The sequence below is a fragment of the Rhopalosiphum maidis genome, chromosome 3, assembly GCF_003676215.2.
Source record: "Rhopalosiphum maidis isolate BTI-1 chromosome 3, ASM367621v3, whole genome shotgun sequence".
In the NCBI taxonomy this organism is placed as follows: Eukaryota; Metazoa; Arthropoda; class Insecta; order Hemiptera; family Aphididae; genus Rhopalosiphum; species Rhopalosiphum maidis.
The window spans coordinates 46,811,497-46,883,585 of NC_040879.1; the positions used below are offsets into that span (position 1 = coordinate 46,811,497).

At 25.9% G+C, this 72,089-nt stretch overlaps 4 protein-coding genes across 5 annotated transcripts in view; 3 read left to right on the forward strand and 1 right to left on the reverse strand.

The window, feature by feature from the left end:
* Positions 1-4,724: 4,724 nt before the first annotated feature.
* LOC113555852 lies at positions 4,725-23,785 on the forward strand. Of its 2 annotated transcripts, none has more exons than XM_026960416.1 (9): positions 4,725-5,772; positions 6,890-7,104; positions 21,381-21,522; positions 22,030-22,202; positions 22,301-22,483; positions 22,597-22,820; positions 22,889-23,133; positions 23,202-23,346; positions 23,433-23,785. In XM_026960416.1, the coding sequence occupies exons 1-9, from the start codon at positions 5,361-5,363 to the stop codon at positions 23,734-23,736; spliced, it is 2,043 nt and encodes a 680-aa protein (XP_026816217.1). In that variant the 5' UTR covers positions 4,725-5,360; the 3' UTR covers positions 23,737-23,785. The 2 variants fall into 2 exon arrangements, with proteins under 2 accessions (XP_026816217.1, XP_026816219.1); XM_026960418.1 differs by having other exon boundaries at positions 6,959-7,104.
* A 2,618-nt stretch (positions 23,786-26,403) lies between these two features.
* LOC113558742 lies at positions 26,404-45,155 on the forward strand. Its single transcript, XM_026964268.1, has 6 exons — positions 26,404-26,859; positions 34,175-34,312; positions 36,445-36,559; positions 37,292-37,708; positions 38,393-38,670; positions 44,512-45,155. Exons 1-6 carry the CDS (start codon positions 26,404-26,406, stop codon positions 45,016-45,018), a joined length of 1,911 nt encoding a protein of 636 aa, XP_026820069.1. The 3' UTR covers positions 45,019-45,155.
* On the reverse strand, positions 29,350-32,280 carry LOC113558743 (MAPK/MAK/MRK overlapping kinase-like). Its single transcript, XM_026964270.1, has 3 exons — positions 31,881-32,280; positions 31,181-31,815; positions 29,350-29,754 (listed from the first exon to the last, which is right to left on the reverse strand). The coding sequence occupies exons 1-3, from the start codon at positions 32,278-32,280 to the stop codon at positions 29,350-29,352; spliced, it is 1,440 nt and encodes a 479-aa protein (XP_026820071.1).
* A 22,806-nt stretch (positions 45,156-67,961) lies between the features above and the next one.
* Positions 67,962-72,089, forward strand: part of LOC113556137 (NFX1-type zinc finger-containing protein 1-like) — a 14,012-nt gene continuing 9,884 nt past the window's right edge. Inside the window, exon 1 of the mRNA XM_026960907.1 lies at positions 67,962-68,143. The gene's annotated coding sequence lies outside the window, so the exon portion shown is untranslated. The remainder of the gene's footprint in view (positions 68,144-72,089) is intronic.

The window sequence follows — 72,089 nt, forward strand, 5'->3', positions numbered from 1 at the left end:
TGGTAAAGTCCTGAAAATTATTTGGAATTATATGTTGTAAGAGTAAAAAAAAAAAGAAACGTACCTACTTAATACCCAACCTAACAAAGTACCTACTTACAAACAAATGTTTAGTGTTTAGACGTTTAGTATTTTATACGAAAAATGTGCTGAACGTTATTAAGAATAACGTTCAGCAATCCCGGATCCAAAATTATAAAACATCGAATTTGAGCGAACGGCTATCCTATAGAGTGTTGAGTGTAGACTGTTTGTAAAATAAAATTGTGTTTTCAGCTTTGTCAAATTACGTACCGAAATATTAAATCAAGGTTTACATTTTTTTTTATATAAAATACAAATAACGACAATGTTTTATATTTCTTTACAAACTAACATTTTAATTGGTCATTATGTATAAAGAGTAATAGAAACTAAGAACTGATTTGAAATGTATATGGGTGCTGATTTCTCTGAGGGTTTCAGATTGGAAACATTGAACACGATTGGTGTTTAAGATTTTTGCAGAGCCTTTTATAATATGAAATATATTTATACTGATATTTATTGATTAGTCATCTTTGCTCAGAATCATTTTTCGTATATACATATAATTGAATTGAAATTTAACATATCCATCACACTGACCTACTCCGTACTCGACATCTATAATAAGATACCGTATTGCATATTTATGTTTATATAGGCAATACTACCTGCATCATAGTATATTATTATTTTTAATAAAATAAATGTATTTAATTTTAATTTTTTTATTATACAATCTATATAATATTAATTTAAATAGGTGCAATTGCTGTAAAATACGTATAGAGTTGATTGTTGATATGTGATTGTACATGGCTTTCCATTAAAAGTACTTTGGTTGGGTAATAAAATAATACCTATAATTCATTTAAAAGTTTCGTAAATATTTTATTTAATATTAACAACATGACGTTTCCATGACTCTCAGAAGTTATATATTATTCTATAGTATGATGACTAATATGGTCTATGATGAGTATGATGATGGGATGAATTAGTAGAAATACATTTAAAAGCGAAATAATATGCAATTACTCCGTGACATAAATACATAATAAATTGTTGACATGTGCATTGTATGCGTGCGATATTGTCCTTTAGTCCTTACTATAACCATTGATTCTAGAATATACTAAAATCATATAATAATAATAGTATAATAATAAAATCAATATATTCTAAAATCAAAGCTGTGCCCATAATTATAAGTTAATAGACGTAAATTTGCCATGTTAGAAAAGGGGCTAAAATTATACACATAGAACAGACCATGGCTTCGCCCCCCGCACCACCTACATATAAATTTTACAATTTTATTGTAACATTTATTGTATTAAATGTATATAAAAACTTCAAAATTATTTTATTTAACGACATATACAAGTTAAATTGTAGTTATATACTAAGTACATATTGAAAAATATATTGAGATTAAGAAAAAATGTATATTTTTATTTTTTTCTTTAGAATATGAATTTTAACTTAAATAAAAATAAATAATAATTTATTAAATTTATTTTCTTAAATTGTAATGATATTTTATGTAATTAAATTTTTAAAATATTACTGTATAAACATATTAATATTTATAAGTGTTTTATATATATCTTAGTTTTCTATATTAAAAATTAACAAAAAACAAGAGTACTTATAACTTTTTACATTTTACATTTTTTAATCATAAAAAACCCAGGGTAAGTATTCGCCCCTCAGATATTTTAACTCTTACTTACTGGTGTGTGACCGTGGATCACTATTCACTAGACAAAGCTAGTTCCCCAACTATTATAATTTCAACGATTTTTGAACACAAGTAATATTCTGTGATTTCGAATAACCAACTGATTTCCTCATAATTTCAATCGACGATTATTCAACAATTACTGTAGCGCTGTACTTTATAGTTTATGTTTATACAGTTTACGAGTGTATTTATTTTTGATAGACATATTATTTAAATAATAAATAGGACGACTATCTCATTGTTCACTCTCTGTAATGTAGTTACAAATGTAGTACGATTCAAAATGTTTAAAAATAGCGGCGTTTGCCTAATAGTCGGTTTCCCACCCCAACTTGTCACTGCACAACATAATATTTTGTTCATTGTATATGCATGGAATCGCGAACGAAAAGTTTCTTAGTTTTAGTTTAATTAACTTGTTTATAAATAAAATAAAATTCATTGTTTATTGAAATGTATTTAGTTACAATTAAATTTTGATATTATTGTTCCTAAGATATCGTGTGATATGTTAATATTTTTAAATACATTTATCTATACGTACCTATTAAAATCAATTAAAATTAAAATTAATAATAAATTATATTATTTTAAATGAAAATAAGAAAATCGAAAAAAAATGTAATAATATAATGTATATAATATATAATGTCTACAAACATTTTTAAATTTTTAAATTTTTAAAATAAATATTAATTATATAAAATATTTTGTATTTTCGGACTTTTTGTCCAACACTAAAAATGCGCTCGGACTTTTTGTCCGACTATAAAACTGAATCCGGACTTTTAGTCCAACTTTTTTTAAAATGGATTTTTTGTCCGTGGTCTTTTTGTAACCTAACCTAACCTATTACCATATGTATGTGTGTATGTGTGTGTGTGTATACCCGCATTGCCGCATTCCGTTTGTGTATGAACCTTCTATGTAGATATAATAGATAAATATCGGTTTAATGTAATAATTCTGTGTAAATTTCATTTCATTTCACATTTTCATATCTAAATAATACTAATTAGTAATTACTATTCTATATTAAATTTATGTCTTATGCTAAAATGTACTTATACTTTATACAATTAAAATGTTTTTATATTTAAATCTTAGTTCTTAGTTTTTTATTTTCAAATATTAGGTACTATTGTGTTATAAACAGGGCTCGGAAGTTCTAGCAAATGCATATTTTTCTTGGTTCGTCCTAGAACCTTCAAAGTAAGATACAAATATGTTTCACACTTCTCTGGTGTCATACACGAAATTTTTTTTTGCTATTTTTTGCATATTTACGGTTTTTACTATTATTTTGCTAATTTAAGGTTTTTAGTGCTATTTTTGGGTATATTTTCACATAAATACATATTATAGGAGCTATTTTGCTAATTTGGTGTTATAAATGCTGTTTATGGACATATTTTTAAAAACTAAATTTAGTTAACCTATCAAACAGCCACCTACGAATATGTGAACGAAAACAAATTGTTTTATTTCAAGATGGTACGCATCCAAAATAAACGGTTTTAGACCGTTGTTATTGTCAATTAAATCGGACAATTCCGTTCGTTTTCAATAAATTATTTACTTTTAAAATTGTGTCAGTCACATCGTACTATCGTATTATCATTGGATTAGTTGTATTATCGTGCTGCAGTCGTATTTCTGTCGATACCTACCATAATATTCTATAAAAAACATTAATAATCTGTAAATATAAATATATCTTAAATTTCATGTTTAAAAAAATTTGTTGAAAATTTTATTTTGCATATTTTCCAATTTTTAGTGCTACTTATAACATAATTTATATTAATAATTTTATGTGCATATTTAAGCGCTAAAAATTAATTTTTTCAGTGTTATAATTTACGAGCCCTGGTTATAAATTTATGTTACATGCAGAAATTCACTTATACAGTATATCAGTGTTCACCTAAGTTAACCTAACTTTTATTTTTATTGTTATTGTAAGAAGTAAAATTGTTGAATTTGTCGCTTCAAAAAATGTACTTGTCCTTTACTGCCCCCCTTAGAAAAAAAATTCTGACGCTGTGCTTGTAGTGAGCCGTACTACACACTAAAAAAAATAAATTAAATTTCAGAACAATCTATTGGTATACACATCTTTTTGTTGAATTCAGATCTTTTGTATCAGAATTAAAATCATTCAAATAATTTTGTTAAAATAATAACTATAAATTGCCGTAAAAATCGTATGGTAAATTTTATTTATTATTACCGAGAATCGAGATATCGACATGTGCGTACGAGAGTGGAATTCGTCAAATTTACTCAGCGACAATAAAATTAAAAAATTGCCCAATTATTACCCCTTAATTAAAATCCATAGCGAAGTGTCTTACAAAGATTTATGCAAGAATAATTAAGAAATATAAGATAAAACGTTTTTAATGTAAAAATAATAAGAACTTTTCAATAGTTTATTTAGGTATAAACTAAATCCAAGATGACATTTAGTATCTAATAACCAAGTTGTAAAAGGTAGATTTGTTTCCTTGTCTAATTTATTTTGGTTGTAATAGGAAAGTCCAAATAAGAACCATTCGACCATATTATATTGAGTAAGCACCTATTGATTTATTGTATACGTCTATAATAAACGAATAATAATTAATTATTATAATAATATAATTGCGATAGATAGTATGTCAAGCAGGTCATGTTCGGAATAAGTTACATAGACACGACAGACATATTAAAATTCATACGATAAGTATAAAATATACTATGATATTATTGCAAGAATATTTGCAAGAAACACAGTCTGTGGCAAAAAATGAACTTTATAATGATAACAATCTTAGTTATGATAACACAGACGATAAGATAATAATAATGTAATTTATAGTACGAGAATACAATGTATAAGACTATCAGCACAGAACAATACTATCAGTCTGATAATATTATTTATTAAATTCATTGGTGTGCACATTGTGGCATTGTGCGTAGCATTAGCTAGTGGCCAATGGCTACTAGTAAATAAGTTGCAATTATTTTTAAGCATTCACTGTAGACGAAATATACTATAGAAATATAGATTATAATTGTAGTTCATTTTTGCGGCGTTCTGTCGCTGTCGACTGTTGTGCGGTCGTCACTCGTCACCAGTCACACGTCAGTAGTGTCGACAGTGTCGTTCAATATAGTGTTTGTATGTGTCATTGCTCATTAATAAGTGGAGCGGAGCAACGTGTGTCTCCTTTGAATAAAATAATCCGTATTCATTTTTTCGCATCCCCTCCCTGCGACCTTGTGCGACGCGTATTGTGTCGAGTGTAGACTGTCGACGGTTATTCATTCTGTTGTAAATTATTTCTGACAAAGACGTTTGTTTGACTGACGTGAAAAGTTTAAATTATAAACACAAAATCCTATCCCATCGTATTTTTGCTGATTCGAGCAATATTATCATGATTAGTGATTACTAAGTACTAACGTTTTTCTGTTCCTTGAATGTGTTGAGTGTTCACTGTTCGTCTGTTCAGTCGCGCGTGTGCTCTTTCGGGAGCCAATATATTGAATTTGACTTTATCATTGTCCAGAAAATACTGTACACGCTCCAAACGCAGACATGGATTTCAAATACCTTTTAATATGCGCGATGCTATCGATTACAACCAGCAATGTGTATAGTACTGTGTCCTTTGATGACATTAACGACGTCTTTGAGTTGACTACCAAAGTGTTTGATTTTGTCAGCAAATCATGGGAGGTTGCTGACAAAGTGGAAGATCGTTTAGGTAATGAAAATACTCCACTTGTGTGGTACATAAAAAAAAAAGAACGAAAGATTTTATCCTATTTTGGACAAATTACTCAGCTTGTGCAAGTCACCCAAAAAGAAACAAATGACATAAGGACTATGATGTTGGTTAGTCTTAAAAAGCTACAATCCTTGCCTGATGCTGTTTTGAATGGCATGCAAATTAATGAACTCTTGGACTCTGTCAGATCAATTGAAAATGATTTTATGACTATGGAAGGTATGTATTGCCTATATTATTGCATGTAATAACAGTTCTGGTCATAAGGTTTCTAGTTAAAAATTTTAAATGTTTTTATACATAATATAAAAGCACAACAGTAATGTAAGATGTTTTATAAACCTATTTTAGGTTTGTATTTTTTTTTTTATAATTTCATAAAATGCATACCTAGCGAGAGATGTTTTATTGGTTCTAGTACCTATAGAGTTTAATTAAAATGGTCTTGATAGTTTGTATTTAGTAATAATATTAATTCATATTTTTAAATCAAATTTATGAAATAAACTAATAATATTTTTCTATTGATAAATTCATATGACTATGCTTATAAAATAACATTTGAAACACAGCTTTATATAAGTACCTATAAATGTATAATTGATTTAAAATTATAAATTTCAAATAATACAAACAATAATTATTGGGTAAATGGTAAATTATACTATTAAAATATCACCTCAGATATAATTTAGTTGATTTAAATATTTCAATATAGACACCTTATTTGAATTTTTTGAATATATATTAAAATGTTAATGTGTATTATTATCTATGGTTAATATATAAACTACAGTCCTATTACTCTATTATAATATAATAAGTTTTGAATTTTTTTTTTGTTTACCTACTCATGTTTTATTATTGTTGCAATAACCAATAAGTAAAAAACATAATAATTACAAAACAAAAAAAAGTAGAATAATATTAAAATATATAAAACATTAAAAAGGGTTGATGAATGGAACGAGCATGAAGCAAAGTCCCACTATAATAAAATGTATACAATTTTATTATTTCTGGTAAATTATTATTTCTAATTACCAATTAAAATAACTAAGTACCTTATTAAATTTAGTTGTCATTGAAATGTTTAATGTTTGTAGGAGACTTGCATAGTTATTTTTTAATCTATTTATCACTTATTATATAGGTAATGGTACTGGTACCCTTTTCAGTATTTTGGTTTTGTACCTATTAATAACAAAATTATTTGTAATAGTAATGATGGTATTTTTTTATAATTCAATTTAAAAAAAACAACAATTACATTTAAAAATGTTATTCAGGTTCAGCCTTCTTCAGTTTACTGTGTTTTTATATTATGTTTATTTAGAGTATAAATATGAAGAAAATGGTAAGAATGAAAAAAGTGTAAATTCTACATATACATCTTATACATTAGAAAAATTTGCGGATGCAATGTTGACATACTCTTCGGGATCTCCTCATAAGCAATTGGCTAAAATTCACTCTTTCATTGTTCCGGAATGGGAAGGATTTAAATTTCATACACATGGCGGTATTTTCAATATTTTAAAACACACTATGGTAAGTAATGAATAATTTTGTTAATTATTTTTAATAGGATTTGTTTTATATATACAACCGTTGTAGATTTATTACTTGAAAATATACCTTAAACATTTAATTCATGCAAACATTTTTACTAAAAATATTTTAAAATATGATATTATTTTATATAGGTATTATTTTATTTATTTAATATAATTGAATGATAGTTTTGTTTGTATAGTACTATTTTGAAGAAAAAAAATGTATAATACGATAAGGAGTATACATTTTTTTTTCTAGTTTAATACAAATAAACGAAAAATTTAGTTCCATTTATGAAGTTAAAAAAAAATTATATTGACTTGTATTTTGAGTTTTAAATGTATACAACAAAAACTACCAAATTTCCTAGTAAAGGCGCAGTGCCTGGTGGTAGTCACCAGTGCCACTACGTCTCGTTGGTAATCACTTTTTAATAATGATGATTTAAAATACCTATATATTATTCTTTCCAATATGAACACGGAAACATTTTTTTTTTTACATTTTTTTGCCAACGATGAATATATTAAATTTATAATGAAGTGTATTTTTTTTGTGCGTGTGTGTACATAAAAAATTGACGATAAAAATTAAGATTTTTTACTTTAGGGGTGGTTTCTGGTAGTAAATTAGATCTAGTTAGTACTTTATGAGGTTAAAAGTAAAAAATTCCCTGGACTTTTTTAACTATTTGGAAAAACTTAAACTTGAACTTAAAACTTTTATCGAGTGCTTATATTATAATTTTCAAAATATTATAAATATAATATACGTTTATTATAATTTACGTACATAATTTTTTCTGTATTTTTAACTACCAAGACCAAGCGGATAACTTTGGTTTATTAATCAAAAAATAAAGGAATGTAATACCTATTACGTCTGTAGCATGGGATGGAATTTTTGCACGTAACTATAGTAAGTAAAGTGAACTGTAGTAGCATAGACGGAGATTTGATTGAATTTTAGGGGGGGGGGCTTAAATCTTTCCTTGCAAAATAAGCCGTGGGCCGTGCGGGCTTTGCTCCCACACACCCCTTCACTAATATATACAGGGGACACCGTTTATAAGACTCACGGATATAAGGTTCAGTCGCTTATTAGATTCAACATTGTATGGAACGATCCAGACGTATCCAAATACATTAAAAAAAAATTCGGTTATAAGACTCAAAATTCGTAAAAAATAAACATTTTTGGTTAACATTTAGAAATAAATTGGTTTTTAAAAATTACTTATTTTTGGGTTATTTCCGATTTCAATTCATGCTTTTTAATGTGTGTATTACAACAAATTTTATCGCATTTCACATTTTTTGCAATTATCGTTATTGTAATATGAGTACGAGAAATATATTTTCAAAATATTAATACTCAAAACAAACCAAAATTACAAATTTTTTTCATAAATAATAAATACATCATACATCTTTTATAATTTTTTATAAATATGTAATAATTTTTATTATATGTATATGTATTATAATTTTAATTTTTTTATCAGAATTTTTAAATTTATTCAATAATAGATATGTAATATGTAATATTATATGTATTAAAGTAAATTTAATTTAAAGCAAAATATATAGTAAAATAAAATTCATAAATATGTAATTCAATTTTTTCCCCACTTTACCTATAAGATTCACTAGTCACTTTGTGCTGGTCCCAAAGTGAGGCTTATAAGCGGCACCCACTGTATTACTTCCAATACGCGTTAACTACTAAATAACTAACTAATAATTACCAACTAAAAAGAAAACCTACTAAATACTAAATATGTACTTTAAAATCATTAATTTATAATTCAATAAAAATTTTATTATTTTAGTATAATAAACCTATTTTGATTAGCAAGTATATTAATAACGTTCTCAATACTGATATTGATATCTTTTTCAATGTATAATATTGAAGAGTTATTAAATTTTTCAATCCGTCGCGACGGTTGCCTGGTGCATGACGAGTAGGTATATGTTGTAATAATTACTATAATGACTACATTTCGGGAAAAAAAATATTTTGTAAAATGCCCAATCTACATTTTAGTAGATTTTGGCAATTGTTGTAAAATAAGTCCGACATCCAGCCGGCCACATGACTTAAAAATGTTCAATAATTTGGGGGGGTCTAAGCCCCCCAAGCACCCCCCAATCTCCGCCTATGTGTAATAGTGAAGGGTTGGGTTATTTTTTAGGAATTCCTTATATACCTTATCATATGGTGTGAGCCGTGTGATAGTATTTTACTATTCCTATGATAATTTATTTTGTAATATGTTAATTATAATTTGTAGAAAAATTTAATAATGGCATAACTTGTTCATTGCTATCAGTGCTATCACCCTTCACTAATAATAATATAATTATAGCGATTTTAAAAATAAAACAACAGACAATAGCCGATAATTTAAATAAAGTTTATATCACCAACATATTATTTGATTATCATCAGACTGATGAATATTGTTTGTACAATGATTTGTTTGTGGTGTTTTGACGTCTAAACATTTTAATAAACTTTTGGAGCAATACAAATTTCAAACTTTGATCATCAACTAAAAGAGTAGTTTCCGATAGCAAATTAAATTTACGACTGTGAAATTTGGGCGGAAAAAAATAGAAAATGGGAATTTTTACGTGATTATATTTAGTAAATTGTACATTGGTATAGCTAAAATAGTTTTCTTACAAAATGGCCGAAAACGATTCTTGGTTCCTCTCAATTTACTAATAATTACCACAACTGAGCATTATTAATAAGTTTTTTTTCTTATTGTTATAAATATATTGTATGCTTGTTAAGGGTGGTCTACATTGAGCGAATTTACTCGTTGCTTGTTAGTGAACAATCGTGAGCGACTACTTAGATTACACTTCAGAAATAAGATATTAAACTCAATCGTGACTCGTGTGAGTCCCATCTACTGCTAATAACTAAGATAGTGTTTCTCATCCAGTGAACCATGACACACTGGTGTATCGTTGAATAAATTCTAATGTATCACTTAGTATATTAAATGGCACAAAATGTCCAAACACTTCTGACACAATTTACAAAAATAAGTATTGATATAATTTGTATGATAATAAAAACTAGTAGGTAATCTGTTTTCGGCATATTATTTTTTATGCTATATTTTTTCTTTGTTATTTTTAATTGTACATTACCAATTAAAATGAAATATTGCCCATTATTTTTATTTTTTTTATTGTTTCGCAAAATATAAAATATTTTCATAGTGTTTTATTATAATACAAAGATTGAGAAACGGCGAACTAAGCACTAGTCACTATAGTGCAGTAGTTTTCAAACTGGGTGCCGCGGCACACTGGTGTGCCGTGATTATCCAATAAATATGCCGCAGTTTTTCCATAAATTACCGATCGCATTGAATTGTGATATAGGAAAATGCGGGTGTGTGTCAACTATTCGTTCAAGAATTAAAAATATTTGTTAGCTCATCAATCATACATTTTTTATTAAATGTATATATAATTATAATTAATTCAAAACAATTTTGTTCATCTAAAAAAAAGGTCAGTGTGCCGTGAACATTTTTTGAAGTGTACGGTGTGCCGTGTATAATAAAAGTTTGAAAACCACTGCTATAGTGTCTAGCACTACTAAACAATTTTGTTAGCCATGTCGATTACACAACAGGATTTCACTTTCCAGGGAGTAAAATAGCCAGCGAGGCTACGATTAACGACAAAAGTAAATTTATTGTAAACAAGGGTAAGCAGCGACCAGTGAGTGTTCAACATTTGATGACTTGTCCTATTGCATTGAACATTTGGTCGCAATGATGCTGTTTAACTTTACAGCGAGTTCCGAGTAACGAGTAAATTTTACCAATTTAATTCACTTATACTATGCATTTAAACATTAATAATTATAAAAAAGTAAAAATAATAATCATTAATCAGTATCATTATTATGTTATTAAAATACTATTTTACCAAACATGTATAACCTTTATTTAAAGTATTAGAGGCTAAAGCTAGTAGAGCTTCTATTACGACGAGTGACCAATGAAATAATAAAAAATCCTAAATTGTATGAGATATTTTCTATAATATAAACCACCATAGTCCATATGGCATTTATATAGTTACTATAAATATTTCTCTTTAACTTTCAATGTAGTCTAAATTAATCGGTTAATACTTTGACTATTTTTTATATTTAAATTGGTAAAGTTTTTGTCTTCTGCTTATACATATTAATGATGCGATTGGATTTAATTGTTTTATTATAGATACTTAGGCACTAGGCAGATTGTTTTTATGGTTATATTAATTATAATATTATAGCAAGGCTCTAATAAAAATTAGCATTAAGGCATTTTTTGAGTAATTGAGAAAGCTATATGCGCACTTAAAAATTATATTTCGTGTTGTTAATATTTTTGTTATTTATTAACTATTTTACAAATAATAGACAAAACCACAAAACTACTAAAGTAGTATTCTTATGAATATATATTACGAGTATTTTGTATTACGCGTGTAGATTAAAATGTATTTTCACGGTCAAACGATTAATACGGAAATAGGTACATAATACAATTATACCTATGTAATCATAATAGTTTATAGTAATATTAAATTATTTTATGTCGTGGCTCGTGTTGATGGTGTTAACAGGATGTCTCAGCCGGATGTGTTGTCTTCATCTTACAAATGTATAACATAGCATATCGAAATCATTGTTAAATACTCAAATATGACAACAAATTTCAAATACATAAAATATCATTGTATATAATTTACCCCCCTATATAAACAATGTTATAAAGCATTTTCTTAGCTTATATTAAATAATAATTCATATTTTAAACTTATATTTGATTTTTTACAATTATTTTGTAAGTAAAGATGTACTTTGTACAGTTGTATGACGAGAAATATTCTCTATATATGTAATAATTCATACAATTTTTTTTTTTAATACTGACCATTACTTAGATAACCATTTAATTTCTGGTACCATTGTAAATTAAACTACAAAGAGTTATATAAGAATTTAAGAAAAACACTACAATACTATATAATGATTTTAATTTTCAAATATTTTTCAAGATATACATTTCAAGAATAACAATATAATTATTTTAATTCTTGTTTGATTATTATGAATATAATAAAAAAAAATATATAATTGAAATTAATATTTAATAGTTAGTATATCTCATTTATATCCATTAACCGATATCAATAACTGAAAATATATCGTTATGCATCACTACTAGTTACTAGTTATTTTCAAATATTAAAATAAAATAAGATTGATCTTATCAAACAAGTAAGCAAATATTACATTTTTTTAAGCTTTAAGCATAATATATAAAATTAGAATTAAAAGCTTTTATTATTTGTATATTTTTCCAACCAATTTTTCACGATACAGATATTTCAATAAAATACACTGAACAAAAAACAATTTTTCAGTTTGAAATTACTTTAGTTCTAAAATTAATTGTGTTAGAGAAACGTTTCTACAACTTTATAACATTCATATTTTTTAATAACTACTATGGGAAATTGAAAAAAAAACGCACTACACATTACCTTATTGGATACCTAATCGCCTATCTTATGTATGTAGAAATTTAAAATTGTAAGATGTCGCATCACACAATTATTTATCTATTTTAAAATTATATTATATGTTTTATTGTTTTACCTATTTTTACTTTTGTGCTGATAAAAATAGTGGTACCAGAAATGCAATTTTTTTTTTCAATACTTCATAGTAAATACTACAACACCCATTAAGTTATGTGTTATGACTAAAATTACTCATTATATTTTTAAGTGTTGAAAAACAAAATTTGTTATCGTATTTCCGGTTCTGAGTAAATACATGTCAAATAGATTTATAAAAAATTTGATATCATAATTTTAAAATGAATGAATCATTGCTACAAAGTGGTTGATTTTACACGTATTATAAAATGACGGCTAGTCTATATCTCTCCAATGATATCCCATGCCCATTTTAAATTTATCAATATTTTCTTAAAGATAAAAATAATACATTTTTTTCATTGTGTTATTTACCTGTGGCGTAAATTTTGTTATGATTTGTATGATTGTGTTGTGATTGTTATTATGAATTATAAAACTTCATCATGAAGTCTTCATGTAAATTGTTAACATATTTTTGATTATCATATAGTTGGTTAACCTATAACATTAATAATCAATGAATAGCAAAGTACAGACTAAATAATTATTTATTATTTATTACATACAGTGTGACAGGGTACAGATGTATTTATATAGCTATAGTCTTTAAACCTTTTTACATCCATAAATTATAGATTATTATTATTCTGGACTATACTTTGAGAGGTAGGACACAAAGGCATGTGACAGGGTAACTAAATATTTAGGTAAAATTAGTTGTATTAGTTTTTGAAATGTATAGTTTAAGAATTTGATAAGGAAAATGTTATAAACTTTTGATGATTATGTTAATATTCAGATAAGAAAAAAATTACTTAAAAACCAATAAAATTTAATTGGCAATTTTATATTTTAAAACATGTATAACATGTTTAGAAAAAGACTCGTGATTGTTAAATGGTTTCAATTAATTAGTTAGAATAATATATTACAAAAAAAGTTTAACAAATGTCATAGAATCACTATCATCTTCATTCTCCAATCATTCACAACAAAATAAATGACATAAATTGTGTGTTTGGAGCTTAAACATTCAAAATACATCTATGTTATAGGTACAAACAGTTTTTATAATTGTATACAAAACAAGTAAATAAGTTATTGTTAAATAATAATGTTTTGCTTAGATTGTAAATATATTAAAAACATCTTATGTATTCCTTTTTTTCATTTAATCAATCTCCACATTTTAATCAATATACATATTATTACATATATAGTCATCACGTGTTTCACAGTACCTATAAACAATTGCATTGTAATCTTTTATATAAGCAATATGCAGTTGTTGTTAAAAATGAATGGTATTGTGAAATGCGTATAGTTTATAATTTCCAGAAATAAAATACTTATACGTTTAATATATTGTAAAGTATAATGTATTTAAATATTCTGAATTCCATGATAATAAAAATTAAATATTTGTGATAAATATAATGTACCTACTCATGCATATAATGGAACTAATAAGATCATTTTATTAAAGAGTGTGATTGTGATAAAATAATTAAATTTAGAATAAATAAAAAAAAGAATAAACATACTCATAAGATTAGACTAACGTGTACACTTTTAAAATTTATAAAAAAAACTCACTATGGATTACTAAAAAATGATATATTTGGGATAGTGTTTGAATTGTGGGAAAGAGTAGAGAAATTGAGCTGTTTTAATATTTCCTTTAATATTTTCAGAATCCCTTAACTAGTTATATATTTTTATTAAAATTATTGTAATAAGAAAAGGGGTATGTTCTGATTTATAAGATCCTTTTACATGCATTGTTTTTGTAATTTTATTTGACAAATTTTTATTAAATAAGTATTCAATCATAAAAAAAAAAAAAATTGCTCATATTATTAAATAATAGGTATTTAAAAATTATTTATATTTTATAGCTTATTTTATTGTTACCAATGATTAAAACTTTAATATTTATATTTGAAATAAATTAGATACTAAAAATAATGTTATGGTATAGTTTGTTTTAAAATATTTATTAATTACCTTTCTATAGACACATTTTGTATTGATTACTAAGAGTTGGCTAATACTTTTATTTTTAAATTATTTTTATTATTCAAATAAAAATGTCTTATGTAGTTTAGTAGTTATGTCAGAACAGAGACCTCTTTATTCTGATAAAATAAATTCTGAATCAACTGTCCCACATACATCCAATATACATTTATTTTATATATTTTTAATTATCAATAATATTTATTAAAATGTAATAAACATGTTATGTTGTTCTCGAGTTTCATTAATATTCTTTTAATTTAGCTCTTTATTATAAATAATAAATAATAACCACAATCCACAGCCACAAGAGTTAATTTTTATTTTCTATTATGAAAATAATTTATCAATGCAGTTACATAATAGTGTGTCATACCTTTATAATGTTTAATAGTAAAAAGAGTACAAATAAAACATTTATAAAATATGATATTGTGATATTATTCACGGATTTTAAATTATAAGTGTCAACAAAAAATACAGTGCCCTACAGGATGTTTGAAAAATGTTTTGTGTACATAACAATATAATTTAAATGATGGTAGCAATAGTTCTAATATTTTCAATAAATGTATTTTTTATGTTTATATATTTATATATTATTACATCTTTTCTTAACATTATAGATATAAATTACTATCTTCAGAGAACACTTATTGAAAATGAATTAATTTAGTAAATACTTACTTATATTTAATTTTTAAAAAAATTAGAAGAAATCAAAACTGTAAGTTCTTGTTCTAGTTTTTATAAATGATCGACTAAATAATTTATACCAATAATTATGCTTATAATAATTTAGTTGTATGAAGAATTTTTATTCATTTTTACAAAAATCTTTATTGAGTTTAAATAATTTAAATATGTCACTAAGTTTAAAAGTGATTTTTTGAGATTATGATATCCTATAAACCATAAAGGGTTAGTATTGATTACAAAATAAATATAAATTATTATAATTTAATTTTAATATTATTTATCTCTCTATTTAAAATGAATATTTTGCTACATTAATTTTAGTTGTTATGTCTTATTAATTGTTATCATTCTAATATTAAGTGTATAATAACTGTGATATTTTATTTTAAATTATTAAGCCACATAACATAATTTTAATTTTATCAAATTACAAAAAATAATCTGTTTTTAATAGGATCTGAATTTAATTTTTAAAAGGTTTTAACTTATAAAATTCAATACAAATATACAATATTACATTACACTAATGTCTTTTTTTATTAGCTTATATTTAGATAAAAATACAGTTCAACTATCAAAATACAATTTTTAACTTAAGTCATCTAAATAATATTATAAATAATAAATATATTATTAGATTTTAAAATATTGATAATAATAACAACTAAGTAATAAAATAGCATAAACCTATTAAAAGGATATAGTATCCGCATGTGTTGTTTCCGTCTTACACACATGAGACAGCAAATTTTCGTTCACCAGTTTCAATATTGTGCTGTTAGTTTCGATATTATAGTGAACTAACTTATATAACATTTAAATATAAGACAATTATCCAGGGCCCCACGTAGCCTTTTATTCATATTGTTATTTTTAAGTAAGTTATGATCATTTTAAAATGTTTGCTATGTCGCACGTGTGTAAGACGGAGACAACGTATGCGGCGGATTCTACGTCCTCTTACGAAATAGATTATTATGTCTATGTAATACAGTATCTATATAAACATATAGTACTTAATTGTAATGTATACCTACAGACACAGTTATAATGATATGGGTAATTAAATAATATAAAAATTAAATTATGAAGAATTTTAATTATATTTGAATTAGAACAACAGTGAATAACGATATCAATGAATTAATAATAGATCTGTACTCAGTTGTCTTCAATAAAATTGATCATTAATAATTTGATAATAATATAATCTTTACTTACCTATTATATAGAAGTGTGTAATGACAAAATAACTAGGGTCCATGAATATACAAAGTATCCAGACTTGGAGATATTGTTTCTTATTCTATTATTCTATATTATTCTAATGTTTGACTAGGTAGTTCTTCAGTTTTCTTATGAAATTAGGGAGTTAAAAACTTTTTTGTCAGTCCTTTTTTTTATTTAAAAATAGTTGTTAGGAGGGCGTCACACCCGAATGTGTTGTCTCTGTCGTACAAGTACGTAACATAGCAAATTTACGCTCAGCAGATCACATTTAGCTCCGTCAATTTAAAAATTACAGCGAATCGGCCTATTATGAAACTTGATGGTAAGAACATTATCTGTGTTTGTCTATTGGTTTTTTACGATAGTTCAATTTTTTAGCAAATTATGTGTATATAACATAGAGTAAATTAAAAATGCTCATAATTCACTTAAAACTTAATAATCGTAAAAAACCAACAAACAAATTATGTAGACTTATTAATGATCAATAGGTTAATAATTTCTTTGTTAGTTATTGTGTATTAATACAACAAATCGCTTTTGTTTGTAAAGCATAGTCTGTTGAAAACTGGTTGAATTAATCAAATTAATGATTTATTCCATTTTATTAATTATTTACTTTATATAACATAAAATGTATTTTCTTTATTATACATTTTATCTAATGTATCTACGTTCATTATATATACATTCCACTTGGAATATTATGCTTGCGTGACATAATTATTTTGTACCAAGTTCTTACACGAACCGATGACGTTAACAATTAATTGCGTTTCAACTGTTTCAAACTCTCAAATCAAATCATTTGCGTGGGCACAAAGCTACTGGCTGTATACTTATCATAATATAGGTATTCAATTATTTATATCCAATGCTCTTTGCCTTTGCTTATTAAAGTCACTGTTTACTACTACCAATCAATACATTTGGTCAACACATTACAAAGCTTATTGATATTTCTAATTATTATAAGACCTAAATGGCTAAATGTAAAGAGATTAAGCTATTTCTCGATAATCACATGATTTCTAAGGGTGTCAAATGACACCGCTATACTACATACTGTATGGTTAAACTTAAATTAATTATTATAAACTATTTGTTATACACTGTGTAAAATATTGTAACTAGATTATGATTCGATTTTTATTTAGCAATAACCTTAGACCTTAGTATACCATTATAATCGAGATAGACTAATAATTATTAGGTAATCATTTATCTACACTATCGCAATTTCGTATACATCTGTTATATATACATATCTACTCTGATAAATAATGAAAATCAGTTATAACGATTTTTAAGAAACCAAAACGAAATAAAAGTTACTAGTTTTGAAAACATATAAACTAATATTTTGGTTACATCAGCGTTTATTTTAAAAATTCATCATTTACGTACCTATCATATTATAAAGAATATTAAGTGACAAATAATAATCAATATAAAATTCATTTATTCATGATAATAATGAAAAATGTATTTATAAAAAATGCTTTCCGTTTATTTTGACTTTCACACTTCACAAACTGATTGAATAACTTAAACTTACTAATAAATTATAAAACGATCCATCAACTGTATTAGAAATCTTAATTATTATTAGTTAGTGTATATTATAGTAACTAAATGTTAAAATTATACCTATCTTATCAGGCCGTGCTCACGGGGGGAGGTCATGAGGTTCAACCCCCCCCATTGACCTATTATTTTTATTTTTTATTATAAAAGAAATAATGCATCTTTATAATGTACTTGTCGAATAATTTTATCATAAAATTTCCCAATTCGTATTTTATCGTTAAATGCTTCCAACATCGAGTATGTTACAAGCTTCCTTACTCATCTAGCAGTTAGACCAAACGTATAGACCGTATATTGTATATTAGTAGGGCGGTTCGGAAGTCGATGACCTTAAAAACATTCAAAAATAACCTAAAAAAAATATAAAAATGACTAAAAATGTCTTAAAAACGACCTAAAAAAATTACAAATATTTGTTTTAAATTAATAAAAATATATTTTTTTTAAATTGCACCCTATTTTACTATAAAATTCTATAAACATTTATCAAAGCTCACAAATTACTCAAAATATGACATAAAAATGACAAAAAATTTCCTTAAAAATTATAAATAAAAAAATTACAAACATAGTAGACGTAGACGAGGACTAACCGACGTTTTAATTTTCTGTATTACGAAAATATTACGAAAAAATAATACAATTTAGATACTTACAATAATATTGACTACAATATGACAACGACGACTGAAATCGGTGAGATAAAATCGGATAGGTACTAATCTTAGTATATGGTAATTTTAAAGTTTTAAGTAAGTTCCAGGTCGACCAGAAACTATAAAAAGTGAACTAATGTGAATTCAGTAAAAATGACCTAAAAATGTTAAAAAAAGACTTAAAAAGCAAATAAATACCCAATAAATGTAAAAAAATATAAAATAAAAATTAGTTGTTCAGATTCTCATGCTAATGAAACAAATTTGTGACCAAGAGAAAATTGTCTAATAAGTTCCAAAAAAAAAATACAACAAAATGCATCAAATTCCGAGCCCTATATATTAGTATATATAATACCTATATTAGCTATATAACATTTAAATCTATAAATTGAATTTGATGTTAATTAAAAAAAAAACAAATGGTTAAGTTAGGTAAAAGTCAAGCTCCTTCAATTTTACTTGAACCCCCCCCCCACATAAATTTTCTGAGCACGCCCCTGTACCTTATAACAGTTATAACTGATACATTAATATAAATATATAATAATAATAAAAACGAATAAATTATAACTATGTATATTATAATGATAATATAATCGTTAAATCAGATTTAACGTAACCGCTATAACTATATTATATTTTAAATAAAGTAGTAGAAAAATATGCAGGACGATTGACATTTTTCATTCGTTTTACCAGTGGCGACGTAATAAGTACATAATTGATATCGTTATTATCGATTTTCACTAAATATGTTTATTTGTTTATACATAATTTTGTAATATTTTTAACTTTTGAAGTTAGACCCTTCTTCAGCAGTTCAGCCTCCGTCAATCACTTACAAAAATAAAAAATTCGTGGGGGCTTCATAAAAATTGTCAATTAATATTACATATATTTTATTATTTTCACATGAATTAATTTAAATAAATAAAAATAGTCTAAAAATTAATTGTAATAGTTAGGTTAGATATTATTTTATGTTGAACATAATTAATTTTAAATGTGTCTCTTTACCAACTATATTATTGATAAATTTAACACAGCATCTATACAATGCACCCAGTAATTTTTCCGGGGAAGCCAGCTAAGGATAACAGTTTAACCAATGCATTTTAAATTTTAGTCGCTATGTGGTTCAATAGAAAATTGGTAATTTTTAGATCGTATCCAAGTTTTTTTTTTTTTTAAATCGTATTTTTCCTGAATTATACATTATCATATTTATTTATCTTTATTACCTAGTAGGTATAAAATAACTTAGTCATAATTTGTTGTAATCACATCGATATCTTATTGACGACACTAATTCAAATAAATTGTCACCTATTCATTGTTATAGTTATCGTATCGTTGATGGTTATAAATAAATTACACAACTATTAATTTTTGGGGAAGAGGAGTGGACCCTTTATAAACGTGCTTGCATACGGTATAAGAATAAAGAAAATAGTATTGATTAATTCAGTTACAGATAAAAATTACATTGTCATATTATGACTCAATTATATATTTATTAATATATAACAAACATAGTTTTTGGATTGTGTCATACTGTTGGCACTTAGTTTAAATATTATAATATAAATACTTTTAATGGTATAAGGTATTTAATTAATTTGTATAGTTCAAACGTAGTACCAACGATTATAGAATAGATAATATTTAATTAAACTGATATCTAAGACTACAAGTATATCGTAATATATATTTGTATTTCGTTATGTTATGATGTGAATATTAAAATATTATTAAAAAATTAAAAATTATTAATTTTTAATTAATAATATTAATGTAGTGTTAAATAATAATTAGCATTAAGACATCAATAAATCAAAAATCTAATTTTTTGATCAAAAATACCTATCTAATGACCACAATAAGCCAATAGCCTATATTTTAACATCAGAACTATGGTTAAGAGAATATCAGAGTACTGTTTATTTTATTTTAGGTTATAATATTTACGCAAAATCGTTTTTTTTTTAAGTTATCTTAGATTAAAATCACCCATTGCAAAAATTATAATGAATAATATTCTTAAGAGTGATACATACTTATCAATATGTCTAAAAACAATTTAATATTTATTTAAATTTATACAATTTTTATTATTATTATTTTTTTTAATCAAATATTAATGGGGTAAGCATTAAAAATATTAAAGTGTAATATCAGATTCCACATTTTGACATGTATAATAGGGTATTTTTTTCTACAAAATAAATTGAAAATTTAATTTTCATTTGAATAATATAATCATTAGAACAAATAGAACTAGTAAATGCAGTATACAATTGTAATAGTCAATAATATTTCCATTGAAGATTGGAAAAACTAATAAGTAATTATTAAATCATTTTGTACTTTTATATTTTAGGAAAATAGTAATGCACTTTGTGAGCAAAAACAATCGTTACAACAGTTGATTTTTAATATGTACACAACATTGCATCTTACTCAACTTAAAGGATTTTCTGTTATGCAATATTCGTGGATGTTACTGCAAACTTATGGAAAAGGTATTATAATATATTTTGTGTTGTATGTTTTACTAAAATATAGTAGTTTCTGTACTCATTCTTTGTTTATTCTACACAACACATTCATATTCTAAAAAATTTCCTTTTTAATTAATTCTAAATGATTAACATACTGGATTTAATTTTAATTTTACTGGAAATAAAGAAACCAATATTATAATCATTGTCTAATAATTGGAAAACTTTGATGCAAGCATTATTAAACATTTGAAATGTTTAAGTTCTAAAAAATATTAAGCTCTTTTAAGAACAGAAAAATATCTGAGCTGTCAGGTATTAAAAATGCTGTTAAGTTTAATATTTTTAGGTATTTTTGTTTAAAAATAATATTAATTGTATGTTCTGGAATTATAAACGTACATATTGTAATGATATAGACATAAATACTGGAGTACTATATTAATTACTGTGTATATATTTTTTTTTATTTCCATTAGTGAAAAATCATTTTAAAAAATGCTATTTCTATAATTAATTGTTGTATAGGAAATTTTACATTTGAAAGAAAAAAGCAATTAGAACAATTTGAGAAAAAAATTATTGAACAACTCAATGCTTTAAAATCTTCAATAATTTCTGCAAGTAATATCTACTGGAGATGTGACCCAACAAGACATGTTAAAGATTCAACTTATTTAGAAGTTACACAGTTATTACAAGTATGCTAGAGACAATTAATTTTATAAACTAATAATTACTATTATTGTGAATTATATGTATTTGTAATAACATGTAAATCATATTATACAATTAATAGGGTTACATAGAAAATGAAGCCGATATGAACATTGAGCAGAGTTGCACAAAAGACTGTGGATACTATGAAGTTGCAGAACATAAATCATGTTTTAGAGATCAATTTTGTGCTAAACAGCGTGTTTGTAATGGACGTATATTAAATTGTCAGTATTTCGATTCCGATATGAGAATTTGTCAATCTGTGAGTATACTTTTAAAAAATTATGACTAGAAGTATTTAAAGTTGCTTCTTGAATGCACCTTATATTTTTGATATGTATTAATAATAAAATTAATATAAATAAATCCTTATAGAAATTTGGAAGCAATAGGCGATATGATTATATTTCGTATGAAAGAGGTAAAGTTTTGGGTGATACATCAGTTGAATGCAAAGGTACAACGAGCATGGTGGACAGCTGGTGGAATTTTTTGATTTGGCATTGTTCTTATTGTTTTTGCATTTGTGATTCAACCGATTCTTCTTCTGATAGATATTTCAGTTTAAAACCTTCCGTATCTAATATTAAAGAAAATAAGTAAGCTTCAACCATTAATTAATGAGTTTCTGTTCTTACATTTGTAATTTTTTTTGTATTTTATTTAGAGTTATAACAGGTTTAAGATTTATTAAAGTTAAACAAATGTTCCATTTACAAGCACAAGAAGGTGTACTTAGCCATCGAGGAACAATACATGAACCTTCCAGACAATGGATTCAAGTACCGGGTTCTGATTTTTCTTATAAGAATAAAACATTAAAAGATGGTGTTGACTATCATACATTAACATATGAAGCTCGCACTATTGATATTGATAATGTAATTGCTCCTGAAAATACAGTTGTTACAGGTAAAATATTTTTATTTTGTCACTTAATTATAATACTTAATTAATTTAAATTGTATTAATTGTTATAGGAGTAAAATTTAGAAAGATTGGATCTCACCTTAATATTGAAGTTCGTGTTACACCTTTTGATTTTATGACCGGTAAACTTATTGAACCCGAGTTGAAAAGTTATTGGATTGGAAATGAAAACACTGAACTGTCCGCAAATCCAAGGTTTGTGAATTATTTTGACTACAATGATTATATCCCTATAATTATGATGTATCATATTCAATAATAATTATAATAATCACTTGCAGAACCCATATTGACATAAGTAATTCAGATCTGCCTACCAAATCAACTACTCCATCTGAACCAGATATGTCATCAAACAAATACCTTACGTTTACACATTCATCTATTGATCGTGATGTTGCTCAAACAACATTACCTTTTATTGACATGCAGATAGTAGCACCATATCCAGGTATACCATTTTCTGGATTAGGAATTTACTTTAAAGGGACAAAAGGTTATGGTGGATTTATTGGCGCTAATATTTTTACATACAATTTAACTAATAACATAAATTCCAAATTATTCTCAGTACATACAATATAAGAGTGTTGATTATTTTTTTTTTATCTTTTTTCTATTATGTTAAGAATCTAAATAAACTTTAATCTCAATTTGTTTAATGATAAATTGCATTATGCCTATAAAATATGTGCCAATATAAAAATAGAAGATAACTATTTTATTTGAATTACTTATATTTTTATATTAAGATTTACAAATATTATTTTAAGTTGGTAATTTATACCTTATGTATTTCATTTTAATATTTTAGAGCATTAATGTTTTATTTTCTTTTTCTTTTTATATGTTAAGTCTAATGAACAATTAAAATGAAAGTCCTAGAACTGTAAGCATTATTAATTAAGCACTATATTATTTAAAAGTATGTATATGCACTTTTTAAAATTTTTTTTCTATCAATATTTCCTATTATATTTATATTTTTTTTATTTTATATAATTTACTTATGATTAAATATTATACATGTAATGTACATTTTTTTAAAAACAATTTATGCAATTGGCCTTTTCTGAAGTATTTGGCTGGCTGCATACCTGACATGTATAATATCAATTATGGTTTAATAATAAAAATATAACACAGTCTGAAGAATTAGAACATTTTTATTTTTATTTTTTGTATTTAATTATAACAATCAAAAATAGAGAAAATAGTCTTAAATATTCTGAGATATTATAATTATAATTTATATGCAAAGTTGTTATTTACAAACTATAATATAATGGAACTGTTATGATGTTAGTTCATATTCAGTCATTTTATGATTCTCGAGATATAAAGCACAGTAAGCGAGATTCAATGATAGGTATGTGATTCTGACTTACAAAAAAAATGTATTGGTTATACATTATGTTTATTTTTTGTTTTTTTAGTTTTTTCAGTGCACACTTCCACTTTATAGGTATCCTGTTTATTATTTATATTTTATAAATATATATTTTCACTGAATACACCAATAGCAGTTCCCAAAGTGTGCGCCGCAACGCTAATCGTTATGTTGTCCAAAAATAAATTTAAAATGTTCTGTTTATTATTTTATCTAATAAAATGGTCATCTGTTTTATCAGGGGCGCCACGAGAAAAATTTAATTTCAAAAGGGCGCCATAAGATGAAAAAGTGTAGGAACCGCTGCTGCTGCACTATAACATTCATATTATTAGATGAAGAGTATTGCAATTTCTAAGTTTTGAGTGTCTTAGCAGTCTTACCACTCTTACATCAATGAATCTTTGTCCCATATGAGTTATATAACTTATATCTTATATTACTAGATTGCTTATCAACGGGTTATTTATTATAGTCACGGTTTAAGATATCTTAAACCGTGATTATAGTGTAAAATCATTATGGTTTCCTTGCTATACACTATACAGCCATAATAATGATAACAAACTACACTATACCAATTTAATATACAAAATAGAATATTGTAGACTGTAGTTATAATACTCACTGAAAAAAAATGAATATTTAACACTTATACCTATAGGTACGAGTTCTTTGATTACATTATTCAACCTCCTCAAACTTATATGAGTAAATAAAATATGAATATAAACATAAAATAGAGTGGTAAAAAAAATAAAAACCTCGCAAGTATAATATTCAGATTGAATATTATTTTAAGAATGATTGCATTTTAATATTTATGCAGCTGTCCGACTCGTAGTTTCAAGTACTTTACCCTTTTTGTATGACTACAGTGAGCCTTAATATAAAAATATTATATTTTATACAAAGACGCTCAGCCATAACTATTATTATTATACTATGCGGCATACACTGCATACACTAACTTGACTGTTTGCAATTTATCTAACCACGTGTAACTTAATAGGTACGCTTAACATTATCCATCAAGTGTTCATTTAAACCGGAACTAACACAGCACCGTTCTTTTGGGTGATCGACGTTTGTGCTCCCTATAAATTCGTCGAAATTGATGCAGGTATGCAATAATATATAAATTACCTATACTAGTGAATAGACTAAAGCTCATTTTATATACATTATAGTATTCTACTGAATAAATTTTAATTCAATATACATAAAATGGCTATTGAGTGACACCCTACACGTTTATTCAGTTGTTTTCATCATATAGGTACACAATAACAAATAATTTTATAATATTTGATAGTACAGATGGACGTGTTGCATAATTTTATAAAGATTAATTAAGATGATAGATATTCAAATAATGTGCATATATTTAAATAAATACTATACCTACACAGTTTATGAAGTTACAAAAATATTGGTAAAACCAAGATTTGCAATTTTTATTACAATCAACAGATGATTTAATAAAAAAATAATATGGATATTAATTTTTTTAAATACTTAAAGACTATTAGTCTTTAAAATATTTTGAAATTTAAAACAATAAATTTAAATTTATTTTAGCTTTTAGTTTTTCTAGATTTTTTTGTTCATTTTTCAATGTCATCTCTTACTGTCTTTTAAGGTATTAAAGTTTTCCCGCTATAATAATAATATATGTTATTAATTATAACTTTAACGTTTTAATTATATAATTATTGACGATAAAACTACTATTGAGTTAGTAATAATATATTTAATGTAAATTACAACTAATCTATAAAAACAAATTTGCTCAAGTTTACGTAAAATTGACCGACATTTTTTACGGCAATACTTTTATCGCTAGATATTTACAGACTACAATGCGACGGTTGACGACGTTTACCGCCACTATGGTGTTGGTCGGAATTCTGGTGTCTGCTATAGGACGCCTGGCTCCATACGCTCCGAACTGGCCACACCGGTTGACTACGGCTACGTTGACGGCGTATGTGAATAAAACGTTCGGACCGTTGCAGCGGTGCTTGAAAGTGGCTGCCGACGACACCGCCGAGGCTGCCGCCATAGTGGCCATGCTCTACTCGCAGCGGGACAGCGACGGTGCGGGCGGACATCCGTCCTACGTGCAGGACGTCCCCGCTAGGACGATCGCGTTGGTCGCGTCTGGTAACGTTTCGGAGTTCTGTTCTGCCTACGTGGTTGTCGGACGTCATCTGGAAACGATCGATAAGTATTTCGAGTATTTCAGAAGTGATGCGGCCGAGAGGATGTTGGTGGTCGTCGTACAGGATAGAAAGTACATTAAGCCGTTTATCAAAGTAAGTTTAGCTTCTGTGTCCTTCGTCTCACCAAAACCACCGCCCACCCGCCGAAATTTGGCTACAATTAATTTTTGCATTAATACGTTTTGCGTTCATATGAGTTGGTAGGCACAGTCACATTTATATTATTATTTATATTATTTTCCAATGGGCTATATCTATTAGTCCTTATGAATTTTTTTTTCACGTGCCAGTATAGTATTTTGTTTTTAGAAAATAAATAAATGTATTAGCATTTAGCAATAATAAATATATTGTTAAATAAATCCATATCGACAAAACGTGATCATAAATCAATTTTAAAGTTCTTCCTTCCTGCTGTACGATGTATGTACATTGAATCATTTAGCACTATATTGATTATTTGTCGGGTGTAATAAATATTAGGTACGGAAGTATAAAAATAATAATTCTTAGATAGATTTCTACATGCAGCCTTAACAAATTTATTTATTTTTTTGGTTTGCTATATATTTTCCACCAGTACATTTAGATATAAAGAATAAAATTTTTTGCAAATTAAATTGATTAACTGTAATTGCTCATCATGTTAGTTAAACTTTTCTAATTTTTTTTTTTTTTTATATCATAATATTATACATTTTATCTAATTCAAACTAAATCTCATTATTATTTGGCACTGGAAAGCCGAATGATTAACAACCAAGTACAACGAACGGATCTGAAGCTTTCCATAGACATTTTAATATTGAGAAAGTATCTATATTGTGTATAATTTTTACGCAAACGAGTTGTAAAATGTATGCAAATAAATGATAATTTTAGTAAATTTGCGTAAACCTGGATCACCCACAAATTTTATTGTATATTTTAATATATTTTTGAACTATAAATACGGTATACTATAATATATTACACAGTTGTTACTTGTTTAATTAAGACGCCACCTGCATATGTGTTGTCTCTGTCTTACTAGCATACAATATCTATAATACATTTTATATTCACAATAATTCATTTTAGGTACTTTGTTATTTTTAAAATTAATGTGAATTGACATATCACACAATTTTATAGTAAGATTATTATCTAAAGCACATCAAAATATTTTGTTGATATTTTTATTACGAAGCAATAAGTTATTAGAATTTTAAAATTCATTAATTTATATTAACATTATTTAATACATAATATCGATAATTGGAAAAAATCCAATCTGCTTCAAAACGCGATAATAAAAATAAAAAATATTTGCAATCATTGTAAAACTAATATATCCGCATTCCTCGTTTGTATGAAGTACGTCAGTACGTGCTAGATAAACTAAAAAAGATATACCATAAAAAATAAAATGCTTAACTACTTTTAACTAACTTTAAAATTAAAACATTAAAAAATATTTAGAAAACACAGATAATATTGTTATATTTATAATTACCCTAATATTAACACTATAATTATGGTAAGTACTGAAAGTAAATGCTTGTTCAAACACTTCAAACAGAGACCACACATATTTTACGCATGATTAGTGTACCTAAAATTTAGCATTAATGGAAGATGTTTATACAATAAAGAAAAAATTTTCAAATTTTATTTTAATAATAATTACCTAATAGTTACTAAAATTATTTAATAAACCTACATAGTATATATATATAGGCTATAAATTATAATATTATTAAAAGTTTTTAAAAAATAAGTAAATATAATATTTTAATTTGTAACTGTTATAAATAATATTACCTAGTTAAATGTTATTTATCTATTGAATTTATATGTTGCATAATTTGTTATCTTAATTTAACATTTGGCTTTATAGGGACGACTTTTATCTTGGCAAATTACCCAAAATAACATATAATTTAGGTGAGCTTATATTATTTTATATATATGATTTAGGTGGAATTTTTGTGAACTTATATGTTTTTCTTACCATTTTTAGAAACTAAAGATTTTCAGCTAACAGTTATAGTTAAAAATATGAAGTAAATATTATAACAATTGTTATATAGGACATAAGTAAGTTCCTTCCCTAGCAACGTACATTTTGGTCCCATATAGTACGTATTCACAAGTTCACAACTCACTCACAAGGTACACCCATTTTTTTCTAACTATAGGTATCTATTATTCATTAATTTATACATTTTTCCAAACTTTACATCTAAATAATATATGCTCTATTCAAGTAAATTTTGAATCATTCACCAAAATGAATGACGCCCCTCTATCAGGTATAAATATAGGTAGTTATGAATCAGAAAAGACAATGATTTAACACATATTATTTAAATGTATATTACAATAGGTAACTATAAACTAGCTATCTATACCAATTATGCGTGTTGTAAAATATTGTTTACAATTTAAAAATAAAAATTCTTATTTAACGGTAACTGGTAGGTAGGAAACGCTACAAATTTTACGTTAGATGTTGTTATTATTTTTCAAATTTACAACAGCTTAATTGTGTTAAAATTGTGTTCAAGAAATTTTGTTTTAAAAAAAAACAATGTTATTTTATCATCTGAACGGTGGACGGTTTACCAATTTTTTATTTTTAACAATTTTTATTACTGAGCCTTTGTTTAAAGTCGATACTGAAGTTGTCAACATTTGTTTTACCGAAGGAATATCTTTTGTATTGGTCTTTGAATATTTATTCGATGGCTTTGGTTTTTGATTTTCTTGGTAGGTATTCTCTGGTTCTGGGATAATTATAGTTTTTTTCATATTTATCTTTGAACATATTTTATTCGAATTTGACTTATTTTTATCCAATTTAGTTTGCTCTATTTTTTGACTTGTATCAGATAATCTATCAAATATTTCAGCATTTCCCGAACGTGTCTGCAAATTTTGTAAGCGATCTCCACCTGGGCCTTGTTTTTTAATTAACGAAGACTGTCTGTTAATTGTTAAGTTCGACTAAATTGGAAAAGTTAAATAAATTTTTAAATTTTTAAATAAGTCATTTTCTATAGTTTACACAATAACAAGTCGATAACGTTTTATCGATATTTATATAATTAGATACGATGATTATCTTTATCATTGCCTACAATTATACAATGTATCTTAAACATTTAAGTATTATAGGTAACGATAACAGTTTTTTCTTATAGAATTAGTAATATTATGTTTAAAATCCGGCATTATAACATCACAATTATTTTACATTCACTTTAATGTTTAAAATTACGGTTTACGAAATAATATTACAAAATAAAATGTATTAGATAGGTACGCGAAAAATGTTTAATCTTATTATACAATTTAAATATTTGAAAAAGTAGGTACGAATACTACAAAGAATAACAATATAAATGACTCGTTTACGGTTTCAGTGGCGTAATTAGGAATTTGTCTTAGGGGGGATAGACATTTTTTTACACACAATATACTTAGATTTTCAAGTACAGTGGTGAGTGGTATCTGAGAATTCTATTTTATTAAAAATCCTTCTACTACTATATAGGTACACAAAATGTCAAAATGTATTAATAAATGTTGCTTTAAAATTCTATACAATTTAGTACCTATACAACATTATAATAAATTCTTCAAAATGTTAACATTGAATATATTAAAATTATATAATAATTATTAAAATATTAAATTTATTTTATTTGTAATATAATTTAATGTACATAGCTCTTTCTTTGTACTGTTTACAAAATAATTTCTAATATAGAAATATAATTAATAAACTAATAAATTGAAAATCCATTTCCTACATAACCTAGAAAAGAGAATAAGGAATTCAAATATGTTTTAAAAATTAATATCGGACTTTTGGTACTGAGTGAATTTTCTTTTTTTTGGATCTTCATGTAAAAACATTTTTTTATCGCAAAATTTCTGTAACGTGTGACTGCGCTTATGTACGTTATCGATTTCCAAGAATCTTAGCCGTAGTTTATGATTAATTACATAAAGCGTTCGGAGAACTCACGCACACTAATGATCAGTTACAACACACACAGTCACACATAACTCACGATAGATATCGAATATTGCCTAAATACAACCCCTTAAAAATGGTTCGCTTTCAACAGCCTTAAAGAAATCTTTAATCATGGTTTTTTCTTATTATCAGTGTTTTCCATATTCATACCTATTTGTAGTTTTATATAATGGATAGAATTTCTATTTAATATATTTTTTTGTGATGTCAGCACGACAAATCACATAATCCCATAAATTAATAAATATACATATTATATATTATACATATTATATACATATTATATATAGGCTCTGAGCCCTGGGGGGGATCTATCCCCTTCATCACCCCTTAATTACGCCCCTGTACGGTTTACACTGGTACTTTAAAACACTGACAATAACTTACTATTTGTTCGTTCTTGGATAAGGTGGTTATTGTTTTATTTCTTAGACATTTGTCAAACTCTCTCATTTTATATTCATACCCAGTATTCTTAATATCATAAAAGTATGCCTTTCGTAATAATCGATCTGCCGAGTACCTTTTGGATGGATCGTAAACTACCATATCTTTGATTAATTCATATGCCGGCCGGTATGGTTGGTACACTGAATGCAGTCCAACTCCAGCGATTCTTTCATTTCGTTTAATCTCGTATCGTGCGATGAATACGTCAGATTTATGTTTCTTGAATTTATTAATTAATCTTTGGTCTGGGCTGCCTAATACGTGGTCAACCTTTTCCATCTGATCATTTTCGTCTTGACCATCGAACAACGGGTGACCGGTGGCTATTTCATAAAGTACACATCCCGTAGCCCAAATATCCATCTTTGAATTGTACCAACCCCGTGTTAACAAGCATTCGGGTGAGCGATACCATCTAGTTGCCACGTACTCTGTGTACGGATGGCCACTAGTGTAATGACACGTAGTTCCAAAATCGCCAATTTTCAATAGCCTGTCCCGCGATCTTAGTAAAATGTTTTCTGGCTTGATATCCCTATGGATAAAGCCATTTTCGTGCAAATATTTTAAACCTTTATAAAACGTCCTAATTAATTATCATTGTTATTATTATTATAGTTTGTTAAAACAATTATACCTTCTAACATTTGATACATATAAGTTTTAATTCTATAATCTGATAGAGGACATTCTCCGTTTTCTATGATATTGTATAATGATTTTTTCATTAGTTCTGACACTAAAATAATTTTTCCTGTTTCTTTTTCGTGGTATGCGGCTTCTAGCATAATTAAAAATGGATGTTTTCCTACAGAGTTTGATACATTCACTTCGGATATAGAGTTCAATGTGTCAGCGTCAACTGTACATCCATAATTTTTTTTCAATACTTTTGCCGCATATTCTCGTCCGTTGTTTCGTTGTACACAAAGCCATACATCGGAAAACGTTCCTTCGCCAATTTTTTTCTTTAGATCAAATTTAGTATTAAAACTATTAGAATTGTCTTTACTAGAAAGTGGTACATTAAGTAACATTAGGTCGAATAAGACTTAAAATGTTAAACAAATATATTTTTATTAACTATTATGTACAATATTTCTACTTTATGCATAATACAAACATATTATACTACAATATATTATTGGTTTCTATACAAACACTGGAAATCGATATTTATTATTGTATATTTAAAAGCTATAGGCCAGAAATGTTAAATTTAAATTTATTTAAAATTTTAAAATTTATGTATAAAATAGGGCATAGATTTATTTGATTTTCTAATAGACTTTAAAATGAAATTCAAAATGAATAAAGAAATAAGATGAAAAATAGGTTGGCAAGTGGGTACCACTTCTGTTGAACATTAATATTTAATATATTTCGAATGGATCACTGTAATGGATGTATTAAATTTGAATTCAATAATATGTATAGTTGTAGGCTCAGTCTGTAGGTATAAAAAAATCGATTCTGAGCGAAGGCGGTTTCTCAACTTATATCACTAAATATATATTTCACGATATGTTTTTGGATAATGTTATCAAAGTCATTTATTTCACCATTAATGTTATGGCAGTTTGATTTGATTTTTGATTATAATATTATACATTTATTTTATTATTATTTAATTATAGTACAATAATATATATTTATACAAAAAATATTTTACGGATTTATACTATAAAACAGTGTGAATAGGTTCATATTATTAATAGATTTTAAAATTGATATAAATATTATTTTGAAAATATTGTTGAATGATACTATTATAATTGAATTCATAATATACGTAAACGTTTTAAGTTCTAACAAATAATGTTTTTGATTTATAACAAAATAATTAACATTGTTATTCATCATTAAAATTTAAAATATGTAATTTTGTTAAAATTTGAACTTCAAATATCTATAAAAAATAATTGCGTATATTTTTTAGGTTTTTACTTCCAGTATGAACTACTTACAAGGAGCTAAAGGAGTATTATTGTATTATACACTTTAAAACCTTAGCTTTAATAATTAAAGATTTTTTTATATTTTTATTAAAAAATACTTGTTACTTTAAAACTTCCGTGATTTTGAAAAATTTTGTAAAAAAAATTGAACTTCAGATGCAAATAAAATAAGCATGTCTATGTATTTTTGATAATAGTAAACATGCTAATACAAGAATAACTTATGTGGGATCTTGTATTTAAATCATTTATTAACAATTACTTATCGTATATACGGACAGTAGACACACAACAAAAAAACACTTCATTGTAAAATTAATACATTTATCACTCCGTTCAGAATCCAAAATTATTAATCAGTACAAAATTTAAAATAATTTATCAATCGTTGTATTATACTCGTTGATATATAAAATGGATATTACATTCAATGAATATATCTCGTAAGTTTATATTCATAATAATTATTAATTTTCTATTATTTATCACCTATTCAAATACTTTGTGGCTAGACTAATTGTATTAAATATTTATGTATTTACTAATGAGTAAATTCATTAATATTTAAGTTTGAAGTTTGTTTTATGAATTGCTTATTATTACTAGAAATTTCTTTTAATAATTTATAATTTAAGTAAGTATGCTAACTTTTGCGTTTTTCTATAAACTATTTACACATTTTACTAGGTAGTCATAATAATAGTAGTTTAAAGCCTCAAAGGTTACCCTGATAATATTTTTGACAGGAACAAAATTTTAAATATAATATATGTCATTTAAATGTTGTATGTATTAGGCATATAACAATTATAATATTTGTAATACTTGATACTTATATTAATAACATATATAACTCCGCAAAAAATCGGACTTAGGATAGGTACACATTACTATTTTCTATTTATATTATTACGAAAATAGCGCTCTAAATATTTAATGAAGTTGTATTTAATCAGTTATTACATTGTTTCAGTACTCACCCTCATACTTCAATTATAAAGATGTTATACTTATAAATGTATATCCACAAAAAGAATCAGTGTATCAAATGAGTATATACTTCAAAAAATTCGTTCCTATTTCCAAAAAACATGACCAATGGTTTAGACATGTAAGTACAATAAATATTTAAAATTTATTTAAAGTGACTATTTAGTATCTATTATATTATACATAGGTATAAAACTGTATAGTACATTATACGTGCATAGAATTAGAATAGTAACATTAATGTTGTAATTTCTCTTGTCAAATAAGTAGGATTTAAATATATGAATGGGTTTTATTTAAACCAATTATTACGGATACCTACCTACTCTTAGTGAAGTGACAAATAAGTTAGCTTAATAATTTATTTAATAGATTCTGAGCAAAGTATGTATATCAATTTTATACGGTTCAATCTTCAATATCAAGGTTTGTTTCTGGTAGTAAATTGTATTTATTTAATACTTTAAGAGATTAAAATTAAAAATCCTTTTAGAAAAGTATTTTTCAAAATATTTATGAAAAATAAAAGTGCAAAAATGGGAATGTTTACGCAAAAAATTTTTTGATCAAGCGATCTTATTTTTTGTCATAATTCAAAAATAAATAATCAAGACTGGAAATTTATACAAAATATCCAAGTAATCATTTATTAAACATTATTTAATTTTCAAAATATTGTGGCTCTTTTGTGTTATTTATAGTTATTTGATTTTTTTCAATTTATATGTGTATAACATTTTGTTTCAAAGTAAAAAACTTTTAAAATTTAAAATCAATTTTCTTGATGATTTTCTCACAGCAACTAAACACAGTCAACATTTTTTTTTATAAGCGTTCATAATTAACTTTTTACAAATTTTATTTAAATCATAAAAGCTTAAAAATTATTCTGAAGTATATAAAAGTAATTTTTTGACCTAAGGATCAAAAATTGTATTCCTTTATAGTTTATTAACTTGAAATAAAAAAAAAAAAAATAGTTCAGGGTAAAGTTACAATATTTTTTTATTAGTTAAGTTCAAAGTTGTATGAAATATTGAATATTGATATTGATATTAAAACGTATTATAACGTTTTATCGTAAATCTTTTTTTGTTATTTTATTATTATTCAATAATTAATACTAAAAATATGACTAGGTATATTAAAAATTTAAAACTATATCAAACATAATAATATATTAAGTATACTTTATGATAAACTCTTGCGGAATTAGAAATCTTAATAAAATACAATTATAAAATTGATTATTAATTAATAATATATTATAAATATATTAATATTTTATTATTATTATTTATATTTATAATTATTTATTATTAATTTTTATTAATTATTACAATAATTATTAGTACAATTTGCAATTATTATTGTTATATATATTATTATTATTATTTTATTAATAATTGTTTTTATACGATTTTATTAATATTAAAATATAATAATTACAACAGTAATGAAATAAAATATAAAATATAAAGTTGTAAAATCGTTTTGAGATACTGAAGACAGTAGACGATTTGCGTTGATGAAATTGAGTCCGCGGTACCAGGGTTGCATGTATTAGTCACTACCCATTATTTTAGTTTTGACGTTGTCGTTGCGTAGCAGCAGTATTCGTAGTTAAACAGTCATGAGACATGACTATCACCGCATACAATCCTATTACATATATTTCAATTCTTCGTGTCTTAAACGTTACTCAAAACGTCTCCAGAATGTTAGGTTAATGTTATCATAAGAATTTCTAAACGTATTGCTTAATATAACTTACTGATTGTGCTCATTAGGATTTGCTATTATAAATATTAAGAGCTTGTAACTAATATCAATTTGATATTCCAAATTATTATTATTAGATATTATTTTATTTTATACTTACTTAATATTTTAATTATTCTATAAATTATATCTAACTAATGATTTAATTGTACTATTTTTTTTAGTGTTTTTTTTTTTACTTATTTTAAAATTTAACTTTTAGCAAATTTATTACATATTTTCACAATATTTACTGCATGTTATATGGAATATTGTGCTATTTAATTTAATGCATAATTATAAATCCATCATTTTTTTTATAACATAATAATAATATATTGTTATGTTTAGATTTAGAAAAATAATGCCAAGAAATTTATTATTTTTTTTCCTATTTGTATATTTTTACCTTCAACTATTATCCTTTTCTTAGTATATAAATTATATTATAATACGTTTTACTTTTACAATTATTTATACAATTAATTTTAGGACTTGCAAGGAAAACAAAAAGTAAAAAACTTTCATAAGACCCGAATTAAGTTATTGGCTTACAACAATTCATTTTTTAGTAGTGTAATAAAAGAAAATGGAACGGGAAAAATAAGTGAGTATGTTATAAACAGATCATGCATAACCTAGTTTCCTAACCTTCCATGTGTACCTAGTTCATATATTATGGCAAAAGTTCGAACGTTTTTAAAGCTATTTCCGTCATAAAAATATTCAACTGTATAAAAATATAGTTTAATTTGAATTTTCTTTTATTAATTTTAGACGATAATATTACTTATACACAATAAATAAAAAAATTATAAACATTTATTTTGTTGTTAAATTTATTTATACTAATGTATATAATATATTAAGATGTCCAAGATGCCACTTTGAAGTGTCCTTCATTTGTTATAATTCGGACTTGCATATATTTTACCTCTTTAAAGAACATTTTTGTTCACATATTTGTACACAAGAATAGAATGTTCCAATATAAAAATAATAATAATTCGCGTAATAAAAATTTTATTTTTATAAAGAAATATATAACGGAAACACCTACATTGCTCTATGACTTATGGACACGCAAATAACCACAATGTACAATAACACTGTACGACACATTTTATCGTATTTTTTTTTTAATAAAATACAAGTTTTTAAATCTATTAATGATAAGATATCTAAAATCATAATCCCATATATGAAGTTGTACTACTGACTATACTGTTTGAACTTACGCTATAGATATAGGTATAGGTATATGAGGTTGTACTATACATCCATTTATAAAGTGCAGAATATAAACTCCAGTAAAAGATAAAAGTATATTTTAAAACAGGCTTATCGTATGGCGTCGAATGTAGTATATTTAAAGAAATCGCTACAAGATTGAATGTCACATGGGATACATACACGTCTGATGACAAAGATAAATGGGGGACTGTGTGGTCGAACAACACAATAACCGGTGGTGCACTCAAATGGTTGTACACTAAAAAAGTTGATGTGTCATTTTGTTCGCTTTGGACTGATCATATAAAATCAAAGTTCGTGGACATGTCTAAATTTTGGACATTAACGTGTTTAAAGTTTTTGGTCCCCAAGCCCCGGCCGCTGCGAGAAAAATGGGACTTGCTGTTTAAACCGTTTCCGTTAAGTTTGTGGTTATTAGTTTTATTTTCTGCGACATTGACAACATTTACAGTATGGATATTGGCTTGCGTTCAAAAAAAAATTGGCTATGAAAATATTAACGGTTAGTATTTATGTCACGTAATACAACCTTATCTTTACGTTTTAGACTTTTATAACTTAACACAATTACTTTTAAATATTAAGTTTATATGTAATGAATGCCGCTTATAACTTTATAAGACTCACGGATACAAGATTCAATCGCTATAAAAATCGGTTACACTCAAATTTTGATAGAAAAATGGTATCAAATAAACTATTTTGGTAAAATTAAAAAATACGAGTAAATTGGTTTTGAAAAACCAAACATTTGTAGTTTGTACTAATTTTAATGTACAAAATATAAGTACGAGCAATATATTTCCAGAATACTAATTGAAAATAAAAAACAAACTAATTTTTCTTATAATATATTAATATAATTATAATAAATAGATAATATTAACTAAATTTTAAATTAAAAAAATTATAAAATTAAAATTGTATTAGATACTACATACATCTGGTTTTATTTATAATAAGTTAAAATAATAATGAAAGATTAGTAATAATTATTTTTATTTAATAATATATAATATATTATGTAATTAAAGAAAAATATAATTAATAATTTCTATAAGATTCAATTGGTTATAAGACTCCCTGTGTGCTAGTCCTAAAATGAGTATTATATGCGGCATTCACTGTATATATTATATACATATATTTAAATTGTATATACAACGTACCAACTTGTTTTTTTTAGTATTTACTTCGCTTTCAACAACCATTTTTTGGATTATCGGAATGATGTTATTGACGAACAATCCACGTACTTATCGAATGGGACCTATTAGACATTTGATCAACTGGTGGTGTATATTTATATTCATTATGTCTACTTCGTTTTCCAGCATTCTTTATTCATTCATCACATCGTCCGAGTACACAGACATTGTTTTGGAAGTTGAAGACATGGTGAAAGCGAATTATCATTGGGGTCTTACGTACCCTCCTCCTTATAAGTATATACTTAAAATGCAGGTAAGATTGTAATGATGTTTATATGGTTGTGTATTGGGATAAAATTATCGATATTAATTTTAAATAATTGAAATATGTACTTAAAATATAATATACTAACGTGAACTTACGGTTCTTTTTTAACGCCTAAATTAATATAAACTATTTTCGTGTTGGTACGTGTAAGTTTTTTACGAGAACCATGGTTTTAATTAAAAATAATATTTCATTAATTATATACTGGCAAATAGGGCAGGTACATTAGAGACTTTCCACCTTTGCTCTCATCTATTACTAGGGCCTTGAGTGTACAGAAAACAATTATGTATTGTGTATTTGTGTATATTGTAGACTATAGTTTGTACCTATACATTTATAAATTATACAGTTTTCTAGGGCATACATTATCGATATTTTTCTCCGACATTATTAAAATGTTTAAACATTATACAAACTATTCAAGTTGTGCACTTTCTAAAAGTGATTAAGATAAGGTTTAGTTTATATTTTACAAAAATTTTGTAGTTTGTTCAAAAAAAAGTCCATTGTTTGTAAGTGTCCATTTGGAGAGGTTTAACCAGACGCGGTTCTAGGACTATATTTTTGTATTGGCAACAATAAATTTAAAATTAGGTTTTAACTGCGAAAAATATTCCTCATTTCCTCCCCTCCTCCCCACAAAATTATTTTAATAAAATATTTATGCTTATAGCTTCCACAAATACCTTAAATATTAGCAGTAGGTACATTATAGTATGTACCTTAAAATTTTTATATTAATTATAATAGGTAGGTAATAAAGTTTTTAAACATAAAAAAATAGAGTAATCCTTAGTTTTTAAGTAATTAAGTATAATTATATTTATTTAAATATATTTAAATTAAACCATAAAAAAAGTAATTCAGACTAATTTTTAAAAAAAATAGTAAAAGCTAAATTTGAAATTGGATTCATCTGTGTTTCATGCTTACAAATACTTCATGGCAGCAGTTGGATTTCTTAATCATTTGTTTGCGTTTTCTGTGTCATTTTGGTAATAGTGTAACTGTAAAAGTGTAAGGTTGCTTAATCGTGAACTCTTCATGGTAGATCTTAAATATGTCTTAACACGGCGTATGATAGAAAACTGCGTTAGGTTAGGTCAAGTTATAAAACATCTTATTTTTTATATAAATTACATTTTTAAAATAAGCGGCTTCAAAAGTTTTGGTATGGGCAGCTGCGCAGTGCCCACCTTACACATACGCTAGAACCGCCGCCACTGGGTATAACGTTATATAATATATAGTATTTACATGATAGATGAATCGTACAATCATGCATATAAACCTACATGAAATAAAACAAAACAATATTCTAATAGATAATTAATGTTTAGTAATCCAATATACGTAAATAAATAATTAATATTTTGATATCTCTCTTGTATAATTAGGTTATTAATACAATTTATTACTATGAATACTATGTATAGGTAATTGTTAGAATATTTTGAGCTCAAAATAAAAATAATATTAATTTATTAGTTATATCTTTTATTTAAAAAATATTGTTACCCAAACGTCGAGTAAAATAAATCCAATGTAAAAAAAATTATTTAATTTTAGCAAGTCTATAATCAGTATAATCTATGCTTCATGTATTTTTAGTTTAAAATAATATTGAATTAATTAAATTCACTTAAAATAACTGTTTACAATGTTCCTAAAGAAAAATGCTCTGAATGCCGCGTATTCACGTGAAATAAATACTTAAAATTATATTAGAATAATACTTGCGATGTATTTATTATAGACTAATAATTAACTTGTCAGTCAACTCAGTCTGTCGAACGTCTGTTAAAAATAACTTTATCAGCAGATTCATTACTGTGGAAACATAATACCTATTATAAATATTACACCAAGTCATATTATAATAAAATAGTAAGCAAAAAAATAAATATTCCCTTCACAAGCATAATTCGTTAATTATATAAATTGCTTTTAAAAACACAAACACTGTTTCATTTTATTAGAATTGTTTCCACGTGGAACTGGCTTTACGTAATATTTATATTACAACACATATTATTTTATTTGTATTCATTTGTAGAAGAAACAATGATGTATTCAAAAGTATCAAATATTACTCACCCCCTTAAAATGTTAATACCTAACTAATTAATGGAAATAAAAAACAGATACTTATTTGAATGTAAATAGTTGATAATTTAGACTTATAATAACATATAAAAATATAACACTATAAAAATAAGAAACTAAGCTTAAAACTGTAATATTTTTAACTATATGCTCATAAGCCATAATCCCATAACTAGCTTAAAAGTTTAAATTACAAATATATATATAAAAAAATAAGTGGGAAAACATAGATATTTTGACCTTACAATTAAATTTAATGTCAGCCCTCGTAAATTATAAATTACTTGAGCTGCATAGACGATATAGTGCATACCCTGTGAAAAATCTAAAAGTATTATGTCTGGCTTACCAGTTAACAATATGGTGCAACAATGCATTTTTAAGGAATTTTTACTAGGCGAAAAAAAATTCTTAAAATAAATTATCAACTACAGAACCTAATATAGAATAGTTTTATACTCGCCTCTCATAATTATTAAAAATAGATCATAATGCTAAAAATAAATGGTAAGACTTTGTAAAAAAGAATTATTTTTCATTTAAAAGAAGCCACAATATTAAATTATATTATAATCTAATTATTAACTTTTTTAATATTTGTATAATTAAGCACTTGTTTTACTATTTTTGTTCTGTAAATTTGAATAATCTGAAATAATCTGAATATGTTACAAAATTATGTTTAGGTAAACTTATTAATATATGATACTATTTTTCAAAAAAAAATGTTTGATGAATGAACGATTTTTATATATTTCTTCAATTTCTTAGTCTAGAAGATTGTAATATTGTTTCTTTATTGTTGAAAACTTAGCCACTGCTGGTTTGGATTCAAAATTTGCTGTTTCAGTACTGTTTAAACTTTAAAACTTTAACATCCTGCTATTAATTGTATCCTTCGAATATCAAGATTGTTTATAGTTTATTAATTTTAATAAACAGTATGGAATGATACAGCACGTTCTGCTCCACAACTATATGGTATAAGTGTGGCATATGCTTGTATTAATTTTGCATACAATTTTGTAGAGCTGCTTATTTTTAAATAATAATATAATTTTCCTGTTGGGTCTGTGATGAACACGGAAGTTAATCAGTTGCGTATAAACAAATAACTTCGTCTATTTTAAATTTTTTATAAAATTTTATTATAAAAAATATATCGTATCATTTATAGGCGAAAAAAGAATGCAATCAAAATCACAATGCAGTTATATACAAAATAATTATGCTGTATACCAACAATATCGTATAACCGTGAAGCGTGAGGCATGAACTGTGTCAGTCTACGGTACTACGCATGTAACAATGAATCGTTATTGATGATTATTTTTACACATATTGGAATTTTATATTTATTCTATCGTTAAAATTTTTTAAGAATTATTATAACTTATTTTCTCATATTCTATACTATAATAAATGCATTTTTTATTTATTATCGATAGTACGATAATATTATTATGTAGGTACTACAAATTAGTGTTCATTACCCAATTATTTTTTTTATATTATATAAAAATTATTCTATTAAAAATTGTGTGTCGTCCAGTCTTTAAAAATAAAGTTAACTAGGCGACAACATTTTTTCACTTGACGACATATATGTCGTCAAATTTACTAGTTTAAAAAATGCAGTGCAGTGTACATTATGCAACCGTGCAGCGGCCAGCGGGTCATACTGTCAAAGATACATAATAATATAATAATATATTGAAAATTATTTACGATAATCGACGAAACATTTTCGTTATCTATAAGCTATTTATTTAATATTTTTAAAAGCTTTCCGCGGCAGTGGAAATTAATGGCAACGACGATTATACATAGATATTAAATAGAATAATATACGATTTACATGAAATAAAAATAGTTTTCTGCAAAATAAATTACATATAATTATTTGTGTTGCAATGTTGAAATAATAAAATATCATGTTTAATTTTAACAGAAAGTGCCAGGCACACTAACCTATACATAGTAAGAATGAATTTCAATTTTCAATTTTTGTTGAGGGGCTAAAATAATATTTAGATTTTCACGAGGTGCGCCGGGAAATCATCTTGTGTCCTGGTGAGCCAGTACGAGCCAACTATATGTAGCTACTATAGATTTATTAAAAAAAAAATTGTTAATTAAATTATTGAAAACAAAACTTTTTTTACCAAAATGTACATATTTATTTATTTTTAATTGTGCTAAGGTTATAACACTGTGTTTTGCATAAAGAAATATAAAATATAATTATAAATTATATACGCTAGAAATATAAAAATTAAATTTATTTAATTTGTAATTATTATTAAAATAATATAAATATAAAAAATTTACGTGTACAGTGTACTTATTATTCATAAGTTGTTTTAATAATTAGTTTTGGTTGAGTCCGTTGAGATTTAAATTTATGTAAGGTTAGGTAAGTTTAGCTTATCTAAAGAAATTATATCAAATTCAAATGTCGTGTATAGAATAAGGCCAATTGAGCCAAGTACATTAAATATAGTATGGAATACTGTAAAGTTTCATATAAATGTCATATAATTCGTTAATAAAAACAAAATCATGATCCAATAAATGTTGTCATTGACGAGGAGTTTAAAACTTAAAAATTATGAAATACAATGTAGGTGAAATATAGGCATTTTAATTTAATAATTATATTTATATATTATATTATATGAATAATTTTTTTCCTGATATAAGCTAATAATGCATAAATATTCAAAATTAAACATTTTGGATTTAGAATCTTATAAGTTATTATAAATATATAATATAGGTACCTACAAAAAACATTTTAGGTCTTTTATAATTATATCTGTCATCTGACACTGCTATTCACTGAACAACCCATAATAAACGTATTACTTAAACCCAAGTCTAGAAGTTCCCAAGCCTTGACTCATAAATTATAATATAACAATATTTACAATATCGTATTATGGTCATATTCATACGAGTCGACAGAAAACGGTGAAAAATATGTAGGTACGTGAAATTGATTGATCTACTCTTTAGCGTATAACGACTATAGATACTACATTAATTCTTGCAAAGTTGCAATAGTTTAGAGTATAAAATTAAGAGTATGATTTCGCGAAATCATGCATAATCATTGCATGTCAAATGCAACATTTGGAATTGTTGCACTATTTCACCTACACTACAATAACCATTGTGTTTATGTTCCGATGTGTGCAAAATTTATTATGGCTTAATCGATTTCAAAGTTTTAAGACAACATGGGTAGGCCAACTTGACGATAAAAAAGTGTATTTTTTGATGAAAAGTGGACTTAGGTTGTAATTCTTACAAATCTCGATGCATCTTTTGATGTGCATTTCGAAATTTTAAAGCAACGATGGGCTACGTGAAGTTACCTATACCCACTTTTATTTTGTAACTCACAAATTCTGAGCGAATTCTCAAATTCTCACAGTTAACTTATAAAGTATCGGTGAAAACTTTGAGTAGTCGCTACGCTAAAGTGAGTGAACCAATTTCACGTACGTGAAAAACCTGCCAGTAGGTATAGACAATATATATATTTGCTTCTTGCGACATATATAGCTATTAAGCTTTAGTGCTATACCACAAATTATAAATAGGTATTAGTTAATATTATTATACTTGTTTCTACAACAATGTTGCATTTAGCGGATAGCTCTATAAATATTAATTAATAAAAACAACAATTTTTACTTGAAACTTTTGCAGAATCCGGTGCACGTGAAGTTCAGCAAGAGGTTCTTACCCGAACGTAGCGTGGACGACCGTATCAAGCGACTGAAGCGCGGCCGGTACGCAATTCTGTCCAAGTGCCTGTACGAGAAACACTTCATGGAATCGGAAGATGTGCCGGTGTCCATGCTGAACAACCTGCGAACGGGCCGGACGTGCATGAACCAGTTCTACATCGGGTTCGGGTTCGCCAAGCAGTCGCCGTACGTAAAACCGGCCAACTTGGTCATCCAGCGGATTTTCGAGAGTGGGCTGATCGACTATTGGCTGAGCCGAGTGACCGAGGTCCGCATATCGCCAGCCACGTTCGAGCAGGTGTACGAGATAAAGCCTCGCAGGGGCGGTAACCCGTCGCCGCTTAGCTACAAACAGTTCAAAGTCGTCATGGTCGTATGGATGGTCGGATGCGCGCTGTCGGCGGCTGTGTTTGCCGTCGAATGTCGGTACGGTCGTGGAGGCGCGAACCGATCGCGCCGCGTTTAATTGCTATATACTGTATATAGTCAGTAGTCACCCACATTAAATTAGTATTTTTCGGATTAAAACTTAAAAACACATTACTACTTCACGTCTATATCAAGTGTTAAACCTGGTTCTCATCGCGACTTGAATATTTGATCACATATACGAACAAATTTGGGGGAGGGATCTGGGGTTGGATGGGGCTCAAAAATTGTGTCCCCAAATGTAGAACACAATTTTTGCTTATGTACTCACGAATATAATATATTTCACGAGAACATGACGAATAACGAATACTGTGTATGGAAAACGGAAAAAAGTCTCCAGGGGGGGGGATTTGAAACATTTATGTTAAACATGTATGTATGGCACAGTCCATATTTTTTGTAAATTTTGCTACTATACACCACTTAGCTATTTTTTTTTTAGCATATATAGACAAATATATTTTAAAGGTTGTAACTAGTAAACATAAACTTTCTTTTGTCTGTTTTTCATTTATTATTGCACACAAAAATAGGTACTGGTATGACATACTTAAAACTATTGTGCGCCGGTTGTAGTTAAAGATTTATTTTTATATTTTAATCATACATGCGTTAATGGTAAATTTCACTCAGGTAGACCATGTTATTGTATCGAAATAGTTAAACATTTTAGTATCGTCGCATTACTCCATTATTTCCTCCTATGCCTGTATATTAACTTCGGGAGTGGTAAATTGGTTTCCCTGCAACGTCAAACGGTAAAATAGCATGATGGTGTTATAACCACATTGTATCTTGACACTTTATTAAATCCAGACCGGTAGTTGACGCTATAATATGTGCAGTCTAAATTAGATCACCCAGATGCTCCCGGGAAACCGTCATACCTTTAAATTGATAAGGATTAACATTTTTCAACAGGATATCAGCAGAAAATTTGTTTTCATTTCCAAATAGTTTATTACGGTTTTTGAGAAATCTTAGAGTGAAATCATATATTTTAAAAATTGTAGAGAATAATATTTTTGAGCAAAAATGTTTACATAATATATTTTATTGTTATCTAATTGTTTATTCAACTTTAAAAATAAAATTGAAAATTGTAAATTCAAATGAACATTACATTGTTTTAAGACAATATATTTAAACGAATAAAGATATGTCAAATCTTCAAAAATATTATTCTGTATTTTTTTTAATAAATGATTTTACTTTATATTTATTAAAAACTTAAAAAAAAATATCATGAAAAATAAATGATTTGTAAATGAGTCTAATGAGCGAAATGTCTAACATTGGCTCCTGACATTAAATAGAAGGTCTGAAGAGAGGTACACTCATTTTACTAAAATTATTTTATAAATGTTTTAAAAATATTATTATTTTATTTATTCAATATTATATAATTATTTTAAAATTATTATTATTTTACTAATGACAACCGATTACACTGAATTGTGATGTACGAAAATAGATGCGTAAACGCGTTCAATCGTCATGTATCTGCTATATTTATTTATTTATAAATTGACAATTTGTAGGAAGTAAGCAAATATATTATATAATAAGTAAGTTATCTTAGATAACTATTGAACTATAAAATGTATACATTATATTATTATTATATTAACTCCTATTATAAATTTATAAATTATATGTCAGATATCTTATGCTTATGCACATAGGCGCAAATAGGGGGACACTTAGGGGGTATTAGCACCCCCAGTTTAAAAAATAGCACCCTAAAATACTTTTTATAATATCACTATCAATAGCTATGCCCGGAAAATGAAGAGCTTAAGCACCCTCAATTTTTTTATTGAAATTGCGCCTATGCTTATGCAATTAGTAAGTATAATATTATGTATATCCGTTGCAAACCGACCTGTTCGTTTACGGCGTATTATGCATAGTGTAGCTTATCACGTAGTTCTATGTTATATTGTAACAGCATACAAGTAATAAAAGCATAATTTTAAATACCTTAAAATGAGTATACATATTTTAAAAATGATATTAATCCGTTTGGTGATAATTTCTAGTTTTTACGGCTTTAATTTGTTTTTGAGTTATTAGAGGTTAGGTTAGGCAAAAATCAAAGTCAATTTTTGCTAAAAAAAATGGGTATGTGTAAAAATTTCCGTTTTGAACTGTTATAACTATAACTTATAACTAAGAAACGAAATTTTTACCATATAAAATAGAGAACTTAATCTATGCAAATTTGTTTTTATTTTTTTGATATCAAAACTACAAAAAAAAGTTATTCATGTGTAAAAAGTTTTAAAAATAATAGATTTTGAAACAACAATAACTTTTTTTGTACAAGCGATGTCAAAAAAATAAAATAATACATTGCACAGAAAAAGTTCTTATCTATGTTATATATATCAATTCGGAGTACTAACTATCATTACAGTCTGAGTTGTCCTATCTCACGCAAAAGTTTTTGCTATGTTGTAAATTTATAAGATGTAGACAACACATGCGGGTATAGCGTCATTGTTGTCTTCAACACAGAAATGTAATTATTAAATACACTATTACTAGAATAGTATGTATAGTACTAGAAAGAGATTGACGATAGTTCATAAAAAAAAAATTAATTAAATGATATAATTGTTTTATTACTTATATTATATAAATTTGTTTAATATATTAACATTGTCACCTACTTAATAAGACGTCATACCCACATGGCCACATGTGTTGTCTCTGTCTAGTCTGTCTTACGAACGTAAGACATGGCAAATGTGCGTTCAGAAGATTCAATTTTATGCTATTAACTTTAATATTAGAGTCAATTTACCTATTATTGAACTTAAAGTTAATAATATTATCTAAGACATCTTATAGGCTTTTGTTTATATTTTAATTGTTAAGCGAGTTACTAGTATTTTAAAGTCTTAATATTTTACTTAACTATAACTCACTTAAAAATTAAGATATCAATAAAAGTCTATGAGATGCCTTAGATAATATTATTACCTTTAAGTTTGATAATAGGTAAATTGACTCTAATATTAAAGTTAACAGCATAAAATTGAATCTGCTGAATGCAAATTTGCCATATCTTACGTTCGTAAGATAGACAACACACGCGGGTATGACGTCCTCTTAAAAATGAAATTTTCAAGCCTTCGCCTGATTACAGAAAAATAATAACTTTTACTGCTTTATTAATGTCATGATTATGACTATATGTGATAATTTAGGTACTATAAGCTATGGTAGTATGGTTCTTGTCTCTACTTGGACGTACTTACCTTATTGGACCTTGAGAGCCCTGGCCTAAATACGCCCCTGTGTTTTTGTATAATTAAGATAGATATTAAGTTAAAAGGACTTTATACATCCGCAATTTGTAAAACGTTTTGTCTCAATCAGTCAATCTTACTAACAATTAATAGATATAATTAACATAGGTAGCTATTTTTAAGATCAGAAGAATCCGTTTACTTTGTTGTTTTTAATAGTACAGTAAATTTTGCCTAATAGCTATTGTAAAATTTAAAGATAAAAATATTATCCAAGGCAAATATATATTATATATTATTATATATTAATTTTGAAACAATTTATGAGCATTTTAAACAGTATAACGCCAGCGAAAAGAAGTAAGTATATAGTAATAATAATAATAATAATGTGATAACTAATGAAAGTACCTAAACCTAATTAATTATCGGTCGGAATAATAATTCACTACACGTCTACACATTATGCAATTAAGTAGGTAATTAAATAAATATTTCATAAGCAATTTAATCAAAATTAAAATCTAATTATTTGATAAATGTGCTTTATGCCCAATGCCTATACTGCATTAATTCATTACAATTTGCAACTATCGTCAAAAGCAGAGCAATATAATAATATGCTTATAATTTTTATTTTATAAACTAAGAGGAGGTAGTTTTAGTTATTACTTTGTCTTCTCTACTTACAGTAGGTACCTAATACCTAGTACTTACTACCATGATAAAAATATTACTAACAGTTAGTTAATTAATCATGAGTACTACATCACGGTTTTCGACCACAAGTCCACATATGTGGTCTGAATGTCTGGTGGTTTTTTGTCGAGTAGGTGACTGTGATAATGTAGTTATTATTATCACGGACTTGAACTAAAAAAAAATGAAAAAATGATTTTTTTTATCATGAGTTAGGTTAGGGTTATACTCTTATTTATTCCGATTTAAAATGTGTTTTACTCGCTTTACTACTTTGTCATCCCGTGTTCACTGTTCACTGTTCTGTTGCAGACAACAGGACAACAGTACAACAGTACAACGTTTATACTCTACAATAGACAAAAGTAACAATCTAACAACTAAAGTCGTAAACTCGAAATTGCGAATATTCTTTTCTTTGCACAATTCGCCACAAATTTCTGATTTCTGGTTTTCTGTATTTCTGCAGATGGGTAAGTAAACAAAATGTTATACTTTATACATGTGCATCACTCTCTATACCTTTGATTATGTGGGGAGAATTTACTCGGTGCTTGTTAGTTGTTGGTGAACAAAATGATGTACGTGTAAGGGTCCAGTGACTGGTTCGAAAACACTTGAGGTACTTATCAAACTCGCTCAGTCGTGACTACGGCTAGTCACTAGGTATAGTAAGCACTTAACCCGTCGTTGGTCGAGTCTTTTTTTTGTACTTCTTTGGTCGTGTGGTGAGAGATTCTCTCACCTTTTATAAATGTCATATATGTTTTAAACTACCAAAACACATTTATTATGTAGATGAGCACTTAAAAATATATACATTATACATTACAATTTAAATAACTGTACATCAACATATCATTGTTATTACAAAAAAAAAAAAAATAAATAAATAAAATGTTTTATTCTTGAATTTGCATATTACATATACAGGAATCGCAGTTTTAGCATTTTTTGCTACCGTTTTTACACTAGTTTTTAGTATTACAATATTTCTTTGTGGAGTTCTAATATTACGAGGAGTATCTGTTAAGGTATAGCATAACTAATAGGCAATAAACTAAGATCAAAGACAGTGGTGACAAAAATATTATTGTGGTGAGATACTCTCACCATGCGACCAATGACGGGTTTACGCTAGTACACACATACATTTCACTCGCCTGTAGTGTGCTTACTTTCCGTCACTAATTATGAATTTGAAATGATTGTTTAAGTCAATTTTAATTGAAAACAGTTAATTTACTTAATTTAACTTAAGTATAACAAGTGTATGTGAATGGGTGAGACGTGAAGAAATTGTGGACTCAACAGCTCTATGCTAGGGGCTTCCTTATATGTGGCGTCCCTGTTCTTCTCCTGAATCTGAAGTCCTTAATTTGACCATTGCCTCAATGTTGTGTTTTTCAAAAGTTGTTGTTTTTGTGGATGCAATTGTGCGAGCCTTTAATTATAATGCCTTATTATTATTTATGTTAGATATGTCAAACCCAGTTATTTGTATGTTACAACTTAGTATTAATAATTCTGTTTATATACTTGCACATCTTGATTTTTAATGGCGAGTCCAAGGATTCATAGTTATTGTAAAACAACATATTTATATTATAGTTCTTAGAATTATTAATTATTTGATAGTTCATTACTCATTGTAAATAGTGACAAAAGTAGGTCAGTCATAAATTAATCCATTGGTTACAGTGAGTCGATGCATTGAGCAAGTATAGTGCTGTGATTATAAAAAATAAAAAAAAATTTTGTGACATGTTAATTTGCAAATGGGATACAAGGTAGTGAGTTCTTAGAAATATGAACAATAAATTTTATTGAATTAAGTATTTATCATGGAGTAAAATATCTGAACTATTAGTTAAAGTTAAAACTAGGAATGTGATTTAGCATAAATATCTATATTACTTTATGTGATAACAATTCATACAATTAAATACTTTGAAATTAACATTTAAAGGACATTATCTGTTAAATTAAACATTTATTGCACCTATTGTTTAGTATGTGAGATTAAATCTGATTTGTTACTATATCAGGACTTATGTTAATATTGAGTTTCATCTAGCTTTACAGTAGAAAATAAATTGATTATTAAAGGTTACTAATTAGGTGTTGTTGTTGTATAATATTCTCCAACTTCTTTATGATTTAACTTATTCTTGATGTCATATTGCAATAATGATGATTTTAGAAATCGCAGAGTGTCTTAGCTTTAAACATTTGGTTATTTTAAACAGGTTCCCCCAATGTCTAATGTAATGAAATTTGAAGTGACATTGTTTGCTATATTGTTATAAACTACATCTTATGAATGTAAAAAATGAGTTTTGATTCATGTTCATGATCACACGACCAAATTATCAATAACATCAAATTCACAATATATACGACATGCAGAAAGAAGAAGAAATATGTGACCAACAATTATACCATGTTGTTTATATTGTGTATTTGATACATATGATACTATGACAGTGGTTTTGATATGATATTGCATTTATTATACTAGCTAAAGATTAAGGAATATAATTTAATTCACTTTACAGTATTGTTGTATAAAATTCATATTACTATATATATTGATATTCAATATTATAGCTATTTCAGGCATATAATATTCTAGCCATTTATTATGTAATGCTTGTTCAGTCTTATTACATTTTAGGTAAATTACAATATAGTATAATTAAATAATGTAAAATGATTAAACATTGTATATAGTATGGTTTTAACTAACCTTATTAGAAAATTATTTAAAATCACATTTCCATACATTTATAACAAATCTTTAATTTGTATAAATACTAAATATTTTTGTATATTTTAATATTTTTTTTTTTTAAACTTCATATTATTAAAAAAAAGCACGAATAAGATTTACATTGTATAAAGGTTTTTATTTATTGATACATCTTGATATTGAATACTATTTTATAACCATTACAACTTGCATCTCTAACCATATTGATTTATGCAATTGACTGCTGTACGTTTTGTGAATCATTTAAGTAGATTAATTTTATTTACATGATAATTATTAAATTTTATTTACAAAGTAACATTAACTATTAGGTGTAAAACAATTGATACTGAAAGAAAAAAAAACTATACTAACCAACATTATATATACAAATCGTTGTATAGTAAGGAACAATATATTATAACATTTCATTCATTTTGTTTTACGGAATTATTTATTTATATTTTCTTTTTTTTTTCTCTTATAATGTCTCCTAATTAATCATTGTATCATAGAAACATATTAGGAGTGAACATTTGTATAAACATTAAAATAAATGTAAAATATTTTAAATATATTAAATTAATGATTCAGTTATGCAATTGATTCCATACATAGTACAAAAAAGTGCTAAACTTAAATAAAAATGAAAATAATTGATTATAGTATGTATGAAAATTATTTTTAAAACAGTTAAGTGCTATTATTTATGTCTGCAGTATATTATTATTATGTTATTCATTCAAACAAGCCTCTAAATTGTGATATTAACATTAAAATATCAACTAAAATTTATACAAACTCAACAATATGCTAAATGTTAAAACAAACAAATTAAGTTTGAAGTCAATCATGTTTGGTCTGTTTGCATTTGCTACAACTTCTTTGCTTACATACATGACATCTGCGATAAACCATATTTCAAGCTTCAACATTCAATGAAGACAATCAAATTAGTTACAATTATATCATGTGTATGGTTTTATTCCTTGTATGGATTCGAATGCAAACTTTGCCAGGTATCAATCATCTGAATAGAATCCATCAAATTTACACAGGAGTAGAATCATACACGTGACATATTTGTGATAAATATCTATGTCAAGCATCTACTTCAAGACAACGTTGTATTATTTATAAAGTGTAATAGACGTTATCTATATCCATGCTAAATTTGTAATTGTAAGAAATCATTTACTCAAGCATAGAATTTTAGGTAGTCACAGTACAATTTCATAAGTAAATTATTTTTACATTATTTTATATTATTTGATATTAGTTTTATTTATTTGTATTTGTATTTCAACTTCCTAATGGTTATACATATCTAGTTTTTTTAGTTTAGTTTATAAACTAAAATTGTTTAATGGATGTTCTGGTGGGGGACTACTTGTATACTTTCATTAAGCTAACTCTGTAGAATATATACATTGTTTTTGATCGTTTTTAATTGCTTTTTTTGTAGTATTTTCACATAATATTTTGCAACATGTTCGGTGACAAATAGCTATTACATAAATAGCATTCAGGTTGGGTATCTACCGATAAAATTATTGAATTATTATTATTATTATTGATATATGTGATTAATTATGGAATAATACATTTACATTTAATATATTATTCAGGGATGGATAACTCGATGCTATTATAGGGCCTATATTTTGAAAGTGAAAATTTAGCAAACCTGAGAATTTATAACAAAAAAAAAAGATTAATAAAATTTACATTTATATTTTTTATAGTTCAATTCTAGATATGAATTTATATCTACGTTTTACAATAAAAATTATGTCAGTTTTTTATATATAATTAAAATAATAATAAAATTTTATATTTTTTAAAGTTGCCGATTTGAAATGTATTACGGGTGACTGGGCCAGTTAAAAATGGTATAAGCGTCTGGATACGGCCCGCAGTCCTCCAGTTGACCATCTCTGTTATATAATAGATAATAAATAATAATACTATAATACTAACATTTACACCCAGGTATAGTGTGTGTGTGTATATTAATTAATATGCATACGTAATCGTAGTATCGTTGCTATTAGTTTGAATAATGTGATTCAACTTATATATATTTATATACTTAATGTACAAATAATCGATCGACGAGCAAAATAAAATTTTATACTTGAATTTTCCGTAAGGTACTATATAACATATTTTTATACCACACTTTGCTATGTTTTACTACATCTTTGGTATATATGATTGATTGATGTACATGCAAATGCATAAGTTCCGAACCCTGATCATAATCAAACATTAGTAATGTAATAAATCAATAATGCATTGTTTTTAGAAAAAAATTATACCAATTATACATACCATGCCATACAGATATAATAGACATATGGTAAAATATATTACAAATGGAAATATAAATGTATCCACCTAATACTATAAAATATTAAAATGTCTTTGGTTGACTAATTTGATAAAATATAGGTATAAGTACTAGATAGGTATACTTAATATAATATTGGTTGACAATCTGTCTCTGATCAGAATCGTGTTTCGTATATTGACATACTGATATACATACTGTATATACAATTTTATATAATTTAATTCACTTGACACCTACTGCAGTAGAACGTTACCCACTTGATCATATTATTTTTTTTCTTTCTTTATTATCATAATTTTGTATAGCTTAAAATAATTGTCAAACAGTCATATATTACTATAGTCAATGATTAAAAGCTATAATAATAATATTTTGTCATTTCACTAGTTCACTGTAATATTTAAGCTAAAAACACAAAATTGACCCTGGCAGGGTGCTGCATTAAAATTGCATATTGTGTTTTACGACGTTTATAAGACGGAGAAAGGAGAGAGCAATCTACCTGAAGTTATAATACTAATATATTTTTTTCATACCATCGTTTTAACTTGTTAATATTCGTAGGTTCCAAAAAAAAAAAAATCGAAAACAAAGGCTGCCCAGTAAATTCGTTTTTTCCATAATTTGGTTTTTAGACGTTTAAAAAAATCCTGCGTACGCCACTGCAGCTAGTTATATACCTATTTAGTGTTATATTTCCAACCTTTTAACGTCGTAAACCACGACTTTCTAGTTGCTGTACGCCCCCCTAGATAAGAAATAACTGAGTCGCCCCGGAACAAATTTGTGATTTGTATTTTTTATTATAACAGTTTTAAATTATAATGCAATTTCGTAGAAGACAGGCGCGAGGAGAGTAGTTAATTTTGTACACTTTAATACTTATGTGGTTATATAACAAAACGTTTACAGACCCTATAGGAATTATAATGTTACTATCGGAAAATAGAAGGGTTTATATTCAAAAATTAATTTAAATTCAAATTATGAGTAAACCCAAGTCTAAAATAATAACCAATATTATTATTAATTGACATTCATATAGGTACCTACCCCAATTGTATATACGATTATACCTCACCAATCACCTGACAAGCCGTATAATTTGTTCATGTGTAACATTTGAACCCATGTATATTTGTGACGGAGTATATCTTTTTTTTAGTGTAAACTTTGACAGGAAAATATGACAGGTAAAATTGAATTCGTGTAAATTCTGATAGAAAATCAGGTAACAGTATAAAATTAATATTTATATAATATATTATTATTAAAAAAAATGTATACATTTTATAATACTAATTGTCCACATTAAATGCCTGTTGACCATAAGTGTAAAATATAACAAAAGCGCAAAAAAATATCTTTTAACAAGCCATAATAAGCACAAATTAATTTTACAAAAATAAAGTGTATGTTATTAAAATCATATAATTATTAATATTAATAATATTATACTGTTAGTGATTAGAAAATTAATTAAAAAATTTAACAGACATTACACTACTTGAACATGAATGATATATGTAGAACATGAATTGTATAAAGTTGCTCAAAATGAGTGGGACAAACATAAAATATACTATCCTATAAAATAGTATAAATGTTATTGACTAAATATTCTAAATTACTCTTAGTCGTGAAAATTACAATTTTAGACTCTTCATCTACATAGCAAATGTTACATTACGATGTGTAGTTAAACAATTGATTTTTTATTGTTGGATAAGTTCGTTTAATGAAATAGTTTATTAGTTTTGAGTTTATTTGGTTGAGATATACTGTATAAAGTATTACATATCAACTTTAAAAATGTCGACGTGTTATCGCAACGGATATCAACGTATTTAATGTGAAAAGGCCTTAACGTTGGTGGAGTTTTCATGTACTAATTATTACAGGTATAAGAAAATAAAACTGACGGAGTTTACAATCGTCCTTAACGTTTATAGTCATTAACAATGTACATATCGCATCAATGCCATGTATAATTTATTCTACTATAGACGTTTTATACAGTATTTATAAATTAATTGAAAAGTCAGTACCTAACAATAATTTGAAATATAATATAGACTAATAACCCCCCTTTTAAAATAGTAAAACAACACTTACATTTTTTTATAATATTTTTTTTTTTTTTAAATTCGAAAATACAAGTTTCTTTTGTTTGTTCAAAATGCATTGATTTAAAAATTGTTTTTTTCTCAATGTTAGAAATAAAAACTACAAAATGGATATTTTCGAATTTTTAAAAAAAAAATATTTTTCTTCACAATGTTGAAAACAATCACTTTGCATTTTAACAGTCGTTACAGACAAAATAGCTAATATTTTAAAGAAGCACATGCCACTCAATAGTTAATACTCGGATAGAAATCGCTAGACATTTAACTTAAAGTATTTAATTAACATATAATTAAATTATATGGGTGATCATCGTTAGATACATCTTGCCACTCAAGTTTTTGACAATTTATTGATCTCAATGGTGACAATAATGTAATATTGTTCATACAATTCATATGTGACACATTATGTGTATTTAAAAAAAATCATTAATATTTTGGAAGCAAAATCTAAGTAATATATTTACATGGCTACATAAGTACACAAACCTAGTGGTTATGCATCAATATTTTAGTTACTAGATATAGGTACCTAAAGTCTATATAAATTAACGGGGTTTATATAGGCAAATTAAATTCATTCGTAATATTTATAAAAACATAAACAGTTTACGAAATAAAATACATTGTTTTAATTAATTTATAGTAAAATTATAGATAAATAATAAATTTGAAATCTGAAAGTTGATTTTTAACAGTGAAAACATTCTGTATTTTATTATATTGAAACATATTATTATTAGACTTTCAGGGTTTTTGTGTTGGCAATTATACTGAAAATTTCTGAATTTTTAAATTTTCCTCGCAAATCATTGCAGACCGCAGCTATAAAAATATATTACTCATACAATATAATTGTATAGTGGCTAGTATTTACAATTCACATTTTATTTGATACTAAGGTCCTAGTGCAGAGGTGGTGAACCTTTTTGGGGTCAAGTGTCAAATTTTTCCAATCAAAGTTTTGAAAATTTTTAACGTTCCCAAAGGAAATTAAATTTTCCAAGGATAAAAATAAAGTTACTGATGATTTATTATATATTATTTTATTAAGTAAGCCCACCTTTTTTTGTCATCATAATTTTTTAAACGTATATAATTTGTTTTTTTGAATTTCTTATAACAGTTATAATCAAAAATTTATTATAATTAGCATAATTTTTAATAATTTCAATTTTTCACGTACCATTGAAATTTGATTAACGTGTCACCTTTGGCACGCGTGCCGAAGGTTCGCTACCCCTGTCCTAGTGGGTCCTACAAATTACGATACTCTTGACAGTGACAGTGATACAAAAATTTGGAAATTGTATGTTCGGTTCATTTATTTTCTAGAATATTATGAATATCAACTGTCAAGTATATTTTATTATTTGCAGATAGAAAAAAATTTTTTTTTCGATAATTAGACTTAATAATTTAAATGCTGTAAGTAGTAGAATACATTATAATATTACAAAGGATACAATTTCTCTGTTTCATATATATAATATTATAAATATACTAGAGACCAGGGTTAGTTTTAGGAATATGATGGGGGCCCTGGGCCCACCCTTAGAGGTAGATATTATTTTTCGATTACATATTATATTTAATTTATTGTTATGAGTAAATTTAATTTAATACTATATTAAAATAAACCACAAAACAATATTTTATTTGAAAACATAGTTTAAAATATTATAATAATAATAATAAAATATGTGATATAATAAAAGTAGTAACTAGTAAATTACATTTATTAGATATGTATACTGTCACTATTATATGAATCACCAGGCCCGGATTAAGATCTACAGTGCCCATAGGCTGTAAAAAATTTGATTCCCCAATTAAAAAAAAATATTGTACACATTTCTCTACTCGATACTTGAATAAATAATGAAACATTAATTTAGATTTATTAGCCACACCAATTAAGTACATATATATAATATGTGAAAACAAGTAAGAACATAAAATTAAAATTAAACAAAATATATCTTAGATATATGTAAATATAAAATAATCATATTATAAAAAATAACGAACCATTATTTTATACTTTTCTTTTTCTTGCTTTTTATGGGCAAATGTGTTAATAGTATCATTAAAATCTAATTTTTCAACCAACTCTGCTTCAATGATAAATATTGCTGATGCATTCAGCTTTTGAAGGAGACTTCATGGTTGACCTCAAATAGGATTTTACTCTTTTAAAGACAGAAAAAGCCCTTTCGCCTAAGCAGTTTGAAACTGCTGTACTAAAATACATATACATTATACAATATAAACATGTAAACAACGCACTGGTGTTGTCTGCCGTCTGTGGCTCCACACACGTTATCGGTGTGCAACCGGTTCTACGGAAAAATAACAATCTAAAAATAAAACGAGGTTTAGAAGACCGCACGACAAAACGTATTGATTATTACTATTTCAAATTTCTGATATTTATATAAAAATAACATCTGGATTCAGGATAGTATGCAGTGCCCGTGCCTCTAAATCCGTGGTTGTGTAGGCTGAAGCCTACACTGCTTACGTCTTAATCCGGGCCTGTGAATCACTAATAATTACAGAAAGAAGATATGTCCAATTTTTGATGATTTTTTCCCCTCTACAGTTGGATACCATCAAAACCAAATATATAAGCGGCACTACCGTCTACCTTTATATTAGGAAATGTACACTAAAAAGTATTTTCTTCAATAATCCTATAGCTGTATAAATGCCTTTCCTATTCCTCATTATCTTTACACATTTCTATGTATAATTTATATAATTTGACAAATGAACTGAGCTGTATGAATTCATTACCATTTACCAAATGAAAATGCTAAATCATTGTAGTAAATGCTAACAATAAGATAATTTTCAATAGATTGCATATATGGCTTAGAAGTTTCTAAGCTTTCAAATTAATTTTTAAAAACCAAAACGTTGACAAATCGTTTTGTAAGCAACTATTCGAATAGCTTTCGGTTAATCTTTTTGGTTAATGATACTATCAATTGATCAATTACTGAAATAAAGTTTTCTGATCTAAATTTTTCTATTCGTGATAATTAAATTGAGGCTGTTTGATTATTATTTATTGAAGTGAATTACATTTTTTTCTTCTATGATTTGACGCATAATCTATTAATCCTGACATTTCTTTTGTTTTTCTTCTTACTTTTCATATTTATTTCGTATTTCTTGAACAAATGAGAAAAGAAAATTAAGGGCATTTACAGTAGTTTGAAGAACTATTTTTGGTAATATATCAAACATCTCTAAAATATTCCAAAAAATTGCATGAATATATATGCGATATGCCACTTCAAGTTGACACAAAAAAGCCCCGTAACAACTAATTACATTATTCGTTATTTTATTATGATTTACATAATTAAATATAATCATTATATTAATCTATGTAAAGCTTTTTTAATATCTATAAGTATAGCTGCAATCTGTCTTTAACATTGTTGATAATTGTGCTTTTGTCATTTCTACTTACATAATTAAAAAAATTTTAAGTTAAAAATTTAAAATAATTGTCATTTATTTGTATTATATAATTAAAAAGATATTAAATAAATTATGCCACAGTGAAACACTGGAAATTGTTTAAAAAGTCACAGTAGATTCTGATTTTTAAATTATAAATTTATTTTTTATTTTTTTATCATATCATTTATGATTATTATTTTGTGGAATTAATATTAATGGAACATTGTTTTGTAGGACAAATATTATAGTGGAATAAAGGATAGGATCTAATTTAAATACATGTTGTTCCACAAACAATGAGCTCCAATTGGTATTTGTTCCGCGTTTGGAACAAGTATTTTGCGGAACAAATAGAGATTGGAACAAATAATGAAGCCCCCTGACCACCCAGTGCATGTATGAAAAATTCTATTATTTCAGTGGTCTTGTCAACCAATTTTGTTTTTTCTTTATTTTTATAGTGTTGGCGACACTGAAATTCTTCATGTTAATTTTTTTTTTTTTTTTGTAAAATGCCGCCGTTTTCTCTCGTTCTTTATTGTTCTGACTTTGCACTGTTATGGTCTCAATATTCTTTTTTGTTATTGCTACAAATCACGTTCTTACTCTTACTCATCTTCTAGCCACCGTTTCATCTGGTGAGTATCGTTCAGAGCTATTGTTGTTTGCTAGCATTACTATTATACGTTCTGTTGCTCATTAGCATCGTTTGTATATATTGCTGCTGATTTGTTATTCGCTTTATTCCTGTTTTACACTGCTGCAGACTTTGGTTTGATTACTACATTTGGTTCTACATTGTGGTATGTCAAGGAAATGGCACATGTGCTGATTGTAATACCTTATTTTTATATTTATTATTTAAATCCCTGTAATAGTCGCATGGAATAAAATCCACTACTGTAGACATACTACCAGTGAATGTTGTTATTTACGGCCGACAGGCCTTAATATTATTGTTATTACACTATAATTTAGCTTTCGTTAAAATTATTATACTGTTATTAAACTATTCATATTATTACTATTTATATGTTATACTATTGAACAACTATTTATTTAACTCTTTGTTAATAAATTACTACATATATAATATGAGAATAAAGAATAAAATGTTATCAATGCACAGGCGTTGTCAATAATATAATACAGTTTCTACACAAATAGCCACAATTTATATTGCCTATCAACTAGGCCATGAAGCCATTTTTCTATTAACATTTTAGAATGCTGAAACCGAGCCAAACACTATCAATTTATAATACCATACCAATAAACTTATTAAGTTATTTTAGCTTACTTTAAAAACTAGAATTGTAAAACGGAAGTTTTGCTAGGCATCAATACTCTGAATAGAATCCATCAAATTTACATAGGAGTAGAGTCATACCCATGATATATTTGTCATAAATATCTGACTCAAGCATCTACTTCAAGACAACGTTGTATTATTTATAAGGTGTAATAGAATATATCTATATCCATGCTATAATTGTAATCGTAACAAATTATTTTCTCAAGCATATAGTTTAAGTAGTCTCAGTACATTTTAATATTAGTTTTAGTTATATGTTACTGAATATCTATTTAGTATTCCTAAAGTGTTAAATCAATTAAGTTATTTTAGCTTAGTTTAAAAACTAGAATTGTATAAGGGAAGTAAAATATATTTCCATTCTATAGTAATAGGTACATGTCTTATTATTGTTTCAGTTATCCAATTGATTACATTTATACAACATAAAAATTCAAGGCTTAAGAAAAATGAAAATAATGGATTATGGTATGTATGAAATTTTTTTATAAATTAAAACAATTATAAACTATTATTTATGTCTGCACAGTATGATTGTTATGTCATTGATTCAAATAAGCCTATAATTGTGAAAATAAGATTAAAGTATAAACCCAATTAAACTCAACAATATGCTACATGATATAACAAACAATTTAAGTTTGAAGACAATCATGTTTGGTCTGTTTGCCATTACTACAAATTCTTTGCTTACATACATGGCATCTGCAATAAACCCTATTTCAAGCTTCAACTTTAATTGAAGAAAATCAAATTTGTTATAACTATATCATGTGTATGGTTTTATTCCTGTATGGATTCTTATGCAGGCATTGCTAGGTATCAATACTCTGAATAGAATCCATCAAATTTACACAGGAGTAGAGTCATACCCATGATATATTTGTCATAAATATCTGACTCAAGCATCTACTTCAAGACTATGTTGTATTATTTATAAGGTGTATCAGAATTTACCTATATACATGCTAAAATTGTAATTGTAACTAATTTTTTTCTCTAGCATATAGTTAAAGTAGTCTCAGTACATTTTCATATTAGTTTAAGTTATATATTACTGACTATCGATTTATTATAACTTATCATTACACTTATTTAGTTTTTATAGCTTAGTTTATATACTATTATTATTATTGAGTAAAGGAATTATAATTTGCTTCCATATTTTAATTATATATGTTTCAAATTAGTTACAATTATATCATGTGTATGGTTTTAATCCTGTATGGATTCTAATGCAGGCTTTGCTAGGTATCAATACTCTGAATAGAATCCATCAAATTTACATAGGAGTAGAATTATACATATGAGATATTTGTGATAAATATCTGTCTCAAGCAACTACTTCAAGACAATGTTGTATTATTTATAAGGTGTAATAGAATATTTCTATATCCATGCTATAATTGTAATCGTATCAAATTATTTGCTCAAGCATATAGTTTAAGTAGTCTCAGTACATTTTCATATTAGTTTTAGTTATATATTACTGACTATCGATTTATTATAACTTATCATTACACTTATTTAGTTTTAATAGCTTAGTTTATATACTATTATTATTATTGAGTAAAGGAATTATAATTTGCTTCCATATTTTAGTTATATATGTTTCAAATTAGTTACAATTATATCATGTGTATGGTTTTAATCCTGTATGGATTCTAATGCAGGCTTTGCTAGGTATCAATACTCTGAATAGAATCCATCAAATTTACATAGGAGTAGAATTATACATATGAGATATTTGTGATAAATATCTGTCTCAAGCAACTACTTCAAGACAACGTTGTATTATTTATAAGGTGTAATTGAATATATCTATATCCATGCTATAATTGTAATTGTATCAAATTATTTGCTCGATCATATAGTTTAAGTAGTCTCAGTACATTTTCATATTAGTTTTAGTTATATATTACTGACTATCGATTTATTATAACTTATCATTACACTTATTTAGTTTTAATAGCTTAGTTTATATACTATTATTATTATTGAGTAAAGGAATTATAAATTGCTTCCATATTTTAGTTATATATGTTTCAAATTAGTTACAATTATATCATGTGTATGGTTTTAATCCTGTATGGATTCTAATGCAGGCTTTGCTAGGTATCAATACTCTGAATAGAATCCATCAAATTTACATAGGAGTAGAATTATACATATGAGATATTTGTGATAAATATCTGTCTCAAGCAACTACTTCAAGACAATGTTGTATTATTTATAAGGTGTAATAGAATATTTCTATATCCATGCTATAATTGTAATCGTATCAAATTATTTGCTCAAGCATATAGTTTAAGTAGTCTCAGTACATTTTCATATTAGTTTTAGTTATATATTACTGACTATCGATTTATTATAACTTATCATTACACTTATTTAGTTTTAATAGCTTAGTTTATATACTATTATTATTATTGAGTAAAGGAATTATAAATTGCTTCCATATTTTAGTTATATATGTTTCAAATTAGTTACAATTATATCATGTGTATGGTTTTAATCCTGTATGGATTCTAATGCAGGCTTTGCTAGGTATCAATACTCTGAATAGAATCCATCAAATTTACATAGGAGTAGAATTATACATATGAGATATTTGTGATAAATATCTGTCTCAAGCAACTACTTCAAGACAACGTTGTATTATTTATAAGGTGTAATAGAATATTTCTATATCCATGCTATAATTGTAATCGCATCAAATTATTTGCTCAAGCATATAGTTTAAGTAGTCTCAGTACATTTTCATATTAGTTTAAGTTATATATTACTGACTATCGATTTATTATAACTTATCATTACACTTATTTAGATTTTATAGCTTAGTTTATATACTATTATTATTATTGAGTAAAGGAATTATAAATTGCTTCCATATTTTAGTTATATATGTTTCAAATTAGTTACAATTATATCATGTGTATGGTTTTAATCCTGTATGGATTCTAATGCAGGCTTTGCTAGGTATCAATACTCTGAATAGAATCCATCAAATTTACATAGGAGTAGAATTATACATATGAGATATTTGTGATAAATATCTGTCTCAAGCAACTACTTCAAGACAACGTTGTATTATTCATAAGGTGTAATAGAATATATCTATATCCATGCTATAATTGTAATCGCATCAAATTATTTGCTCAAGCATATAGTTTAAGTAGTCTCAGTACATTTTCATATTAGTTTAAGTTATATATTACTGACTATCGATTTATTATAACTTATCATTACACTTATTTAGTTTTAATAGCTTAGTTTATATACTATTATTATTATTGAGTAAAGGAATTATAAATTGCTTCCATATTTTAGTTATATATGTTTCAAATTAGTTACAATTATATCATGTGTATGGTTTTAATCCTGTATGGATTCTAATGCAGGCTTTGCTAGGTATCAATACTCTGAATAGAATCCATCAAATTTACATAGGAGTAGAATTATACATATGAGATATTTGTGATAAATATCTGTCTCAAGCAACTACTTCAAGACAACGTTGTATTATTTATAAGGTGTAAATGATTTAACTATGTCCATGCCATAATTGTAATTGTAACAAATTATTTTCTCAAGCATATAGTTTAAGTAGTTACGGTACAAATTGTTACATTAATTATTTTTTTTATTATTTCTTATTTATTTTTTTTATATATTATTGACTATCAATTTATTATACCTTACAATTAAACTAATTCACTTTTTAATTTATTAATATTTTATGATTAATTTTTATATTAAACATATTATCAAAATCATACTTGTTTATTGCATTTTTTTGATTCAATAAATTATGCTTGGTTTTTATAATAATTTATCTACTACATAGTAGAATTTTAGTATAAAAAAATAAAATAGATATAGATATGTATTATTTACTGATGTCAAACAATTTAATGTATAAGATAAGATTTATTTTTTTATAATTGTAAAATATATTCTATAGTTTCTATATGAGCATTGTATTTGCATCAGCATTGGTTGGACTTTGTGCATTGCTAAAGTAAACATCAATTAAGTACTATAAAAAATACTTATAATCTACCAATTGTGCTATCCGTTATATATTTATCTAATTTAATTTAATAATGATATCATATAAATTTTCTTATATAGTTGAAAAATTGACTTAATTTTCTAGATAATATACCATAGTATTGATTAAATTACATTATGAAAATTAACTCATTTTTTATATACATTGTTTTGTATACTTGTAACTTGATTGATACATTTTCATCAAGGTTAACTATTAAATTGTATTTTTTTATATATAATTCTTATTAAGTCTGTCCTTGGCTGTTGTGAAGTTAAATTCATCTGTGTTAGGCCGTAAGCTAAACTCTGCATTAATTGAGTCTAAATAAATTTTGATAATTGACTAGGTAGACATATATATATTGGATGATAAAATTAATTTTTGATTATAGAATATTGATATTTGATACCAACACTACTTAAATCGTTTAAATTTTTGCCTCATGTAATAATATAGTTCGGTATTTAAATTAAAAATATAATTATTAATTATTTATTCATTGCTTTCGCCTTTCTGTTAGTTGCTAACACAATTTTAAAATTAATTTATTATTATGCAATTAATAGTTCAAAGAACTTTGCTATCGCAGTATCGCTAGATAAATGTCACAACTAAGTCATTTTTAACACAAATTGTTTATAATTATCAGTATGAGATTGACATACGAAGAAATAAATGATGGGTGTAGAAAACAACAAGACGTTTTGAACTCAATATTCATAGTATTATCACAGAACAGATTTAATTTAATCTATTTTGTGTTATTATTGCTTAATTCTGATTTCGGTTTTGTTCGCGTAACATATCATTATTTTAGGAAACGCCGTAGACATTATGTCAGTCATCTCAAATCGTGATCAGTGTGCAACATGGATTTTTATAATAATATGCAAAGGCGGTTCGTGGGTTTTAATGATGAGTGTACTGTGCACATCCAAAAAAAATATCTATAAATATTATTGTTTTTATAATAATTGTTTACAATTATTAGTGCCGCTGCTTATCAGCTGATAATCGTAGTATAATAAACGGCTTTGTGAGCGAGTGAGAGTAAAATTAAATTAATAATGCCGACGCGCGACGGCAACATCCAGAATAATTCGCTGAAAACGATTTAATTGGTTATGGACACATCAATATTCCATTATAACGCGGATTGCGTGTTTTGACTTTGTTTTTAGTTTTAACATAGTACAAATTAACGTGTGCAGCATTGTGTGCACTCTGCACTACTAAACATTTAACATACCGCTCGGTTGTTTGACCTTTGAAATAACCCAATCCAAACATTATATTATTTTCATATTCTATATTTCTTAATATTTCTAATTTTTAAACATAATCTCAATAACAATACAAATTCTTGTTTCTATTATTTTGATTTATTGTGTATGGCGTTTGCGTTAGTTAATAACCACCGGCAGCCACTGATAATATTGTGATAGCCACATGTGTAGGGATGTCAAAAAAACATTGAAGTTTGTGAAACATCGATGTTTTAAGCTAAAAACATCGATGGTTAAGTTTCGATATTTTGCATCGATGTGTCACGTTTACCGATGTTTTGAATTCAAGGATATTACACAAAATATTTTTCAAATTTTTCATTTGCAAACAATAAAATATAGATTTACGTATAATTATAATTTAATATTAACTTGGTTAAAAAAACAAGTCAGGATGACTGTATCTTGATCATAATAATTTGGTCTTATCGCTAGGGAAAAAATATAATGCCCTTGTATTTCTATAATATCTAATTATAGAAATAAACTAAAATAATTCGGGCCTCAATTCCCAGTATTTCTCACTGACTGTTATGCAAAAAAATGTCTAATGTCTATATCTGTATTATTTAAAAACTATACATTTATAAATGTATTGTCAATTATTGTTATAAATATTATTAACGCGTGAATCTGGAACCGTGCTAGTGACACTATATCAAAAACAAGAAACCGGTTATGTGGAAAATCGGCATCAAAATTGATTTTTTTAAACAATTTGCCCGATCAATTTTGGCTTCAACATGAATGATAACATTGGTTTCCATTTAAAATAATATATAAAGACTGTTTTTTTTTTATCTTTCTAATAAATAAGTAAATAAATTGAGTTGATTGTTTTTTTTTTAAATTTTAAATGTTTATAACTAATTTAGATTGTGGGCTATGGCAAAGAATAATAATTTTTGTCCTATAAAATGTATGTTTGTTGAAGTTAAACTTCTTTACACAGGGTAGTGAGGAAAAAAAAAGCGAACGGGCGACCGTACGAACGCAAACATGGACATGTCGTTGTGCGCAGCCGCGGATTGTCGTAGCTGTATTTTGTAAACATGGGTTGTGTCATTAAGCGACAGTATTTTTGGTTTGGTTATTAAACAAAGAATACTCAACAATAATATTAATGAGATAAATATTTAGATAAAAACGGAATGATCGTCCGAGATGATTTCATACGGTCGTCGGGGCGGCGGTGCGAAGCGTATCAGTACGTCATATACATAATATCACATAATAATAATAGTATTACGTATTATAATTTCTTTTCTTTCTTTATTATCCTCATTACCCCATTCTATCCATGCCTTACTTTCTTTTTCACTCACTCAGTGAGTACCGTTCAAAAGAGGTTTAACTTCCAGCGCGCGTACTGGTAACACACACACGAGTTTTTTTTTTTAAAAAACGTCTATGTTTTTCTAATTACATCGATACATTGATGTTCACAAAATAATTGCCATCCCTACACATATGCAGTGGGAACATTCCGACGTTTGACATTCAATACGGTTTGTTTGAAAATCCTATAATATATTCTTTCCAATTATTGTGAACGGGAAAACACTGGCGGGAACGAGTTGGTATGAGAGGACGCGTATTTCGTATCTCTCATTATTGTATATTCCATATCACTTGCACAATTACGCAGTTCGTTTGTCTGTCCGTAATCCTTCGCGTCTTAGTGATTTTCGCTTATATTATAAGTATATATTATCATAATATTTATTATTCAGTCAAGAGTATCTATTATTGCTGGATAATTCATTTTTCAGTAGTATAATAATTCCTATTACGTGTCTTGCGAAACGTAATGTATTCTGTGTACAATATTGTAAGTGCTTTAACGTATAATGTATGTTAGGTATTAAGTTTTAGGTGACTAGTACTATTAAGTAATTATCCTCAATGGTAATAAATAATAATACTCGGGATAAAGACGATTACCTATTATACGTGGTTAATTTTCATTTGAGTAGTTATTATATATCATTTTTAATACTTTAACGTATCACGTGCCATTTGATTTCTGTATTTGCCGTCTACATTCATTGTTTGGTGGGTCCAAAATCCCCATCGATGATCAATTCACTGTTCTATTAATTAATAATATTATTTTAGTTATTTGTATATGATAAAAAGTAAATTTATTATTATCTATAGTCCACAGTTTTAAATATAGAATTAACATCATTTTACAAACAGTTATATTTATAGCCATTATCAAAGGACCTTTGATGACAAAGGTACACAACAATATTTGTTCACATATCTACTAAAGTATAATCAGCTATAATATTGTTTTTCGTTTTAATTTTTGTAATTGTATCCACCACCTAAAAGTGTTAAGAGAGGACCCCACACCTGTATGTATTGTCTCTGTCTTACATACTACATAGCAAATTTTTGTTCAATGAAATCAATTTTATGCTGTTAGCTTTAATATTGGAATCAATTTACCTATTATTAAACTTAAGGGTAATAATATTATCTAGGGTATCTCATGAGCTTTTATTGATATTTTAATTTTTAAGTGAGTTGCAAGCATTTTAAAGTTTTAAAATGTTACATAACTATAGCTCACTTAAAAATTAAAATATCAATAAAACTATGATATTGACTATAATATTAAAGCAACAGCATAAAATTGATTTTGCTGAATGAAAATTTGCAATATTGTATGTATATGCGACAGAGAGAACACATGCAAGTGTGGTGTCCACCATCATTATACATAATATTATAAATGTGTCAATTAACTTTTATTAGGTTTATCTACCAACAATAATTACATTTTACACATTTTTTGGCAAATTTACCAGCACTTATTTATTCCACTCTACAGTATTTCAGATTTAACAATAGACATTTTTAACTCCAATAAAAATAATTATTAATTGTGCTACGATGAATACTAGTATATTATTGAAATATTGGAGTAAGGTTTTTTTATTTTTCTCACAAATTTTTTTATATTGCCATAGTTTTTATCGGAAATTATTTTATTTTTTTAATTTATAATAGTTATAAAAAAATGATAATTGAAGAAACAAACAATTTAAATTTCAAACTATAACATACCTACCTAATATAAACTTTTTTTAAGATGGCTTTGATTTCTTTCAATAAATTTGATACTCACTACTCTTGGTTATACATATTATTACAATCAATTTTATGTTACAACATAGATACCATCAAATGGAGTCCATTGAAAAATTTATAATGACTGTAATTCACTTTGTAAAAATTAATTGAAATTAAAACTTACAAAATTGGGTATTGCAGTATTTGATAATAAATACCTATATTTTGTGTTTCAATTTTACACTATTATTATTATTCAATTAAATATAAAAAAAATACATTTTTAAAACTGAGGAAATAGTTCAGTCATAAAATAATTGTTATCATAACAGATATTTTGTTAATTTTTTGGAGGCATTGAGATTGATATCAATAGTAAGTATATTTTGACCTGTAACTCAGACGTGTTTGGAGGTAACGATAAAAATGTTATGTCTTAGATAGATAAACGTATATTATATAATCATAAGACTTCTTATAAAATATAATGTCTTGTATAGTCTTATTATTACTCTTAATATTATTTTATATATTATATCATGTATTTTGTTATCTATCAGCATTCATAGGAATAAATCATTTTTGTGTGGAGTAGAGGTAAAATAAATAATATCCAATGCCTTTGAAAATATATTCATAATATTATAAACAATATGGTTGTGGAAGGTGGAACATTTAGTGAAAATTTAAAGCATAAAACTTATAACGTACTTGTTCAGCTGCCATATCAGCTACATCTTACCAGCACCCAACATACTCTTGGAAATGAATATATTGGCTATAATTACAAACACATTCAAGAAGAAAATATTGTTTTGGAATAGTTACATATCAACTCGCATTGAAATCAGTGTTTGATATGAGTTTGTACATTTCCTTCCCACACATGTAACTTCTTAAACGCTTAATATTAAACCAACAATACATATCAGTATATTCCAATTTTATACTAGTTTGTAGTCTTAGCCCAACACATTTCTAGATATTATAACTATTATAATATTACTCTGAGAGTAATATATAGGGACATAATATAATATATGATAGTATATGTGCTATTAAAATAATATTTTATATCAATGACTTGATGTAAAATATATTTGGAATATGAGCCATATAGTTAAAAAAAAAAACCACCCCAATATTCGTAGATACTGAGTGTTCAAATTGTTTATACAATGTATTATTTTAAAAATATTTTGACCTTTTTAATGATAGATATTTATTTTAGGAATAAGAAATATTTAATTTCTTAAAAAAAAAATTTTATTAATGCTGATAAAAATTTATGAATGGGTGGGTGTAAATGCTTGAAAATTTAATACAAGATTTTTACAAGTTGTTTATTTCCCAATTAAAAAATAGAGGAAATTTATTCTCACAAAATTTTTTTATAAACATTTAAAATTAGAATTTTGAATAAAATTATATTGTAGTTAGAAATGCATAAGCAATTTTCTGTTTATACCTAAGATTTTAAAATTGTGTAAAAGAATTTATACATTTAACGACCTATATTAATATATAATATTTCTATTGGAAAGTCAAAAAAAATTTTTTATGTTATTAGATATCTACTATTATAATAACTATTTCTCCTCAAACAATTTTTGTTTTTTTGTTATAATTCAAAAACAAATATTTTTGAATACTTGAAATTTTAATTAAATATTTATTTAGTTTATATTACCATTTTTTATTCATGGTATAATTTTTAATATATTTTAACTTTTTCTGAGCCATTTATAGGCATGAGAAATTTTTTTTTTAGATGTTGATAAAAGTCATTTAGTGGGTCAAAATTTTGTAAAATTTAATACAAGATCCCTTACAAGTTGCTCGTATATTTTTATAATATTTAAAAAAAAGTTGTGATAGTTGTCACACTATAATTTTATATACATTTAAAGTTAAAAATAATGGAAATTTCAAACTACAAATATTTTATTATTATTATAATAAAAAAATTATAAAATCTTCAAATATATATTAATTAGGGTATGGATGTTGTTGCATTTGTAACTTTTTTTCTACTTTTTCAATTAATTGCTTAGTACATTTAAAATGTGTATCATGCAAGTACAAACTAAAATCTAAAAAATTTTAAGTGCAATTTTCTGCAATTTTTGGATTGTTATTGCAATTTTATTGAATTTACTCATTTATACATGTTTTTTATAATTTCCCATTTTTAAACCTTTTTAAATGGTTTTATAAAAATTTCATGAAATAAAATTGTCAAATTGCTTTAATTCTGAAGTACATAATATATTGATATATATTGCAGTTTAAATTACTTATTGTATATTTAGGTAAAGTCGAAATGATAGTTTTATTAATTTTAGAATCGTATTGTTTTTTTTATACTGCAATTTTCGTATTTGCAATGAGAACAGATAAGATTATACATTTAACACAAAAATTATTTGTTCAGATTTGAATGAAATTATATATTTTAAAATGAATATTGTTTGTTATTTTATTATAATTCAAAAACATGCATGGGGACATAAGACTTAAATGTATATTATAAATTTTACTGTACGCAATGAAATATTAAGATATAGATTAGTTTTAAGATATTATCTATAGTTTGTTTATACTATAACTTTTTTATTCGCACATGGGCGTGCTTTAGGGTGAGGTGGAGAATAGATCCCACTCCAAAGCCTTATTTTACTAATATTTTTCAA

Coding starts and splice junctions, on each gene's coding strand:
- LOC113558742 (XM_026964268.1), top strand. CDS start 26,404: ATGCGACGGTTGACGACGTTTACCGCCACTATGGTGTTGGTCGGAATT. Junction 26,860..34,174: donor ACATTAAGCCGTTTATCAAA/GTAAGTTTAGCT, acceptor ACATTGTTTCAG/TACTCACCCTCATACTTCAA. Junction 36,560..37,291: donor AAATGGAACGGGAAAAATAA/GTGAGTATGTTA, acceptor ATTTTAAAACAG/GCTTATCGTATGGCGTCGAA.
- LOC113555852 (XM_026960416.1), top strand. CDS start 5,361: ATGGATTTCAAATACCTTTTAATATGCGCGATGCTATCGATTACAACC. Junction 7,105..21,380: donor ATATTTTAAAACACACTATG/GTAAGTAATGAA, acceptor TTTATATTTTAG/GAAAATAGTAATGCACTTTG. Junction 23,347..23,432: donor GAACTGTCCGCAAATCCAAG/GTTTGTGAATTA, acceptor AATCACTTGCAG/AACCCATATTGACATAAGTA.
- LOC113558743 (XM_026964270.1), bottom strand. CDS start 32,280: ATGTTACTTAATGTACCACTTTCTAGTAAAGACAATTCTAATAGTTTT. Junction 31,816..31,880: donor TATGTATCAAATGTTAGAAG/GTATAATTGTTT, acceptor CGTTTTATAAAG/GTTTAAAATATTTGCACGAA. Junction 29,755..31,180: donor TATCCAAGAACGAACAAATA/GTAAGTTATTGT, acceptor TTTCCAATTTAG/TCGAACTTAACAATTAACAG.